This window comes from Glycine soja, chromosome 6 (assembly GCF_004193775.1).
Source record: "Glycine soja cultivar W05 chromosome 6, ASM419377v2, whole genome shotgun sequence".
Classification (NCBI taxonomy): Eukaryota; Viridiplantae; Streptophyta; class Magnoliopsida; order Fabales; family Fabaceae; genus Glycine; species Glycine soja.
Genome location: NC_041007.1, coordinates 13667793 through 13739881, shown reverse-complemented (window position 1 = coordinate 13739881; position 72089 = coordinate 13667793). Strand labels below are relative to the sequence as shown.

General features: G+C 30.6%; 4 protein-coding genes, 2 non-coding genes and 1 pseudogene across 9 annotated transcripts; 5 read left to right on the top strand and 2 right to left on the bottom strand.

The window, feature by feature from the left end:
- The first annotated feature begins 19282 nt into the window (after positions 1 to 19282).
- On the top strand, positions 19283 to 22567 carry LOC114416034 (mediator of RNA polymerase II transcription subunit 36a-like). Its single transcript, XM_028380916.1, has 7 exons — positions 19283 to 19435; positions 19597 to 19898; positions 20024 to 20119; positions 20227 to 20304; positions 20394 to 20570; positions 21649 to 21717; positions 22101 to 22567. The coding sequence occupies exons 1-7, from the start codon at positions 19420 to 19422 to the stop codon at positions 22278 to 22280; spliced, it is 918 nt and encodes a 305-aa protein (XP_028236717.1). The 5' UTR covers positions 19283 to 19419; the 3' UTR covers positions 22281 to 22567.
- On the top strand, positions 20925 to 20995 carry LOC114417542. The gene has a single exon (XR_003667804.1). It is a non-coding gene; the product is annotated as a small nucleolar RNA snoR60 (small nucleolar RNA).
- LOC114417543 lies at positions 21254 to 21324 on the top strand. The gene has a single exon (XR_003667805.1). It is a non-coding gene; the product is annotated as a small nucleolar RNA snoR60 (small nucleolar RNA).
- Positions 22568 to 23823: 1256 nt separating the features above from the next.
- LOC114415837 lies at positions 23824 to 31663 on the bottom strand (annotated as a pseudogene).
- A 4472-nt stretch (positions 31664 to 36135) lies between these two features.
- LOC114416031 (cyclin-H1-1-like) lies at positions 36136 to 40988 on the top strand. Of its 2 annotated transcripts, none has more exons than XM_028380914.1 (13): positions 36136 to 36724; positions 36928 to 36978; positions 37320 to 37398; positions 37568 to 37686; positions 37805 to 37878; positions 38102 to 38222; positions 38308 to 38376; positions 38519 to 38584; positions 39565 to 39642; positions 40034 to 40092; positions 40278 to 40362; positions 40500 to 40588; positions 40683 to 40988. In XM_028380914.1, exons 1-13 carry the CDS (start codon positions 36665 to 36667, stop codon positions 40762 to 40764), a joined length of 1032 nt encoding a protein of 343 aa, XP_028236715.1. In that variant the 5' UTR covers positions 36136 to 36664; the 3' UTR covers positions 40765 to 40988. The 2 variants fall into 2 exon arrangements, with proteins under 2 accessions (XP_028236715.1, XP_028236716.1); XM_028380915.1 differs by having other exon boundaries at positions 36140 to 36724; positions 38519 to 38560; positions 40683 to 40957.
- Positions 40989 to 43077: 2089 nt separating this feature from the next.
- On the bottom strand, positions 43078 to 51784 carry LOC114416025 (probable alpha-mannosidase At5g13980). Its single transcript, XM_028380907.1, has 29 exons — positions 51417 to 51784; positions 51253 to 51336; positions 50968 to 51056; positions 50530 to 50704; positions 50241 to 50360; positions 50036 to 50119; positions 49882 to 49953; positions 49546 to 49659; positions 49212 to 49312; positions 48896 to 48989; positions 48534 to 48701; positions 48362 to 48451; positions 47422 to 47487; positions 47273 to 47329; positions 46727 to 46946; positions 46497 to 46633; positions 46288 to 46359; positions 46084 to 46146; positions 45925 to 45996; positions 45257 to 45304; positions 45040 to 45159; positions 44879 to 44944; positions 44663 to 44775; positions 44474 to 44558; positions 44256 to 44363; positions 44062 to 44157; positions 43788 to 43835; positions 43579 to 43647; positions 43078 to 43469 (listed from the first exon to the last, which is right to left on the bottom strand). The coding sequence occupies exons 1-29, from the start codon at positions 51624 to 51626 to the stop codon at positions 43272 to 43274; spliced, it is 3039 nt and encodes a 1012-aa protein (XP_028236708.1). The 5' UTR covers positions 51627 to 51784; the 3' UTR covers positions 43078 to 43271.
- Positions 51785 to 55604: 3820 nt separating this feature from the next.
- On the top strand, positions 55605 to 59536 carry LOC114416022 (protein MHF1 homolog). Of its 3 annotated transcripts, XM_028380904.1 has the most exons (5): positions 55605 to 55746; positions 55847 to 55921; positions 56182 to 56262; positions 56373 to 56508; positions 59188 to 59536. In XM_028380904.1, exons 1-4 carry the CDS (start codon positions 55644 to 55646, stop codon positions 56495 to 56497), a joined length of 384 nt encoding a protein of 127 aa, XP_028236705.1. In that variant the 5' UTR covers positions 55605 to 55643; the 3' UTR covers positions 56498 to 56508; positions 59188 to 59536. The 3 variants fall into 3 exon arrangements, with proteins under 3 accessions (XP_028236705.1, XP_028236706.1, XP_028236704.1); XM_028380905.1 differs by lacking the exon at positions 59188 to 59536 and having other exon boundaries at positions 55847 to 55918; positions 56373 to 56687; XM_028380903.1 differs by lacking the exon at positions 59188 to 59536 and having other exon boundaries at positions 56373 to 56687.
- Positions 59537 to 72089: the final 12553 nt, after the last annotated feature.

The window sequence follows — 72089 nt, the reverse complement described above, 5'->3', positions numbered from 1 at the left end:
TTTATATAATTTAAAATTTTCGATTAAATACCATCAGACTTTTTTATAAAAAAAACTTTTAACATTCTTTAAAATCCTAATCTAATACACTCCTTAACTGAAAAAATGAAATATACCCTAACTTGTATAACAAATTATTGATGTATTGAAATATTAATCATTATTTTTATTCATTGACGATTAAGATATAAAATATACCTTGGTATTGTTATTTTATTGAGATGCATTTAAGTAAAATTTGAAATCTCATAATTTCAACTTAACTTAATAAAACTCCACATAAGTGAACATTCACATCAAGAAATTCATACATGATTAATTCAAGTCATACTTCAACTCATTCCAGTCAACCATATAATTAAATAACACAATAAATGCAATTAAATATCGATTTATAATTAATAATATTTGAAGGTATTACACCTAACACCATAATTCTAAAAAAGGAAACAAAATTATAATTTATAGAATATATCTTTAATTATAAAGAACATCTTAAAAATAAGACAACATTTTTTAAAAATCTAAATAATATTTTTAAAATTTGACTTGTTTTCGTATAATAATTTTTACCTTGTCTGTTTCAATTTTAATATTATACATGGGGTGAATAATTATATATGTATATATATATATATATATATATATATATATATATATATATATATTATTTTCTCCTTGTCCACGGTTGCCAAATTTGATATTGTTATATTGTATATACTAATAATAAGGTCAATAAGTTGAGTTGGACCACGCAAAAGTGCTGTTGCAAAACGATTACCTGCCCAATTCGTAGCAACAATTTCTCTATATATTAGGTTTCATTGTATCTATCTATTATAAATATTTTGTAATTTTATTTTTAATCATTTTTTAATTTTATTTTTTAATTATTAAAATTAAGTATTTTTTTTATCAAATTTCCCTATCCTAAAAAAATTGAATTTTCACTTTTCCTTAAATTTTCCATAAGTCAAACTCATTAAATCATTTTAAACACTCTTATTCAAAATTCACATTTTAAATGTCACATTTCATTATATATCTATATATATATATATATATATATATATATATATATATATATATATATATATATATATATATATATTTAAAACCTTAACCTCACATGTTGCGGATTTTTTCAAATGTAATTGAATTTTTAACTTCTAAATCCAAATTTTTAACCTCGTATTTCATAAGGCATTTTATATTATTAGTATATAAAATTACAATATTCCTAACAAATTATTTTTTGCGAGACAAAAATGTAACTAAATCTATGTATCATATATGTGGTGAGTATTTTTTTTAACTAATTAGAAAAGTTAAAAAAAATCCGTCAATTTTATTTTTATACTCTAACTTTATATAAAATAAATAATTAAAAACGCGTTGTTTGTAAAGAGATATAACGTGCACGTTTTATAACATTTTAGTATTTGCAAATTTTATAATATTGCAGTGTAGACGTTATTTATAGACTTTTTAGTCATACAAAAAATAAGGCGTGTTCAAACAAGGATTGGTATTAATTTAGTGATTTATCTCGTGCTCTTCCGGGACAAATTTTGCAACTGTTTAATCAACCCTTGATAAATACTATTTTCGTGAAAACAAACAAAGATGTTAATTGATAGATTTTCTACCAAAAAAAAAAATATTCTGTACAGTTACTATACAGTACATAGATTTGAAAATTACTACCTATACTTGAGGAGCATGCATTTGGCAGCACAATGCATTTTATGTGATGAATCTTCTGATTAATCAGAATGAATCCTTGGCCTCATAAAATGCGACCAAAGTAATAATCCAGCAAAATAAAAAATAAAAAAATACGACCACAATAATAAGGCGCAATTAATCAACTTGTGGAAGACGTAATCCAGTTTGACAGCATGTGTGTTTTTTCGTTGGAGAAATAACAAATAAAAAAGCAAGGGAAGTACGTAGCTCTGAAAAACAGTGCTATTAATCAACTCTTTGAACAGAAAATTTAAGTGCTTAATAGCGAAATCTATGATAATACTTGTCTACGACTCGGGGTGTAATCTACGTAAATTACACGTTGTTGGGGTTTGGGGGCACTTGTTCTATCTGTCTACGTCATGAAACTACGACATATTCTTATCAAAACAGAAAGAAAGAAAAAATCTTAAACAAAGTATTTATTTTTATTTACATTTATTTTATAAGATACAGAAAGATTAATAGGAATACTTTGTGAGGAAATATAATATTATTTTTTGTTAGTTTCCATTTAAAGTAACCATATACAAAAAATAAATTCAACATTCACAAAACATTTGTGAAGCTCTAAATCATGCTGTACAAATATTTAAATTATTCATGATTAGATTGCTCAATCGATCAGAGTTAGAGCTTATGCATATCTTTCTAAGCTTGGCGTTGAAGAGTTGTGGAGCATTTGATTGACTAACTGGTCTAAGTTAGCACCTAAGTCTTTTCAGGATAAGTACTAAGATGTTGTTAATCGTTTGTTTGTTTAATGGATCATACGTGATCAACTATGACGACATATCACTAACTTAGTTTGTTGAGACACATATGGTAAATGAGTTTTGTAGGGAGGGCTATTATTATAGGTGAAGTTGAGTTTTAGAGACTTATGGATAGATCTCAAGGTTTCAAAAAATATTTACAAAAGTATTTAGAGATTACCAATAAAAAAGATCTTCATGTAGTTGAGAATTGAAATATGTCTTTCAGATATAAATTTATTCTTTACTAATTAGATAAATCTTTGTTGGCCAAATTTTATAGGTGTAGATTTAGATTAAACGGACTTATAAGTAGATATACATCGATGTTATTGACAAAATTTTGAATTACAACTAGGCATAAGAATGGGATAGGACGAAATTAGATTTACTCTTAAAAAAAAAAAAAAGACAAGTATGGATTCAAGGGTATAAAAGAGATGAATTTAAAATCTTAATACTTATTTCCGTCTTCATTGTGTTTTATCGGGTTTGGATATACCTAACCCATCACACAATTTTGTAAGGTTTTAATTCATTGATATATTTTTAATAAATTATATATTGAGTTATTAATTACAATAGATTTTAATTCAAATAATGCAAAAAAACATAAATAACAGATAAAAATTAATAGTTAAATTATATTTTTAGTCAAATGTATAATTTTAAGTTTGTTATTAAATTATTATTATAATTTAAATTATTTTACTATCAAACTCAGTAATTTATATTTTAAAATTATAAAAAATATAACAATAAAATCATATATATATATATACATATATTATATTTATTTATGTATATAGTGTAATAAAAAATTATAAAAATATATATATAAAGTGATGATTATGGGTTTGAAGATAGGTTTTTTTTTTAAAGGAGAATATAAAGATAATTAAATATTCATTTTCGTCGCATCTTTATTACAAAATTCAAATAATATTTGTATAAGCATTCATATCCCAATCAAATTGAAGAATCTCCCTCAAAGTTGGGACGAGTTCAAATAAATAAAATAGCCACGGATTTAAGGTTGTTTGTCGTATCTAAGTACAAATTAAAGAAATAATTAAGTATCATATATATTAAAGCCTAGACCTTATGTATTTTTTTAAAAGCTCATGGACCTTATTATGGGTTCAATATAGCAGTTCCTTATTAGATCCTCATCGCAAATATGAGTAATGTATCTTCATAGAATCACAGCCTCAAATATTAATTACAAATATGTTTGGAGACAAGACATTCGTTTAAATAGGCTTAACTAACCTATGCAACTCAGGTTACACATGATTGAAGCCCACTAAACGCTTAGATTTACTTTGAGCTTTATAAACATCCAATAAGCTGGCCTTCTAACATTAACAATGATATTTTTTTTTCAAAAAAAATTAACAATGATATAAATAAGTGTAAAACTATTTTTGTGGAATGAATAAAACATCATTTCAATTCTCATTTTGTTTAATTCTTGTATTTTATAAGTTTTAGATACTTGTTATTGATTAATTTTATCAAGTGTAGTTTAAATTACGAAAAGGAAAAAAAATACATAGCAACTAGTTCACGGAATATCGTCACCCTAATACTTATTGACTTTCACACTAAAAATCAATAAATGTTAGTCGAAAATAAAAAATAAATTGAAAAAAAAACATATTAAAGATTTTTTTTTTATTCACTGGCTTGATTGAATAATTTTTTTTACCCTTATTTAGAATTATGCATAATATAATGATTTTTAATAAATAAAATTCTAAAAAATATAATTTAACATTGCCAACACTTAAATCATATTTTTTTAATGAAATAAATAATTTAAAACCAATCATTAATAATCTTTTCACGTTTTAAATAAATCTAAACTAGAAACAATATAAAGATCTATTTCAATTAAAATATTTTTCACTACCACAACAACGGATACAATGAGGAAGTAAAATGCAATACGAAAGAAGAAGAAAGTATTGATTTTTTCTTTCTTTCTTTAAGAAATCATAACAAATTTCAAATTAAATTATGAGCTTGATGTACGAAAAACAAAATAATAAGGCATATATAAGCGAGTCGTGATTGCGATACGAGAGAGAGGATGAGAAAAAGGAGAGAAATAGAAGGGAGCAAGGGTACGTGTAGGGCGAAAGTTGGAGCAGAGAGAAAAGAAGAGGAAAGTGAGTGGGACCCATCTCTTTTGTCTAATAGCAGGTGTGTGTCAGTGTGTATGGTCCAAAGCAACAAACGGAGGGAAGGAATCTTTGTCCCCGCACAAATACTAATATTATTATTTCACACGCTAAACTAAAATATCATCTCATCATAAACAAACAAATAATACTCTATTTAAATAATTGAAACTTTGTAAGTATATATACCTTAAAATAGCACAGGAGAGTTTAAGGTTTTAATTACCATGATATCAAATAATAATAATAATAGTAATACCAACTCAAGTTTCTTTTTTTTTCTTCTTCTTCTTACTCACTCTGGCTCTCGCTATCGTTTGCGTTTGCGTTGGCGTTGCGGTTCGTCCGTTTACGTACCCCACCTTGCAAGACAGTCTCAAAACCCATGCGACATCGCATTCCACATATGATCAAATTACTTGCCAATTTTATACGTAATTTATTGCCTCTCTTGTTTTCCCGCGTGGAAATCTTATCTTCACAAACCCAACCAAATCGACATGGTACGTGTTGGTCCCCCACGTACTCATTTTTTACACCCACCATGGACTGAATCATTTTGTCAAAGTTATAACCCTAAACCATGTGAATGCTACCAAATACTACTACTACTTGGTATATATTTATACCGCTTCAATGTAATCAAGTTTGCGAAAATTCATAAATTGCACGAGTAGTTGCAAATTTAGGTAATACGTTTTTATCATTATTAAATAACGATTGAATAACGTGTCTTACAAAGGAATATAGTATAGCAAGAGTTATTTTTATTGTCAAAAATAAGATTTTATTCTATTATACAAGAACAAAATAAAGGGGTGTATTTTTTAAAGTTGAGTACAAGGTCTTTGTTTAAAAAATTATGATACACACATATTATACACATATTAGTTGAATAGAGTCTTTGAGTAAGGTATTTGTCAACAAATATTTTGTAAAGTAGAAAATTATGATACACATATTAGTTAAATTTATCTACTTTTCTTCCGAACAGTGTTTCCCATCAACTTTACACCAGAGGAGTGGGGTAATCCTTATTCCTTTGTTCCGCGCAGGTCTCTTACTCACTCCCCAACGCGGTGGCATGACATCAATAAAAAAGAAAATTACATCTCAATATGAAAAGTTATAAACCCATACCAAAAATTATTAACACGGGTAGTTGATACATAATTTGTGCTTCCAAAGTAATGTGGAAATTTTCACTATTGCCAGTTTTCCAACTGAGGAAATTGCTGCAGAAGACATGTCACACTCCTGATCGCTACCTGCAAATAAATTGTTTTCCAAAAGAATCGAACTCAGTCGATGGACAAAAGCACACTCATTCACACCTATGCACGTCATTGCATTGACAACATCATATATATGTTTTTATTCATGATCTGTATGTTCTTGCCCTTATCCAATAACTACATTTAATTTTAAACGATGACCAATATGAAAGCTACGCCAAAACTGCTTATTAATTAACCCAAAAAAGAAAACTGATATACATAATATTTAAAACTGAATTTGACCTTTGTGTAGAAACCAACAAGGTTATATTGGCAGCAATATTACAATAAATTCAAACAAAGGACAGAAGGAGCCGAGAAACAGATTGAAATAACATGAGACTGAACCTTAATTTCTTTTTCTACATTTTCTGCAAATTTTAAGGTCCATTCTGAACCCATATAAATATGGGAAATTTAAGACTAAATGGCTAAAGTGCTCAGGTAATGTTATGGTATATATATATAGAGAGAGGATGAATCTATCATGTTGCGTCTTTTACTCCGCAATATGAAATCAATTAACATATATCCTTATGGACATAAGTGAGAACGAGATTATATTGATGTTAACTGATTGTATGTTATCTGAGAAAAAATATATTGATATGCAAATTATATTTGCACCTCCTACGGTTTGATCCCGTGCGGAGATAACATACAATATAATATGAGGAAGTAAGAATGATTGAGGCACGGTTTGATGTAATAAAAAAAACTCGAATATTGTTCGTTTTGATTTTGAGTCATGAAGATCATTGAGTCACGGCTCAAAATCAAAAGAATGTCTGACAAATTATATACAAGAAAGATCATATCAGCAAATTATATTGTATGTCATCTGTAAGACATGTAAAATTATTATGAGCAAATTATATTTGCACCTCTTACGGTTAGCACTTATTACATTCAATCTCATTTCTTTTTTTATCATATAAACAATTTTCTTATTTTTTTACCATCCATTATACCGTGATCCCTAATTTCCTAACACTATCAAAGATAACAAAAAAAATGAGAAAGAAGTGAGGATCAAGTGGCACCGTTGTCACATCCTCAACTCCGATGAAGGTGACATTGGCCTACTTGACAAAACAATGGTCAAGCTACAACGCGTTATAGCAGGCGGTGACGCAGAAGTTGCTATAAGCTGGGTGACCGCATGCGACACGCAGTAAGAGTACTGGTCATTGGTGAAGTCGTCATGACATTGGAAGAGGTCAAAGACAACGTTGGAGGAGACAGAAACGGTGAAGTTGTTGTGGTTGGTGAATGCGATACAGTTGACGAGGGGGTGAGGAGCAAACGGTGTTTTTGTAAGCAAAATCCAACATGAACTTAAACTGGTAGTAGACTTGCACGAGAGTGATAAAAAATCTTAGAACATTTCAAAAAAATTAACACCTTAGTAAGACTGTTCAAGGAAAACAAAAGAAATACAATTTTAAAAAGAGATACAAGTGTAATAAATGCTAACTTTATGAGTAACATGTATAATTTGTTCAATTATTAATTGTCATGACTTTGGTTTATAATTAACAGCAAAGGTTTTGAGTTTGTTATCCCTGCACCACGTGTGAGAACAATAAAATCAATTTGATTCTAATGTGAAGAAATAAGAAGCATGTAGTTTATATACAATTTTCATATAAGTAATAATTAAAATTAAATTGTCGAATTAAAGAAAAAGAAAATGCGCGGACACATAGGTCAAGGACAAATATGGTAAGAACGAACATGGTCATGATGATAGTACTGGAAGACAAGATAAACTTATTATTCAAAATGCATTATTAATCAAAGTGGATTGAAAATAGTCCAACAAAATTCACCCCGGCCCCCTTTACATATTCACCCACCCATTTTTTCTTGCACCCCCAACTTTAATGATTTGCCATGAGTAATTAAACAAGGTTGGAATAAAGCTAGCAAAAGAGATTAGCAAGGAAGGAAACAGAATTGAAAGGAGTAAACTATAGATCAAAAGTGAGACAAGGGACGGGGCATGCAAATGAAACGGAAAAGGAAAAGAGGCAAATCCTCATTGGTGTGAGGAAAAAGTAAGAAAGTAAGTAACCAACAAAAGAAAGGGATGAGGTCCTGAGGTTTAGGACTTTTTGGCCCTTTTGGGGGGTAGGCAATAGGACTAGCTAGGTGTGGGAGGAAATAAATTTTCAGTTTTTTTTTTACCAAAGCCTCATATATAGATAGGAAGGAGGACCTAAGTCATTTAATTAATCACAATCAATCAATCATATATAAATGGCATAAGGATAATAAGGTGTGGAGGATTGCACGTTTGGGTGTGTGTGAATTGTGATCATGCAATATACACATATCTTCAATCCCTTCCTTTGCTTTTGGATGGCTTTGGTTGGTGCGTGATGGGATCACAGTGGCAAAGTGGGGAGAAGACTCAAAATAGACCAGTAGATCACATAAAGAAAGGTTAGATAATTCTAACACTATTGTCCCTACATGTTCTTTTTTTTTTCCTCCTCCCACTTTCCAGAACCCTTTTTCCTCGGTGAAATTATAAAATCCTTTATTTTGTACTGTGTCTAACATTTTTTCAGAATTATATATTTTTCTCTTTTTTATTTAACTTTGTTTGCTAAACAGGGACTGAAATAGGTAAGAGAAAAAAATAAAATTAAAATAAGCGAGTTTGGTTTTAAAAAAATTAATAATAATATATTTTTAAATTATATATATATATATATATATATATATATATATATATATATATATATATATAATTGATTATACACGCGCGAAATAGAGCTAGTAGTTTTGCGAAGAAGTAATTGATTATGTATATAGCCATAATTAATTATGTACCTTTCCCATCAACACCAACTTTTGTCTATTTTTATGCTCTTTTGTGAAGAAATTATATAAAAGACGTGACTCTCTCTTTTTTATTTAGTTGTCCATTTACTTCTCTTTTTTTTAAAAAAAAAATACTTCTTTCCCTATTTTTTTTCTTTTCTCTTCTCTTTTGCATAACCAAGCACATGATGGATGCCAAATAAATTTTATAGTATCTAAAAACCATTTTTGTTTGTATAAACTATTACTGCAAAGGAAATTCTAACAAAAGAATTACTGTACGAGAAATATTTAATTGCCAAATATTACTTCCTTGAATTTAAATGTCACAAATGAGTGGGATGAAGGTTTGGAGGAAAAAAACATTTTATTGATAAATTGCTTCATGTTCTGAATAAATAATATATATGTACTTATGCATAACGATATTTTACATTATTATTTAATTATAATTTGTTATATATCATAAATTTAATTTTGTGAATTTTTATAATAAATATCTGAAAAGATAACTTTTCATCGGTTAATGGTGTAAAAACTTTTAAACTCACATAACATACTTATTAAAATTTACTTTCACTGATTTAAAATGTTAAAATTATTTATTATAAATATTTTGTTATAATATATTTTTAATCATTGATGAAAACTTAGAAACACGAAACATCACTCATGTTACCTTTTGAAATGAAGAGCAGATGAAGTAGCAGTTCATATCAATGATTTTGTTGATACAAAGCTTCGTGAGACCAGGTCAATACAAAGTGTTGAGGTTGTCTGAGTCTGACGAAGTTCAACCTACAAATTTTGTGGTGAAGAAGCCATCTTTGCACAACACATATAGTGTGAATTCACGGGAGAAGTGTATTAATAATGGATTTAATTCTAGAAAAGTCAAAGAATTATGGAAGGTAGGAATTGTAAAAAATAATTCGGTAAATAAAATCGAATTGAACTGATTTTGAATTGTTTAAACTGATTTAATTTTATATCTAAATAATCAAATAAATTTAAAAATTAGTTCAAAATCAAATTGATTTTTAAAAACTATTTCTGTTGAGTTTTTAACTAATTTTAAAAACAAAACCAATCTCACATTTTTGAACTAATCTTTTTAAAATAAAAATTATTTTGGTTGATGGAACTGATTTTATAAAAACAATTTAATTAAACGAATTAGTTTTATAAAATAATACATTTTTTCTTAAATTAATTTAAACAAAAATCAATTCAATTCCAATCTAATTCCATTCACAACCCTAATTTAAGGATTACAATTTATATATAGAGGTTGATTAAACCAACAAAACCACGGGAAATCCTTGTTTATTGGACAAGAAAAGATGTCAGAATAAGATAAAACAAAACAAGTAGTAGTACTGTAGCGTTGATGAGTGACTTATACTAAAGTCGATCGGGTTAAAATGGAACTCTATCGTGATGGTACAACACTCACTCCCATTAACGTATGCAACGCGCATGAGAGTTCAGCTTTTTGTTTCTTTCTTCTGATTCAACGTCGAATTTCATATTTGAAAAAATCATTGTGTTTGAATTTATCTTTCATAGTCGAACACCAAGTTAAGGTACTTTTTTCATTCTATCAAAATTTTACTACGAGCTTATTTTTAAAATAAAATAAAAATCTAAATATAATTTGCTAGGGATGAAATGCAGAGCAAATAGGAAAGAGAAACTGAGTTTATTTGGTAGAAGAGAAATAAGAAGCTGTACATCTCACTTTTTATTTCTTTGCAAAAAAAATCATTCTTCAACATTTTGTGGTATTTTTTCGGAGACGGTTTGAATCTTACGTCTTTTTTTATTTTTCTGCTAAAAATGAGTGAAAATGAATAGAAGAAAAGTCATTTTTTTAATATTTTGTGGTGACTTTTTAGGAGACAGTTCAAAACTGCCAAAAAAAAGTATTATTGACAACTTTAGATATTTACTAACGACTAAAAACATATATAATCAATTTTCAAAAACCACAGTCGACTTTCAAATATGATAATCAAATATTTGCTGCAAAAATTGACCAACAATGATTTTTTTATTCTTTTTTATTTCTTTAAACCAAACATCTCTATTTTTCTATTTTCACATATTTTTATTCATTTTATTTTTCTCTACTCTATTCTCATCTAATTTATTTTTTTCTTCCAGCCAAACACATCTTTGTTTTCTCGCCAGCACACGCTCCAGGGCATGTTGAAGCCAATCTACAAAATCTTGAATCATTTAGTTCCAATTAGCATTTGAAGTTGGTGAAGATAAATCAAAACACTTCCTAAATAAATAGCAAAGATCTGAGTTATGGCTTACCACATATGACTAAAACACGGATATACTGTTTTTTTAAAATATAATTATTTTTAAATATTAAAACTACCTTTTGTTTTCTTTTTAATTTATACAATATATAATAGATAAGTGTTCATTTTGGTGAAGATAAAATATATATAATTAATTATCATACTTTTTGTTATTTTCTGTTTTTAAAAATAAGCTAGCGGATCTAGTGTAACCCTATCAGACACAGCCATTTCAAGCAGGTGGGTTGGTATCCATGTTTCCCAGTACGGTGGGCCTCCATACCTTAACTACACAAGTTAGATTTCAGAAAGATTGCAAGAACAAGCAGCTGGGTACATACATACATAAATATTTTATACAACAAATTAGATAATGGATTAATTCAAGTTAAGGCTACCAAGACCAATTAGTTATAAACTAACATCACATTGGTAGTGAAATTAAACTCAGATTCTGTCAAGAAGATTTCGAATTCAAGTTTTATGAATAAAAAAAAATAGATAAATCAACTATTTCCTATATAAGTCAATAAGTGAGTCGATCTGAATGAAAATTAGTTTAACGTAAAAGCTATGAATATCTTATATTAAAATTATGGTGACAAAAAAAGTTATAAATTAATATTGATCATATCAGATCGTTGGAGAAAGCATTATTTCAAAGAAAGACCTTTTCCTATGAGAACATAAGTGGAGATGACTTGGTATTGTTTATGAAATAAAAATAAAGGCTATGCTCCCGCTTTATCACAGCGTGCTTATCAAAACTAATTAGGGGTGGTCAGTGAACTCTTATTGATAAGATTAGTACAAAAGTTAATATTATTATAATTTTATTTATCTTGTTCTGTCTGAGGGGTGACATTAGGTTTATTGTTCTTCCAAACAAGTAACTTTAATTAAGATAATATGATTAATGCTATAATTATACTGATAAATTAGTAGACATAGGACGTCTAATCTTGTTGTATAGTTGGGCCAACTAGTTCATCAATAGCTGTCGGTAATCTGTAACTGCAGTCTGCAAAAGCTTTCTTACGATCAAACAACTAAAGATTTGGAGTGGTCAAATTTTAGATATATTAATTTTACAGACTAATTAAGGTGGTTATGAATCCAATAAATTAAGTATGAGGGTTCCATGTTAGTGAATTATTTGACTAGATTGATGCTCATTAGAGAAACATATATTACTTTCCCGGAAGCAATTATGACCATTAAACTTTTTTTTTTCTTTAAAAAAAACTTACATTTATTTTAAAGTTCGTGATTATTTTTTTCAAATGGATAATTTGTAATTTGTGAGTGTTTGTTACATTACATGTAACTATTCTCAATAAGGAATATTACGTCTTTTCCCCCGCACTATATATTTGAAGAAATTTCATGATACTTATAATAAAAGTCAACTAGTTAATGATAATGATATTAAACTACTTCGTTCCACTTAAAAGTTTTGTTCTTGATTTCCTTTAACTTGATTATAACAGAATGTTTTATTAAACCTTTTCTTCATCCCCTTTTTTCACTTAAAAATGGTAAAACAAATAGACACTCCAAATATTATTGGACAATGTATAAATTACAAATTGAAACTAACAGCAAAAACCTAGAAAATTACTGCACATACCTGAACTACAAATAATTTCATCCAATTGCAACTACTTAACTAACCTCTAGGTGTGAATTAGGAGATTTCTCTAAAAAAATATATTATCTATCAATAAAAAAAAGTGACGTCATAAAAAGTTAGTTTCGAATCCTTAATTAGTTATGTCACCCTATGTTGGCCCCTTGTTCTCCTTCTATAGGTAACTAATAAATTTCTTATTTTCTTTCTTAATTGTGACTGAATGCAACTCATCTTGAGATTTTTTTTGTTCTAAAAAATATAAAATAAACTACGTGAGGGTAATAAAGCTATACCAGAAAGAAATTAAAAGAGAAAAGTTTATTTGGAAAGGAGAACAAGCATTTGGAGCTTTGGTCCAGTCATTGGTGAGGGAATGAGGGCAGTAATGATGTGGTACACATTTTAACCCTACATGCCATGTGCCATATTTTCCCCGTGGGTTTTGAATCGCTCAGCATATGTGAAAGGCATTAATAAGGCTCGGAGTGGGGCTTCGCAATTTCTGGCTCTCATGGGCCAAAGAACCCCTTGAATTATAGGACATTTTTGAAAGTAGAATGCAGCGTGTCGAATTAAAACTATATAACAAAAAGTGGAAAAAGGGAAACTAGAAAAACACCAAGACCATGCCTCCTTGTAATCTTCAGAAAAGACCAAAATTCAACAGCTCACTCTGCGAAACATGGGCTAAGACAGATAATATTGTTATTTTAAGGAAATAAAATAAACTTCAATATATGCAACAAGATGAGGATGCCATTCTTTTGCCTTTTTATTCCTTCTTTTCTTAAATAAGTTTCTAAGATAAACGAACCTAAATTCAATCCTACGTGTCTGGCATTTTGTGATCTAGGTTCACTTTATCCAACCACACATATCCTCGATCTCTAGGTATGATAAAAAAATCTCATGAAGTATGAACTTGTTGTCTAGTTTAGATCCAACCATTTTGAAAGAGTCAATATATAAAAGGAGATATATAAATGAGCATTTGAAAAATGCCTTATACATATAGAAATGTTGTCTTTTTTTGTTCAATATATGTTTATTTATTAAATTTAATTTGTCCTATCAATTATCATAATTATCACATATTCAAAATAATTGTTAGACTCAAAACAGGACAGTGGTTGTCATTAACAACTTGTGACCGTATTATCTAAGCATTGCCACACTAGTTGGGTACGTAGGATCACAATCCTTTAAGAGTTTTTTTTTTTTCAATTTTAGAAGATTTTAATCGCATATAAAATCTAATTTATATTAAAATAAAATTTAAATAATTTTTTTGGGTATTTATCATCAAATTCTCAAATCAAATAATTACTCCTAAATCATTTTCATTCAGATTATGTTGCTGATTTTAAGAAAATATTGACATGTAATTTATTTTTGGTTTTTTTGCCAAGTATTCTCATAATCATAAGCTTAGCTTCTTTTTCTTAACTGAATTATAATCTTAGTTATCAAGCTAATTTTCGGGTTTGAAAATAGTAATTAAGTAAAATTCCCATAAAAATGATCTCTAGAAGTCAAACTGTTGACCTTCTAAGCAAAGTTTGTATGGAGCACGAGCTATTCATAGTGCAATCAATCACTATTAATCACTGCTGGAGTGTTATTTTTTAATTATAAAACTTAAAATAAAAATATAATAAAAATTATTCTAAATTTTATCCTTAAAAAAACTCACAATTGAAAGTATCATTTTATTTTAACATAAACCAATTTAAAAAGAAATGATTAGTTAAGTGTCAAATAAGAAATTTTTAATATGTCTGGTTAAACAAAAAATAATAGCCCCTCATTATTTGGTTTTGAAATGAATTTTAATCATGGTAATATCTCTAGAAGGAAAAGATGTCAGCAACAAATAAGTGATGCCTAATGTTTCTATTGTCAGTCAGACAATATATACTTGTTTGGTAGTTCTATTCTATAGACCAACCAATCAACCCAACAATACTCTCTATACCATTTATCTTATGGCCACCACTTTGCCAAACCCATCACTCATTTTCGGAAAATGATTTTCTTTTTTATATATTTTTCTTACCATGTAATTGTTTGATAAACAAGAAAGAGCAAGAATGAGTGTTAACTATTTAATTAATAAGTGAGTTTAACTTATTTTGTTACTTTTTTTAAAGGACTTGTTTTTTTACTTATCTAATTAGTACTTCAGAAATAATGTAATAAAAGTAAATAGCTGTATCAAATATATATGCAGAGAGAGAGAGGCAACTAGTCATGTGCTATCCCTAATTATTATTATTATTATTATTATTCTTATTATTATACACTATAAACAGTAAATGTAACCTAATAAAGCAGCACCTCATAAAGATATATTGTACATCTGACAATTCTCCTACTCTTGTTTCCTAGCGATCAATGGTCCGACAAAATGTGTAGCATCTCCGAAATAAACTCTAAGTAACTATCAAGGATATTTGATGCTTTTAGGTGGTAAATAAAACCATATGACGCTTACACAGAAAATATGTTCGGCAATTTTAGAAAAATAAATTGATTTGCATCAATTTTTTTATTTTATTGTCCAATGGTAGAGCCGTAGAGGTAATATTTTGTTGCTCTTGTAATTAAAAAACAATTAAATGTGTATAGGTGGAGTTTAGGTTATAACCAAAGTTAAGTTCAAAGTAATAAAAGTAATGTATCTTGATGTAGTGTCGAGGTCCTTCATTTTTATGGTAATTATCCTACGACAATGGTTATAAGGGATTGAATTTGACCCCAATATACGATATATGTCTATATATTAGAACAATAATAAAATGTATCTTGATAGTATGAAACACATACTTTTTTTTCGCGGGAAAAAGGATTCACACTAAACAGTTTTAAAATGTAATCATACAATGTTTGATTTCGGTAAAACTTACAAACAAATCTTCCCATAATGTCAAATTAAACTAAAATATATAATGTTACAGGGGTCAAAATTACGGAACACGGAAAAGATATGGTTAAATTAAATGAACCTTAACAAATCATGATTTAACCAGCGATTGATACGTCAAATGTGAGAATTAAAACGTGCTAATAGAATCTAACAAATTCACCGAAAAAATAAAATAACATGCATTGAATCTAACAAATGCTGTCATAATCAGTTGCATAACCACGACCACGGAAAACTTCACGATCCCGTGTTCTTCTATAATCTTTTGGAATTGATCCTCATAGGTTCATAATACTACAATGCCGTTACATGACCAAAATGGGAAACCAACATCCTAAACCTCTGTATAACTTTGATCATGTTACTCGCAAAAATTTGAAAAGGATGAATGTTGCAAACTCAGGCTCTGTAGTTAAAAATTAGAATGGATTAAAAACTCAACCTATCATCGTACTGGCTAAAACTTCCTGCACTCTTGCTATTGCTTCTAGCTGCTTTCTATTACATTTTAGATTGGACTTTTTGGAATGCAACGGAAAGTGCATAAAGTAATTATGGAATGGAAATGTAGAAAATAATAACGTCGTAAAACTTAATAACAATAAGAATAAGGCCCAGTAAAACCAACCCACTGGACTCAGGACCTTTGGGCTACTGCAAGTTACAAAAATATAAAAGCAAAGAGCAGAAATCAAATAATAGGTACAAAATTTATGTCTTCAATATTGGTTGGACATAAATCTAATCTAATAATGAGAATAGCTAGATTTCGGTAAAGTAAATAACTCGAGTAACTCATTAGCCATATTATTATTAATGTGATTTAAAATAAGCTAGTTTTCTATCAAAGATGTTATCCCTTTGGATTGAGTGTGTCTCCATTCTTGTTATTAAAGCTTTCAAGATTCGTAATGTGATTCCTTGGAGACTTATAAATAGATAACTAAATTGTATAAATATGACTCACTCTATGTCCTTTTCTCTTTCTCATATTTACCATGAGGACAATTTGTGCAGATAGACTTGCTTCTCATGATAGTTTTACGCCTGGTTTAGTTTGGTGGGACTCCCTCCATTCTTTTATTAGAGGAGTTGTCTAGGAATAAGTATGATCTTCCTTGTTATAAGTTCAAATGATTGTTTGTGGGTTTTGATCTTTGTTCTTCATGATCTTTATTTTCTATTTTGGATTTAATACAGTGGAGAGTGTTATTTTCACTGTTTATGGTTGTAGTGTCAACCTAATTAGAATTACTTTCTTTGATTGGCCTTAGCACATCTCTGAATTCCATAAAAAAAATTGTGGTTTAAATTTTCCTATTAATCTATTATGGAGGCTATTAATCTATTATGGGGGCACCTAGGGACTTTAGCCCCCACCCTCAAACCCCTTTTAATGTTAAATATAATGATTAATATTTTTATTAAAAGATATTTTAAATAAAACAATAAACTAATTAATAATTAATATGTATTAGTTCCAGTAAAAAAATATTAATTAATAAATTTGAAAATATATGTTATCACTTACCCCTAACATATACTAATTTTTAATAATATATTTTGTAACCAATTATATTATAATCCAAAAAGATACATAGAATAATAGATATGATTAAGAAATTACATCTCTATGAATTTTTTTTATCAATTTTTATTACTTAGGTTAATTATGTTTTGTGTATTATTGTAAGTCTCATTTATCTATTTATATATTTAATTAGTAACATTAATTATTATCAACATTATTATATATATATATATATATATATATTATAGTTGTTATAAAATTTGATGATTTTTAATTATTATTATATTTAATGAGTTTGTTCTTTTTTTTATTGTGAGATCATTGTTGTGCATCATGTTTGATTGTTATTGAGCTTGTAAAATCAAAATGTCTTCAAAAATTTGAAATAAAAATATTATAAATACACGTGTTTTTTTCTTTATCATTTGAAATAAAAAATAATTTTAAGTTTATGTGTAAGACTAAAATAATTTTATAAAAGTCATTATTTATTAAATATTTATTTATTTGAGGTTAGATAGTTAAATAATTAAAATACAATAAGATAAAATTCAGCCCCTGTTTGATGAATTACTGGATCCGTCCATATATATATATATATGAAAAAGTTTTATGAACATTAGTAAAAAGTAGTTAATAAAAACAACACTTAATTGTAATTTTTGTTCCTTTTTAATTCTTTATTTACGACTTTGGTCCCTTTTATTTTTTGATTTTGATTCTCCTATATTAGAAAATATACAATTTTAGTTCTATTCTCATTTTTGTATGTGTTTCATTTTAATTCAATCGAATCCTGGACTTAAGATATTATTAAAAATTAATTTAATTGGTTTTTCTGGAGAAATAATTTAATTGATTAAGATGTTGAAATAAAAGAAATACACGTACGTAAAATTTAGAATTTGACCAAAAGTATAAAAAATAAAATAAAATAGAGAATCAATAAAATAAAAGAAACCAAAATTACAATTTAGCTCAAAATCAATTATCACTTAAATTGCTTTATGTTTACCAACGCTTACTTTTGCAAGCTTCATTTTTAGCTTCTCAATTTAAGTTAAAAACTATTAAGTATGAGTTCCCACTTCCTAATGTCATTTTGGCAGTTTTTTTGAAAAAAAAGACATTTGAAGAAGATTATCTAAAACTGAAGTAAAACACGGATGGGGTTATAGCTATTTACACCACTTTTTTTCTTCTTATATACCTCCCTTTTTTCTCTTTGAAAGAATTATCCTCAAGTGTTCAATTTTTTATTCTTAAATTTTCAGAACAAGAAACAATCCAGAAAGATACCCATTGATGACACAGAAGAGGCCGTCGCTTCCTGCACTTCTCAAGTTGTTTCCTGCAATCTTTTTAGAATGTTTTTTTATCTTATGGATTGATGATCATTCTAGAAGGCAAAAAGGGAGAGTATTTCAGAATTTAATTTCACATTTTGGAGTGACCATTCTGAAAGACAAAAGGGAGTGCAGAAAGCAACTGGAAAATGTAGGAAGCAATAGCTCACAAAAAACTTTATCTTATTGACATAAAGTGTGTAAACCAGGTAGCGTTAGTTTTAGAAACCTTATTTTTGCTTTAGGGAGCATTTATTGTTGGGAGTTGCTATTGAAGATAACTTGCATTTATAATTAATAAAGAAATCATCATAAAAAATACACAACAGAAATACTATTATGTTGTTATCTGAATGAAGATCACAACAAAATTGTATTTCCCTTATGTATTTATTTGTTGTTTTAAAAATACAAAACGAAAATGCGATTTCATTGTATATTTTAACAAAGATCACAATGAAATTATGTTTTCCTTGTGTATTTAACACGGGGTGAGGAGAAAGAGGGAAGGAGCAAGATAAATGAGAAGGAAGGAGGTGTGGAGTGTTTGAACAAAGGAGTAAAATGGTATTTTTGAAGGATTTTAAAGTTTTATAAGAGCCAGAGAGTAATTATGATAGGGCCAATAGTAAACACCTTTTGTTGTCTTAGGTAAGCGCAAATAAGTGCAGAGGGTATGGAAAATGGGCCAGGAAGTGGATGTGGCCTTCTAGGGTTATGTTAGTGGGTGATGGAAGGCATTTTATTTAATTTATAGCTTCTCTATAAAATAAAATCAAAACCCTACTTCCTCTTAAACCCTCCTCTATACCATTTTCTACTTCTTTCGTTGTCGCCGTTCGTTCACAGCGTAGCCTCTGCTCTCGAAGATGGCTCCTCCCAGAGGTAATAAGTTTCCTTTTATTAACAAGATAGGGTTTACGTGTTCGTTCGTTCATTCCTTGCCTTTTGATGTTTTTGTGGTGTTTGATAATTTCTTTTGTTGATAGAACAATGTAGTGGTAATTAGCTTTCCTTTTTTTTCACAAGCGTTTGAATTTCTGCAGGTGGTGGTGGGTTCAGGGGTGGTAGGGGTGACAGAGGTAGAGGAAGGGGTGGCGGTGGAGGAAGAGGAGGAGACAGGGGTACGCCGTTCAAAGCTAGAGGCGGTGGCCGTGGTGGCCGCGGAGGAGGCAGGGGTGGTGGCCGTGGCGGCGGCAGAGGTGGAATGAAGGGAGGTAGCAAGGTTGTGGTTCAGCCCCATAGGCATGATGGCATTTTCATTGCCAAGGGTAAAGAAGATGCTCTTGTTACTAAGAATCTTGTTCCTGGTGAAGCTGTTTACAACGAGAAAAGGATTACCGTTCAGGTTATTTTCTTTCTCACCTTTTAAACATCATTATTTGTTTTTTTCTTTCTTTTAAGTAGATAAATAAATGTTGTACATCTATTGAAGAAGCATGCGTGAAATGATTGGTTTTCATTTTTTTACAGAACGAAGACAGTTCCAAAGATGAGTACAGAGTTTGGAATCCTTTCCGTTCGAAGTTGGCCGCTGCCATCCTTGGTGGTGTTGACAACATATGGATTGTAAGATTGTCTTTACAACATTTGCTCTGTTTAGATGTAGTTCTTCAAATTCACTCGTCATGTTTTTTTTTTTTTTTTAAATTATTTTTGTCTTGTGTCTTATGAAGAAACCTGGTGCCAGAGTCCTTTACCTAGGAGCTGCTTCCGGCACCACTGTTTCTCACGTATCAGATGTTGTTGGCCCAGTAAGTATAATTTAGAATTGCATAATTTTAGATTTGTGGAATAGAAGGGCTGATTAGAGTGTGTTGTGTTGTTCTTTGTGTATATATAGACTGGAGTTGTCTATGCAGTAGAGTTTTCCCATAGAAGTGGTCGTGACTTGGTCAATATGGCAAAGAAGCGAACTAATGTTATACCCATTATTGAAGATGCTAGACATCCAGCTAAGTACAGGATGTTAGTTGGAATGGTTGATGTCATATTTTCTGACGTTGCTCAGCCTGATCAGGTGTGGTTTAAATTTCTTACATCATGCCTCTTCAGATCTGTTTCAGCTTGTATTTACAGCAAATATATGCTAGTGTTCCATAACATTGATGTACTTAAATCAGTTGTGCCATATGATTATTGTTTATTTGATTTTGATTCATCTACTCTTCTGTTTGGTTGTCAAATAGTGTCCAGCTATCTACTTACATTGCATGGGTGCATTTTATATGCTTCTTTGGTTTTTACATAAAGAATCCTTAAAATCTCAGTTTAGAGTTCATTTGTGGTGTTTTCTTTGTTTCTCGACTTTGTATTTTACAGTTTTCAATATTATTTTCTTACTTGATTATAGTCATTTAAATTTGAATAATATGTGCATATGACGAGTTACTCGGATTCCCCTTCAAGACATCATGGATGATGCAGACCCGAGTATCTGATGCACATCCGTTTCTTTTCCTTTTTTCTATTGTTTTTCTTACTTAATTTTTTAAATAGACAGCAGTGCTGATTTTTTTTAGCCTGGTTGTCCCCCATTTTGAATCAATGAGTACTGACTTTTTTCAATTTTTTGGTAGTTGCTTAACTTGTTTTAATTAATGTGAATGTGATATGATGTATGCATGTGTTTGTGTCCAGTCAGTAGTTGATATGATGTATGCATGTGTTTGTGTCCAGTCAGTAGTCAATATGACATAATCTGTGTAAATGACGAGTTACTTGGGTTCCCCTTCGAGACATCAAGGATGATGCAGACCTGATTTTCGGATGCAAATCAATTTGTTTTCTATCTTTTTCCATATATTGTTTTATTACTTATTCTTTTTTAAATAGACAACAGTGTTGGTCAGATATTTGTTTGAAACTTTGAAATTTCCCTATTTTTTATCACTGTTTTTTTATTTTTTATTTTTTTATAAATGATGTATGCATTTTTCACTCTGTGTATGTTCATTTTATTTTAATTTGTGGATTTCTGTTATATATTTTGCTGGAAATGAATTCTATTATTCTATTTGAAGATAAAAGCTCCTAGTAGTTTTGAGACTTCAGTTGTAATCTATATTTTGTTTACAATTTTTTGGTGAGGATTGCAGGCTAGGATTTTGGGGCTGAATGCTTCATATTATCTAAAAACAGGGGGTCATTTTGTTATTTCAATCAAGGTATGTTCAGACATCTAATCATGTTTATATAAGACTTTATTGTGTTGTATATGATCAATATGGTAAACATTTTAAAAAGGTTGATCCAGTGCACAAGGTTCCCTCCTAGGCAGTCTGAGTAGATGGAATCAGCCTTACCCTTTTAGGCTGTTTTCAGAATTTGAACTTGGGGACTTTTGGTCTCAAAGCAACAATTGGAGGTGTCAAGGCTTGCCCTCTAATGAAAACATTGGAATCTTTTTTATGATTTGCTTAGATCAATTTTTAGGTTCTTTGGTTGATAAATGGGAAGACAATTTGATAAGTGATCTCTTATGTGCTATGTCATAATTATTTGTGTAGTTTTGCTGAATTGTTCTCATTTAGTTCATTTGTATGTTTAGGCTAACTGCATAGACTCCACAGTCCCTGCTGAGGCAGTGTTTGAAAGCGAAGTGAACAAGTTAAAGGCTGATCAATTCAAACCATTCGAGCAAGTCACCCTTGAACCATTTGAGAGGGACCATGCCTGTGTGGTTGGTGGATACAGAATGCCCAAGAAGAAAAAAGATGCTGCTGAGTAGATTGCTTTCCAGTAGCCAGTAGGCGTGTACCAATGTTATTTCATGAGATTTGTGTTAATTTTGTTTCGAAACCTTGGTTATAAAACAGTTCTGTTTTGAATTTTGATAGTTTGATGTCAGAATGCCCCAAAAGAAAAAATATGCTTCTGAGTAGATTACTTTCCCGTAGCCAGTAGTGCTATTTATGTTCATCATCACTTTATAATGATTCATGGCGTTGGTTTGAATTTGTATTAATTTTGAAAAATTAAATTGCTGCTTCTGTTATGATATTGAGGAATTTGAATTCATGTATCTATTGGGTTTATTATACTAGTGTTTTCATAAAAAGATTTAATCTTCCCTTTAAACGAATGGATATTCTCAGTAAAAGGATGTTATGAAAAATAATTAATCAAAATGTTCACTGACCAATTCTATAAGGGTTGCCAAAGATCTTATTGATTTTGGTGAAAACTTATTTTCAAGATGTGATTTTTGAGTGTTTTTATTATAAAATCAAGTTATGATTAAAATTAAGTATAAGTTTTTATTCACCGTCAAAATTACTTCTTTCGATTCAAAATTAATTTTGATATCTTGGTGGAGAAACTAAACATTCAATCAATTTTAGTAATAGTATTAATTTTTTAAATGCGAAATTAAAGTTTGGTTCTGTCAGTGATATCTTCATCCACTTTATTCTCATTTGGGACTTGGTTGATGAGCCAAATTTAGTTGACTGGCATAAGAGATGGAAGTTATGAAGCGAAAGCAAGAGTTAGACAATGACTGAAAGACATTTAACAATATGAAGAGCCTAATCCATCATATCATAAATCTTTGAGTTCACCTCTGGCTACAGGAATTTAGATGTTTTAGAAGTGAGCTTCTGTTCTGTTCTGTTTCATGAAAAGGATTTCATTAATTCAGGTTAGTTTTTTTGTTACTCATTGATGTGTGCCTCCTTTAACAGTTCTATGTGAAGAATCTTTGAATGGAAAATGTCGCATCTTCCATTCTTCTCTTTTGTACACTAAAAGGATGTAATGATGATTTACATCATTGCTAGTTGTTAATAGTACATTAGTGGGACTGTAGTTTCTCAACTTATGCACATGGTTTTGTTAGAGGAATTACTTTGTCAATTTCTGATGGAAAATGACAGTGGGATAGCAACTAGATGCTAATAGTTTGAGGTAGTTTTGTTGATTGACTTGAGTGGATATGGGGGCAGGAACAACCCCCAGAAGCAGTCAGCGCAAACCCGGTGAGTTTTACTTTATCAAGGCAGCTTAAATAGGTTTTTGTTTTCGGTAAGTTAACATTTTTTTTTCATTTTTAGCCTTTTTAAGTTTATTTTTTTAATTTTAATTCTTATAAATTTGTATTTTTTTAAATTTTGATCATATAAGATATTTTGTTTATTTTTGGTTTCGATAAATTTGTATTTTTTTTTTCAATTTTGGTCCTTTTAAACACAAATTCATAAAGATTATAAATAAAAACATACAAATTTATAAATAAAAAAACTTATAAAGATAAAAAATGAAAAAACACTGACTTAAAAAAACTCAAAACATATTTAATTTAAACCTTTTATTAATTGTACAATTGCCAATCAGCAAGAGAAAAAACTGAGACATGATTTTTTGATCCCTTATAGTTCGGTGATAATATAATGAACACCTACTTAATAAAGACACCTAATTGACATTTTTCTTTTCTTTCTATCTCTTTTTTAAATTTTTATCGCATCATATCATCTATCTTTGTCTTCTATATTTTTATCTCCAACACAAGGTGTTCATGAATCATTTTTCTAATAAGTTTTGAGGGCATGTCGTTTGCTGGTTTAGAGCAAGAGTATCTTTGACAACAGTGTCAGGTTCCGGTGCAAGCTTAAAAGGAGTGTTGCCTTCTTTGTCTCCGGCAAGTGGATTGGCCCCCCTGAAATAATTGGCAAATTCTTTTAGTAATTTTCTATGTACACTATACGTCGGATAATACAGATGATGGGAAAGTTGTCATGGAACTGAGGTTTGCAAGACACGTTAAGTAATATAAAATTGAAATGCAATATTCTTCATGGGATGGATAATGACAAAGCTACTCCATAGTTAAAGCATAAACCATATCATTTGGATGAGGTTTCAATTCCTCCTAGGCAGTAGTGACCTAATCTCAAGTCTGAGTTCCTATATTGTATGGTTACGTGCATAGCTTACCAAGGAAAGGGGTCAGAATGCATGCTTATTACTATGTATGACTCGATCACTAAAAATAATTGTATTTGGCTTGGTTATACTTAGTTTTTCACGTTCTCAAACTTAGTTATACCTAGTTTTTCATGTTCTCAAACGTTAGCATATACACCAAGAAGAAACATATCTTCAAGCTTTTTATCCCTTGCAATTTTTTTTTACTCCTTTTTATGGTAACGCTACTTTCGAAGAACAATTTTAGGTAGTCAGAAACGTTTATATGTTATTTGACATGTCCATTTCTATCCAATTCCCTTACTGAGGGAAATTTTCAAGCTAAAAATTTAGTCACCTTTAGGTGAATTTGGATATAGAAGTCCAATGATTAAAAATATAAGGGGTCATGTAGTGTATGATTAAACCCCCCTCAAAATAACTACCTTGTACTAAAGCACTTTTGTAATTGCACTCTCCCCTCTCATAGTGCTGTAATGTAGAGGTGTCCTCCCTCTAGAATCAATAGCATTTACGTCTGCACCATACTGTAGGAGCAGCTCTACCATTGCAGAATCACTAGTTAGGCATACCAGGTGAAGCACACTAGAGCCATCTTGTATATCCTCCTCTTGTTGAGTCTTAGTTTTACATGATGTGTTTGGATTAGTTGAAGAAGGCATGTTGGAAGAAAAACCTACACAACAATTCGTTATTCTAATTGGACTTGCTGCTTTTTTAACTGCTTCCCCACTATTAAGAAGATATACCTGCTTCCCCACTAATAGCAATGACATCCACATCTGACTTCACAACGTGTCTGTACACTGCTTTCTTGTCATTGGCACTGGTGCTTTCTGCCACTTCTTGTGCCGTTGAAAGCTTTCACAGCATACTGCAACAAGGGAAACCTTCAAGTTCAAGTTCTCTATCTCCCACGTATTCAACTTGATTCAAGTAATACCTCAACAATAAGATTCCTTCCAGCTACTATAAGGTTTTAATCAAAGTAAACTTATCTTAGGTATAAATATGAAACAACAGAGAGTTGCCTAATGTTCAATAAATACTCGTTCACAGTAAATAAAAATAAGGGTAGACATTCATCATCTTAGGTGTCTAAAAGGTTTCATTTCATCTCCCCAGAGAGGAAATAACATAATTTTTATTACCTTTGCACGAATGAACCTCTCCTTTAGTGAAAGAGGATCATCATGTGCTGGTTTTCTTGCATGAAATAACTTTTTGTGTGTCTTGAATGAACTACATTGCAAGGATCATGTTAGCAAAAGTTCAAACAGTTAATAATCCCATAAATCTAGGCAAAACTTACCCATCGGGAGTGTCATCAGTTTGCGAAGTACTTGTTGAATGCAACAGTTCCTTCCAAACTGAGTTTGCAAAAAGATTCCCCAGTGACTGAAACATGGTTAACACTGCAGAATCCCATACTTTTACATCAAGGGTCAGTTATCTTACCTGTGAAAAAAAAAATGCAAGTCACCTTAGTTGCAATAGTGAGAATTGAAAACAGAAACCTTTTTAAGTACTATACATAAATTCACTATAAATATTGTGTTCAATTTAAAAACCAATAGAAAACAAGAATATGAACAACTTTAAATTGATAACACTATAGCATAATCTTAAATATGTAACCTCAATTACTTACTTTTGATATATGCACACCAAGATTACGGTGAACACCTGAACATTCAATGCAAATAAGGATGCCAAGGTTTAAGGATGCCCAATCTGGATCAGGTTTACCACAATCAGCACATTTGTCATTCCCGCCAACCTTTCTAAGAACTTCAATTGGCTTTTCATTTTTTATAGAATCCCCACTCACTACAGGATCATCATCAGGAGAACCTTTTAACAAATACATCTTGTTGGCAGAGTAACAGTCACTGCTTTCAGAGTCATCTGACTGCCACATAATTATCGGATTAATACAGGCATCAAGGATGCATTTAAAAGACTTTTGCTAAAGAATTGGTTAAGGAACATTTGATTGCATTGAAATCTTCAACTAGGTAAGACATTTGATAAGAAATGCTAGATGCTTCAAAGAAAGACGTCTAATGTTATACTTGTATTGGTGACTAAAGTTTTGCCACGCTATTATCATTGTACATGTTTGCCGCTGTAATGTTTTTTAGGTTAAATTAATATGCCCTGAATTATTAGGAGATTTTTAAATAAGTCTTTACTTTAAAACTTTTAAAATTTATAATTATGTCCCTCAACTTAAAAATCATTTTTAATTGAGTCTCTAGCTAGAGTAATCTCAAGTACAAAAATTTTCAAATAATTCAAGAAACTATTGAATAATTTAGCTAGGGACTACATCCCTAAACTATTTGAAAGTTTTTCATTAGATTGTTAGAATTTAATTTCTATGCATTGTAAGTGTAAAATATTTGACTTTTAAAATAATTATTTTAAAAGACAACAAATTTATCATATGTGACGGTTTGTAATTAGATGATAATATAATTCTTTATATTGTTAAATCATTATTTTTTTATTCTAGATCCTTATAATTGACGGAACCTAAATGAGATATTGACAAAACCTTAGTCAAGAATTCAATTAAAATAATTTATAAGTATAGGGATGTAATTACAAACTTTTGAGTATGAGAACATATTTAAAATTTTTAAATAATTATGGAACTTTCAAATTAATTTAACCTTTTCTTATACTTCATCCAATCATGAGTTATTATAGATTTTAAACTTTTATATAGATGTCATCAGAATTAAATTCTTTTAGAGTAAATAGTACATGCACTAATAGTGTATTATTCTTACATTTTCATTCTATTGTAAAAGTCATAGGATTTCTAATAAGATGACAGGTTTTTACACTAACAATGCATAAAAAATAAAGTTGTTCTTTAGTGTGTAATAGATGATAATGCCAGGAGTTTTTGGCAGGTAAACAAATTCCAAAATAAAAATATATGATGTACCAGTGTTTGTGCACTCAATAAGGAGGCAATTACACCAGTTATCTTTTCCATCCAATCCATCTGATCCAGGGCATTTTCTGCCTGCATTATTTTGGCCTTAGTGAGGAGACAGAGAGAGAAGTAATGATAAAATGCAAGTACATGTCACTAAATTTTTTTGAATGGCCTGCAATGTATAACTCTTTGATGGTGAAATAATCCTGAAGCAGAACCTTAAATCTTACTGTTCAGCATCAATCTTGATTGTTGATGTTAGCAGGTTCACTGTATGACGTGCTACAAATTTTTCATCAGGGATAAATCCATGGTAATGTGAAGAAAGCAGGCGACTCAAAATTCCAGCACTATTGTCAGTGGCACAATTTCTGTGTAAAGATGATTGATTGCCACTCTGCTCAAAGTGATGAAATTGAAATGAGCATTGCCTAGCTAGCTTAAAGAGTCTATACAGTATACACTAATACTTGGTTTTAGTTGGATATACTTACATGTAATCCACTCCATGGTTTACGAAAGTAGTAAAGCATTCCGCGACTATCAAGAACAAAATACCTTCTCTTCCAGTCGCCCCTCAGATTTGTGGACCGTTTTGAAAGAAATCCTTGTCGAATGATTTGAACCTACAAGTAGTGCAGATGGCGAGATCAGAGAATAGGACTCATACATGACGTGAGTACATAGAGAAAGAGTGAAACATCATTATGTCCTTAAATACCTTTCCATTTTCAGCAGATTCTGTTATAGCATCTGCCACTTTATTTGATATCCTAGAAAAAGGCTGCACTTGACCATCTCTACAGGGAGAGTCATAAGGACCATTCAAGGACAACATACTTTCATGATTAACATGTTTTTTGTACTCCAACATTCTTTCACAAAGGCTAATTTGCTCCTCATTGTAACTTTCTCTTGCCTTTTGTGTATAAGCCAAAACCTGCAACATGCGGGAAATGTTCCATTCAGTAAATAAATCAGGAATGCTAGTGATATTTTCAAATGCACAATTTTGCTCAACTGGTTGTGCTGATGGATTTCACATCTCAGATTATCTAGAGTTTTGAGTTTTGAGGAAGCACACTATAGTTAACATTTTGAATGTATTATTCTAACCTTAAGGCATATAATCAAAAGAAAGCTACATCTATTATCCAAGTATCCACAGAGAAAAAAAAAAGTTTCCTATCTTTAGTGAAGTTGAAAGCAAAAGAAGTAAAGAGTAAATAGCAAAACCTCGATAATGAAAGGCTCCATCTCATGTAATAGCTGATATTGTGTTGGGTTACAAGTGTGAGGTGAAGTCTCACATCGGATAGAGGTGGAAAGGTTGAGCACCATATAAGTGGGGAGAAGACCCATAAACTTGAGCCTTAAGGTTTTGGGTTAGAGTGTGGTGTCAGGTCTCCTTATGTGGTGGTTCCTGATCCACAGGTGTACCCCTCGAATCTCCCCAACAATACCGCAGGTGACCTAAGACAATATTAATTCATGAATAAAAATGCCAAAGAAAAGCTACATGACCTACCTCTTCTACGACAGTGGCAATATCCATCCTAGTGCTTTTTCTCAATGACATAAACTTCTCACGTCCCTGTAGCATAAAACCAACGTTGTATTTGTGTTATGATCAAGAGAGATTGGCCAGTCAACTTTCAACATATCTAATTTGTTTTTAAAATGCCCTGAATTTCTTCTTTTCATGTAACGAATTGTATTGCTCAACACTTGTACACATGCAGTAGCTATTTTACTGTGCAATTTTTGTAAGCAATTGAGAAGCACCTGATCATGTACAAGGGAAGCTTTCTCAAAACGCCTTCTAGCTTCCTGCAAACATCACTTGAAGCATTAAAAGTGAAAAATAAATTACAAGTCATCTGAAGGCAATAATTATTTTCCTTTGTTGAATATAAGAAAATCAACTCTCTGGAGCATTTTCCTTTTTGAAAGTGTTGTCAATTTTGAAACTGAATTCCATCAATGGTAGTCTTTAATTTATTGTCCATATATAGTTTTAACTGATAATGAAAATTAGTTTCAAGTTATTAATTTGTCTTATTACACCAATAAAATATCCATTCTCCACACTATTAATTATATTTATAACATTTTAAAAAATTCTGCTACTAATAATGTACCTTGACATCTAGGATATCGACATTTAGCATGTTTAGTAACCGGTCATTCAGCATGTGCTCTGCCTAAGAAGTCACATTAAGTAGAGTCAGCTTAGCAATATCAGTTATAACAACGGTTTCTGATATACTAAAAAAACCTTTAAAAAAGAGATTTTTCAACAATATCATCTTGTAGTCTAATCCAATTTAGAAAGATGCATAACTAAACAATATGACCCCAGACATATTGTTAACTTTTTTTTTTTGGATGAAATATTGTTAACTCATTAAACTCACAACAAAAGCTCAAGTTTTGTAGGTTTAAGTGTTTAACCACCGGAAAGCCACAAGTTTCACCAATGGTCTAACCTAACTCCTTAAAGAATTACATTGCTGAAAGATAAGACTCTGACAACATTAGACAAATCATTACCTGGGACCGAAGAAGTTCCTTGTATGTACTGATTTCTCTCAAAGCAATAGAAAATTTGGTCACGACAGGTCCTGATAATACCAACTCAAAGTTTATAAAAAATTACTAACAAAAAAGAATATAATATTATATTAAATATTCAAAGAATGCGTGAGGGTTAAAAAAACAAGGGAATAGATAAAATTATAAACATAGCATGCTCAAGATTAGAATATTTGGAGTATCATTTACACAATATGCAAGGAATTTGAGAAGTTCCTTTAATGGCCTAAACATATCATGCACAGAACTGGAGTATACATTCAGTAACAATATATGACTTGTTGTGCTCAACCTAAATTTCTCATGTTCTCTCAGGGCCAATATATATTTAACTTAGAAATAACCTCAAAATATACTAGGCAGCAAGCATATATATGACAGAAAATCATTTAGGTAGTATAAGTTTACTATTTGATACAAAAGGCAACAAGAGGAAAGAGAGCTACAAGGCTTACCTCCCAAAGTTACAAATAGAGGATCATTATGCCCTCCTCCAAAATTTTCAAGGGCACTTGCAATTGCAATGTCTCCATCATATGCCTCTCCAAGCCCTTCCCTATCATGATAAATATAAAGTAATTATTTGACACAATTTTATATAATTATTGAATGCCAATAATTAAACTAATTTGTACAAGTTATGTACGCTAGGCATATACAAAATTTCTCTTGAATTATATGTTGAGAACTGTTTTGCTGTTGAGACTTAAGGTTTAAGCAAAATCCTCCCACATTTAAAGTTTCAACATGTCCCAAAGGTAAATGAGTTCAAGGATAAAAGTGGAGACTAGATACGTATATGCCTTCTAAGGAGAGTAATGAATTTTTTTTTATATTCATGCGATTCGAAGATAATGATGCATGCACCCTGTTCAATGAGGGTTTAATTTTACAGATAATGTATAAATTGTCACGCTTAAATAATAATATATATCACTGCTTCATGAGTTCTCGAGATCCAACTCATTTAAACTTTTTTTAAGCTAAAAAAAATATATACCACTACATAATCCCACATCAATTACTAACAGAACATGCATGAGATTATGTAGAAAACAGTCTCTAAAGTGCAAAAGTTAAAAAAATTAAACAAAAACAATGGCATGGAAAACCCACGTGTATTTTCAACATCCTTTGTAAAACTTGAAACATCTCGAGCGTAACGATTCTGAACTCTCTTCCATGCACTGGAGCTGCATCCACAACCATTCATGATTCACAATTAAGCAACCAATTCGTGTTAAGCACACCACCAAACCAACCAAATATATAAAAACACATGACCCTCCTAAACAACAGTAAAATGAACCATGCAAATAAAAATTACGTAACAAGAACATAACACAAACGTTCTTTAATATGTAAATTTTTTTCAAAGCACCCCATAACCGAGAATTAATGACACAATCTTCAGATATTGAACGGGAAAAAGAATAAACAGAACAGAACCTGATGCCGGAACCTGGGCGAGTCGTTTAGTTTTTGAGAAATTCATTTTCGAAAAATAATGTTTATGAATATTCTCTTTGTTGTTGCTCGTCTTCTTCTTTTTCTTTTGTTTTGCTGGAAAAGTCTAATTCTTCTAATAGTTCAACAAAACAAGATAGATAAAAAGAAGCATAAAGAAAAAGAGACAGTTATTCGTTTGTTTAGTTTTTATTCAAATTAATGTTATTTAGAGAGCGGATTTGAAGGTTGAAGCTGTGGTTACGAATTTGCATGTCTGTCGCTCCAAATCTAAACAAAATTGGCTCTTTTTATTTTCTCTCTCTAGTCAAACCGTGTCAAACTTCACAACACAACTAAAATAACACCTGGTTCTAACTTTGACCGTTTATATATTTTCCTTTAACATAGAGGTCATTTTCCAACCAGCTTTTTGTCTCACCTTTCAGAAAAAGAATATATATATATATATATATATATATATATATATATATATATATATAAAGATTAATATGATTTTTAAAATTATTATTATAAAATTTAATAATTTATCATACATGATCATCTCAGATCAAATTAATAAAAAAATAACTATTTATTCAATAATTAAATAACAAGAATAAAATAAAAAAGATTAATATTAAAGGGACCTATATAATAAAATTATAATTTTATAAGGAAGAAAATAATTACATCGTTAAACATAATTAAAATGACCTGGATTTTTTAATTGGTGTGTTGTGGACTGGTAATTTTGAGTCCTGCCACACGCAAAACGCGTTTTGGACACTTTTCTACACACAGTTCATGTGTTTCTTCACAATTTAACTTGGAGCATATACCAAAGGTTTCTGATGATTATTTCAGAGTTCATTGTGTCTCTTGAACTTTAATCTTCTCTCTATTCCTAAACATTTTTACAGCATAATTCAAACACATTTGAAGTAAGTGCATGGCATTGAATAGTTGTTTGGGTAAATGCTACTCAAATGGATGTTGGGACATGCATCCTATTCCTGAAGCCAAGGAGAACATGGAAGAATTGAACTTGAATCAGAAAAAAGTGGAGGCTCTTCAGGAGAAGTGGGTTGCAGCAATCTTCATGCACAATGAGGATTACACTGATGCCAGAAACAAGTTACTTAGTGCTCAGCTACTATACCCACAACTTGATAATATTAATCTGATGTTAACCATTTGCAACATTTTACTGTTTGCTTCCAGTGTCAGGCTATCAAACAATGATATTGATTTTCATTGCATTCTTGATTTAATACATCCCTCTGCCACTTATTCTGCTGCTATAAATTCTCTCCATGACTTTGTTACCTCAGTAAGTGGTGTAAAAGATGAGTTTCCTGGAGCTGAGTCAGCTCTAGAAATTGTTCAGAGTGCATTGAACATGCTTTCAGATAGAGGAAAGCATCTTCATGATGGTTTTAGCCATGACAAAGATCCTATTTCTTCCATTGAGATTGTTTCTGCTTCCACTTCAGAGAGGTGGTGCAGCGATAATAGCTCAGACCCTGATGATGTTCCATTTGAAGATAGAATTTTGGAAGAATCCATTGAAGGAGATGATATTAGTCAGAATATTTTGCGTGGTGGAAAGTTCTTATCAGCGGATGATTTTGCCACTGGTCAAGTCTGGGCAATTTATTGTGGGGAGGATACCATGCCTCGTCAATATGCTCTAGTAAATAGTGTGGTTTCTGATAGGCAAGTTTGGGTAACAATTTTAGAACATGAACAACTAGTTGGTGAAGATAAGAACAAATGGAGAGAAGATCTACCTGTTGCTTGTGGAACATTTAAACCTGGCAATGGTAATGTTGTGCTTGATATGTCACAATTCTCTCATTTGCTCAAGTATGAGCAAGGTACAACTAGGCCACATTATATGATTTATCCCCAGGAAGGAGAGGTTTGGGCAATGTACAAGAATTGGAGTAGAAAATGGGAGCACACTGATTATGAAAATTGTCAATATTGGATTGTAGAAATTGTTTCAAATTTCTCTGGAGAAAATGGGATTGAAGTGGCTAAGCTTGAAGAGGTGCATAATTGGTTAACATTTTTCCGCAGGCAAAGGTACGAGGGAGTTGATCTATCTCGTTCAATTTGTGAAACAGAATTGCCAAGTTTTTCTCATCAAGTTGTAGCTTATAGAGTGCCGGGAATTGAAAAGTATGGCATACCTGAGGATAGCTGGCATCTTGAACCCAATGCTATACCAATTCCTAAGCTCAACCAATAATGGTTCAATGCTCCGTTTTATTGAGCACCAGGTGAGCTTCCAAGTATCTTAAATGTTGTCTCTAAGATATACTATTATAGAAACAAATTATGATGTCTTGATTAGGATTTAGATAGAAAGGAATGTAAATATATTAAACAAGAGATCCCACAAAGATATGGATTTGATTCCTCTACTGATGTGAGGATCTTGTTAGTGGATAATCTACACGTACATCTGTAAGTGCTCTTTGAACCTTGAAGTCTGTTCTGGTGAACTCTTGGATCCAACTCACCTAAATTTTTCATAATTTTAAAAAATATGAAAATAGAATTACTGCAGAAATTTCCAAGATGAATATACACATAGGAAAAGTTACCAATAGACATGCTAACCTAGCATTAATGCTCTAGACAAGTTATGTGTTTTTATCTAAAATTGGCTCTGCTGATTGCTGGATTTGAGAAACTAATGTAGGTTGCTGAAACGAAATTGGCCAGACCAAGAAGTTTAGTTTTTGTTTTTGAAGCTTTTGTAGCAACTGTTGAATTGAACATGATCGGGCATACAGGACAAGATCAAATTTAGTTGTTGATTTTTAATGTATAATGGTTTGTGTCAGTATTATCACTGTTTTGTGTAAATTCAATGTATCATTGCAAATATGCCGTAAGAAAATTAATCTTCCTAATCCCGCATCAATTCAATCGATCTATAGTTTACAAGACTATATATTAATAGTAATAGATATGAAAAAGTAAACAAACGGGGAAAGAAAATAGTTCCAATCTTTATATACCAAAAATTTCCATGGTACTTTGTAAGATGATGCAATGACATGAAGCGGAGTTTGGTGAAATTAGTTTTAGTTTCAAGAGAAAGCAGTGTATTACATTCAATTCAATTTATGTGAATTTCTTTCATATGCATACAAAAATATTTTTTTAGAATAATAATAAATAAAACAAATATTTTCATAACATAAGAATCAATAAAACCAAGAAGGGAAGGATTTACTTTTGAGACAACATATATAAAGGCAGAGAAGAAAATAAATTATATATTAGAAAAGACAGAAAGCAAAGTTTCACACGTACAAGATGTGCATAATAAAAAATACATACATGATGATGTTTATATTTTCACTTTCACCAATTTGACTTGCCCATGTATTTGCTTGCTAGAATTAACTAACGAGAAAATGGGAAAGCAGTGCAACAAAGTGGCACAGCAACAATATCAATGAACAAATACAGAAGACTAAATATGCAAAGAGAGAGAAGAAGGTGATGAATTGAACTGTAAAGCAAGGTGGATGATATATGCATGTCACGGGACAACACATGTAAGCTGCATGGATGTTTAATTCAACTTGCCCGTAGCTGAAAAGAAACAAACGATTTAAAGTCTTGAGACCCCTGACTAACGAAGAAAAGTGCTACTATTATAAATGCATAATGCTGCTACATGTCATTAATCATTATGCTCCTCAATCTACCATATGTTCTCTATAAGTATACACAACACTCAACCCTTCTCAATTCATCTTCTCTCAACTTTCTCCAACTCACAAGAGATAGGCTCCATCACCACATAACCCTCTTATTTCATCCCTTCATTTTTTTTAGTGCTACAGTGTCAGTCCATACCTTTTTTACATTCCTTGTTCTTAAAGAGAAATGAAGATGTCTCTGTGATCATCCATATATAAACGTCTCATTCCTTGTTTCTTTTAAAAACCATAAAATTTGAAGCAAAAGGTGAATAAAAGAAAAGGGTCAAGTTTAAACCACTTCTGGTCCTCTGCTCCTTTCTCTCTCTGTTACTTCTTTTGTTGGATAGGGAAGCTCGTACTATTGAAAAAGCTTCTCACACGCTTGGTGAGTAGTGAGTACCACGATCTACAAAGGATGGAAAAGGCTATGGCACTTATCAGAGCTTTTCTGGTAGGCGCTGAGCAAAAGATGTGGCAGAGCAATGCATTCAGTGAATGGCTGAGACAAATCAAGCCGCTAGTCTCCAACGTCAAAGACATAATCCTAGATTTCGAGATTGAAGTGTTGTGGCTGAAGTATGTTTTCGATGGAGCAACTTCAAAATCAATTCAAGTTTTCGCTCATATGTGTTGCACGATGTTTGGAATGAGAAAAAATTTGTAAAGTGACTGAGGACCCAGCTAGGGTGGTTGGGGTTGGGGTTACACTTATGAAAAGAATGCATGAGATTATATGATGAAAGTGAGGAGTTTGGTGGATTGTCCTTTTAAACAAAAGTTTGAAGAGTGTCTTGAGAAATTTAAAAATACTTGCTCACTATGGTCAAATAATGCTGGATGATCATAATGCTGGATGCACCTAACAACTTCCGGTACATGTAGTAGACAAAAAGAATCTAAATCCTTATTATGTTTTAGAAAGGCACGTGAGGAGTGTTACTTAGTCTAAAAATCACGTGAGTCCAATTTGTCCAAGACCCGCAAGCCCAAACATCAGTCATCTCCTTCACAGGAACCCTAGATCTGAAACTTACCTTGACTCCGCTCTGCCACGGCTGAGAAAATAGCGACGCGGAAACACGCTCGTCTTCACGACCCTGCGATCCAGCGCGGCGTGTCCTGCGATTCCTCTCTCCGACGAGTCTCCGCAGGGTGAAGAATTGCGAGGCCAGCCGCCGGTGAAGAATCGCGCGATTCGTCTGGAAATCGCGATTCAAGCACGATTCACCCCCGATACATAGATTCAACCACGATTCAGGAACAAAAACGAGACAACCTTCGATTCGTATTGGTAGAAGCTGGCATCGTATCGAATCGTGCGATACGTATCGGTAGAAGCTGGTATCGTATCGAATCGTGCGATACGTATCGTGAATCGTACGATACTAACTACCGTGGTCTGAACCATTTTAATTTGTGGATCAAATAACAAGGCTCCTCGGTTAGAATTCCTGATCGGTCATGGCTGATTTTCAGACCTCTACCCACAGAGCCAAGTGGATTTTCTCCCCTCAACAGCTGGTACTTGTTTTGTTTCTGTCTTTTCTATTCATTTTAAATTAATATTCATAGTCACATTTGTTCCCCCAACAGAGGCTGATCTAATTTTTCTGCACCAGAGGGGCTTCAAGGAATATAGAATATTCTGATATTCTCTGTTATATTATGTGTGCAATCTACTCTTTTTTTTTTTTTTGTTTTTCTTATATCTATTTATGTTTTAGGTTGAGAAATATAGAGCTGCCAATCAGAGAGCCAAACAAATTCTAGAGAAGGTATGCAGACTTTCCCCTAGCCTTATAAATTTCTTTGTACTCTAATGAGAGTTTTAACCTGCAAGTGCATTTGGGTAAACAACTTAGTTAAACACTTATTCAATAAGCTCTTGTCACATGAGAGCTTATTCCAATAAGTTAAAATTAAAACGAATTTATTTTGATAACGTACGCCAATAAATTTGTTGAAATAAAGTAAAATGAGCCTATGGGAGTCATAAGCTATTTTCATAAGCTGAAATAAGCTCCTCAGAAGCTCTTCCAAATGCCTCCATAATATTTCATGGTATCCTATTAAGCTTTATTATCTGGCTGCTGATGACTATTTTTTTTTTTTAAAGTGTGGAGCAACACTAATGGAAGTAGATGTTGATGGGTCGTTGTCATATCCTGAACCCCAAATGACTGCAAAGGATAGTGGTAATGTTATTAGTGTAAATTTCACTCATTTTTTTCCCTCAATATGTAGATAGCATTATGTCTTTTAATCTTTATTTGTTTTCAAAGTATTTCATTTGGTTTTGTTCCCCTTGATTGTCTGTGTAAATTTCTATTTTCTACTGTTCACAAGTGTAGTATTTTATGTCAGCTGAAAAGCATTCTCGAACAAAACCTCTTACTATTGAAGAAGAACAATGTATAAAGGTATTTTATGAAAACAAGCTACAAGAAGTATGTAACAATTTCCGCTTCCCTCATAAGATCCAGGTATGCAAGCTTTCCTCCTGATATTTTAAATGTAACTGTGAACCAGTCTGTGCTAATGAGCTGTTAGGGCAATACTGTTTTCTTTTTTCAATATTTTGAAATAGTTTATGATATACAGGCAACAGCCCTTATCTATTTTAAAAGATTCTATCTGCAATGGTCAGTGATGGAACATCAACCAAAACACATTATGTAAGATTTGCCTCAGTCTTATGAGGACCTATGTATCACACTTGTTTTTTTTGGCAATATTAAGTTGGAACTGAAACTAATTGATCATAATAGTGAATTCATTACTTAAATTTATTTTAATATGTTGAAATTGGTTAGGATGATTGTACCTGGTTAGTCATCAGTTTTCAAGTTTTTATTTACTTGTTAGCTTCTCAGTATGTCAGATCAAACTTTTTCACAGGTTGACCTGCATATATGCTGCCTGTAAAATAGAAGAAAATCATGTGTCAGCTGAGGAGCTTGGTAAGGGGATATCACAGGATCATCAAATGATTCTCAATAATGAGATGATAGTTTATCAGGCATGGATAGGCCTCAAATAACAAAATGGTCTCTTTCTTATTTTTTGTTTTTGTTCATCTATGACAAGAAACCCTTGTTTTGCAGAGTTTGGAATTTGATCTTATTGTGTATGCACCATATCGCTCAGTTGAAGGTTTTATAAATGATATGGAGGTTTGTCTGGTTGGCCCATGAGTGGAACTTTTTAAAATGATGCATTTTTAAAAATTATTTCTGCATCTCAAATAGTCAGAATAAATCTTATTTTTCAATGATTTTATTTTATTCTAAAAATTGTGACTATTGGCATTGACAGGAATTCTTTAATGCTGGTGATAACCAGCTTGAAATGCTCAAGGTACTAGTAATCCTATTGTTCAATGTAATTGTCTGGCCGAGCACATTGTTGTGACTGTGAGCAGATGAAATTCCTTTGGCTTTTTATTTTATATGTAGGATGTGCATCTGGTACCCCCCCTCCCTCTCTTGTGACAATTAGTGGTTATTGGGCCTGTTTGTTACAGTTTTTATTTTTCATAAAAAGTCTCCTTTTTGTTTTTAATAATCACTTTTAGAAGGTTTTCATGCATTTGTGTGAGCTTTTCAAAATAATCATAAGCTGAAAAAAATCTAAAATCTGATTAAAATCAGAAGCTATTTTGAAATAGCTTCTAATAAAAACCAACTCTTTTAAAAGTGATTTTATGATTGTAAACAATCATAAATTAGTTTTTTTTTTAAATCTCTAAAATATAATCACTACATTATATTATTTTACATTATAATCTCTTTCTAAAATTATTAACAAATGTACCCATTATTCGTATTCTATAGCTAAAATTTATTTTAGAATAATATATTTAAATCATTACATTGGGAACTTCACAGCTTGCAGTTTTTTTTCTAGACTGCAGATGATGTCGATCCATTTATCCATTTGTCCCACTTTAAATATATTGATTTTTTATTTTTTATATTTCAATTAAATGGAATACTTGGCATTTGGCCAAATATTGAGCATTAATTACTAAAAGACTGCCCTTATAAAAATAAAGGGTCTTAAGGCTGTGCAGAGTTAATCTTGATCATTTAATCTTATATCGATGATCAACATTTGCTGAGCAAAAAAAAAACATTTGCTATTCTCACATCTGACACTTTCCCAATGCACTTCCAATGTGTTTAGTTATTGTTTCCTTTATTCCCTTCTCTCATGGAAAACTAATTTTTATCCGTTTAACCATTGTTCTTCTGTAGGTATATTAAACTATATACGTCCTCTTTACCTGGACATGTTCATTGACTTATTGGTGTTCAAATAACTTCCTTGTCTTATGTTAAACTTTCTCCTGATGCATATAGACTTTGCAAGAGACAGCAAGATTTGAAGTTGATAAAATGATGCTTACAGATGCACCACTTTTATTTCCTCCTGGGCAGGTATTCTTAAAATAATCTGTAAATATTGAAATTTCCTTGTAGCAGTGGTTTTGTTACAAACAGCAGCCAAAAAAATTCTTGTTCTGCATTGCCTTTACCAAAGATTTAAAATAAATTTATTCAGCGGAAAACAAGTAATCCATGTCAGAAAGAGTGGTCAACCATTACTTCTATGCAAATTGATTAACCATTATTCTTTTTTAAACTTCAGTTGATTGTTTCGAAATTGAAAATATGCTTGCTAGGGTTTCCTAAAACAGAAAACTTCACAATTACTGATTTGCAACTTAACATTTTCTAATCAATCTAGATTTCAATATTCTAGTTCAGTTTTCTTTTTTTAAACATTTTACTCGAAAATCTAACTACCTGTTTGTGACTTTGGATGCAGTTGGCCTTGGCTGCTTTACGCAACTCAAATGCACTCCACAGAGTCATTGACTTTGACAGGTACTTATTATTGCTTCACATGTTTCTTTGCGATAATTTATTCTAACCATTCCCCCTGTTCTTTTCCCTTTTGTTATTATTTGTTACAAAGTCATGTAACAAAATGGCCTGCCTTGGGTGTGATATTGTAGCATATTCTTTGACCCAAATTGTAGCATACTCTTTACACTCGCACTTAATTGCAGTTATCTTAGGGGTATTTTTTCCCGTGAGAATTCCATGCATACAATGTCCGAGCTTTCTGAATCACTGGATGCAATTGATTCTTGGGTAATTGTTTCTCATTCTAATGTTTGTCCTTTAACCGAACAAATGTGTAATTCCAAATCAACATTTTGTATTGGCTGGGAACCGTGGGTTACTTCTGTTTTACATGGACCACTGTGTGGCCTTGATTTTGTATGCAGGTTAGAAAATACAAAAGTCCTTCTGAGAAGGAATTGAAGCATATCAACCGAAAACTGAAGTCTTGTTGGGGTCATCACTCTCATGACGAGTATTTTCTCTACCCTTAAATAGATCCACACACCCAAAAAAAGATTTTTTATCGAGAAAATTGTGTTATATAATAACTTTGGCTTGTTTTACAGGGGCAAGAAGCGGGAGAAGAAATCAAAGCACAAGTCCAAAAAGAGCTCAAATGAAGCTCAAAATATGCCATCTATTGCCTAGCTCATTTCATATGGATGGCAATTTTTTTTTGTTTCTATTTGGATACAAAAAATGACTCGGTCAGTGGCCAAAGGAAAAGGAATCTTTTGAAAACTCCTTCCGCTGGCTTACTAGTGAGTCTGATTTTGTTGCTTCACTTATGTCTTCTTTGTTCCCAAATGAACTTATTGCCTGAAAATGCTTCGATTAAAAATTCCATGCTCGTGGTGTTTTTATTTTGCTTATTTTGCCCTTGCCACATTTCACTTCTAAAAATATTTCTGTTTAAACTACAAATCATTTCCCCCCCATAGTTTCGCATCTGCAACACTATTTTTATTTGTTGAGGCTAAGACTAGGGTGGGAATGGTAAACTCCTTTCCCACGGTAGGAAGAAAAAATGGAGTAATATTGTGCTTTAGATAAAATTAATGGTTAAAATAAGTGAAAACTACGGTGGGCATCTTACACCAGATTAAATATAAAAAAATCAAGTATTTTTTTTTTCTTTTTGTTCTTTCTCTCTGTTTTGAATGGAGGCATAGTATCTCCATCTATCAAATGCTGTTGTCGACGATGACAACAGAAAATGATTGACATTTGCAAGGTTCATCTTTTTCTCTACCTTGTGAAAAGCGTTGCATAAGTGCAAAAGTTCTTAAAAGACAAATTTTCTTTAAGAAATTTGTTATATAAAGACTTTTTGTTAATTAGTGTCCACTGTTAATAAATTAAGAGACAATTTTAGTGGAACTCACATTAGAACGCATCTTGAAAATCATGGGAGAATACATTTTTTTCATCTCAATAAAAAAAAATTCATCTTTTACTTACCTAACCATTACCCTTAGAGCACTAATTTGCATTTGTGTAATATAAAATTATCAATTTACATATTAATTTTCTAACTTTTGAATATTATAAATTGTTATATCTAATCATTTCATTTTCTATCATTAAATGCCTAATTTTTTTCATGATTATTTTTCAATGTCTTAAATCATAAACATATAAAGTATAAAATGATCATTAAAAATATTTACTTTTTTCCCCCTAAGTTTTACTTGTAACAACTATTCACATAGTTTAAGCACATTAATACAATTCTCATGTGATATTAACAATGATTTTCTCTATCAATAAACAATAAATTTAAATTTCAAACGGTAGATATTTTTTATACTTCTATCAATGACATATGATTATAACAAATGAATACATACCAGGCCTAAGGCAATGGTCCAAATGGTCTTTCCCAAAACAATGACCCAAATGGTCTTTCCTTGTCCATAATCCTAACCTCCGATCACTGCATGTTCAAGCCGAAGATTAAATTTTAGATCATAGTTAAGAAACCTAAAATCGAACTATATATGTCAATAACTTTTGATTGCCTTTTTTTAAACTTGTGTTATATAGTCTCTTGACATTCATATAATATATAATCGGGTTTTTTTTCATTCGAATTTGTGACTCTCAATTACAGGGGAGTAAGTATATACAACACTCAAATTATAAATTAAAATAATATTTAATTTATCCATTTATTTTTTATGTTTAGAAGAGTCAACCTTGTTTACTTAGTAACATGTAGTAGGCGAGTTAGATTGACTAGTTTTAGGCTTACTAAAAATGACATAGGTTGGATTGACTCATTTTTTGAACAACTACTCATGGTGAGTCAACTTGAATCAATCGAATTAATTCACCTTGACGTCTTTAAAACTTTGCATTAGATAATAATTAGAATGTGGGAGATGTTTGTCCCTTTGAACTCAACTAAAATCGAGGTCAGTGTTTAAAAGTAGCAATCACTTGGCTTTTGGGAGAAAAATATTCACCACATACTAACTCGTAACTGAGTCATATGATGATACAAATCCAAGCCACATTGAATAAGAGCATCATCATTCATCAGATTTGCCTTATTTCTCCATGCAAAGAATTAAACCGATTGAACTGGCGCAATGCTCTTGCTTGCCCATTTTGGTGCAATCCATCTTAATGAAGCCATCACGGTCACCACCATCCAATATCATTAGTTTGTACTGCATAGTTCGATATATAATATGATTGTCTCTTCTTGCAGGCTTGTCTTTCATATTCATTTTTACCAAACTTATTTGGATTATGGTTTTGTTTAGGATGGTTCTATTTATTATAGCCAGTTCATTGTTATCATTCTATTTCATATTTTTGTTAATTACTATGGTCTTTGGAGTATGGATATAGATGCTGGCATTGCAAATTGCAAAGTTGTAAACTCATACGTAAACTCTCAAGTACCGTTACTAAAATTGCAATTAAGTCAAGAAGAAAAAAAGTAGTCATAAATTTTGGTTAGATGTCAATAGAAAAGGGGAGAAGCAATGCACTTTTATTGGCAATGAACTTGATTGAGTCCATACACCTTTAGCCAAACGAACTCTGAACATATTTCTTGTTGCTGGCTTACATGATGTTGGAAATATCTAATCTGATGCAATTTCTTATTTTAGTTATTTTTCAGTAGTGCTCCTAGTGGACTTTTAATGCCTAAAACTGATGATAAAAGTCCTTATTTCCATTGGAGCAAGTTCTACAATTAGATTTTCTGGATCTACTGGTCCTCCCCTCCACACCTTGGGTTCTGGAGGTGACCCTTTAACTTGCCAAACCAATCTCTTCCTCTCCATTTCTGCTCTTTCTTGGTTTGCTGATAAGCTCACTTCAGTTATTTTGTTTATCTGAAGTGAACACAAAAGGAATTTAATATGAAACACCTTAGACAATGACATGCTAAATCTGAAACAACTAGCAATTAATAAAGGATTATTAGTTGTGATGTTTTTCTACCTGCTTGTTGGGAAACACCTTTTTAAGTTCTACAGTTGCCTTCACTGAAAGATACTTGTCCTCATCAATCTTGCATTTGGCAAAGAATAAGAATTCAGTGTGTCGAGAAAAAAAGGCTCAAAAACAATTGAAACAAGGGAATATAAGAAGGGTAAAATCATTTAAGAGTGTAACATTATAACCATAGATAGAAGCTAAAGAGAATATACCTCGTATAAGTGTGCCAACCGTAGGAGAACTCTTCCATCACCCAGATCCTGCAGAGTTCCAGAAGATGGCATAACATTAGCAGTGAACAAAAGATATGTAAATCTTCAACAGTGCCTATTAAGAAGCTCAGCTGAATTAGGAATTTCAACAAATGTCAAAAGATCTTTGTTTATTGGTTACACTTTCCAATGGAGGGTGAGGGAGTAGTGAGTACTAAGAAGCATTGAATAAATATATTTTGGACAAATGTTTGGTGAAATGAAAGACATGCACCTGGAGGGTTATTATGGCAACATTATCTGGTAAGTTGTATGAGGAATCTATTGCTGAGAAGGTTGTGACATGAGAATCTCCCCAGTGACCTTCACCCTAGAAAATATGTGAAAATGAAAACATTCATCAGTGGTAAGTCACAAGTTCAGCTTACTGCAATTTTCAAACACTTCTAACAACCATTCTTTAACCACCTCTGTGAAGGCTAAAAGCAAGGGTGAGTATATCTCCTGAGCAAATGATCGGCGCCATCTGGCACCCTCTCCTACAGGATCAATTCTGAAATAGTACTTCCCAAGCACCTGCAAAATTTATTGTATATTTGTATATGATCATTGATGAAGGAGCCAGATAAGAAAAAGCCTATGATCCTTGTCAACCCAAAACTCACATGCTACTTAGATTTACTTACAGTTAACCCAGTGCAGTTATCATGAATGCAAACTGTTTCATTCAGTGCCTCTGCAACACCTCTGGAATCATCCTCAAGTAACCTCCTATATAAAATAGGCGGGGAAATGGAGACAGTGGAGTTTGATTGGTAGAATATTGAATGATACACAATGAGCATAAGCAGTTGAGCTTGAACAGCATAACAAACCTATGAACCATTAGCTCCAATTGTCCATCTATGATGCTGGAGCCCCCCACGGCTCTATCTACCAATATAGAGAACTCTTTGCTTTTATCTTTCAGGTAAATTCCAAGGTTGATCTGAAACATGAAACTAGATTCCATTAGTCAACAACTTCAAGGACCGTGTCTTCGTGGGTATTAATGTAGCATCTTGTAACACACATGGTTAAACAAAACATACAGGGTAGTAATTTCCAGCAACAGGTTGATTTACTTCCAAGTGCCAGTCTTCTCTATAGTCTCGAACCTGTAAAGGTATGCATAATTATAAAAACTCATTAGGTTAGGCCTTCATATGGAAAACCATTACTAGAATGCAAATGTTCAACATGTATGACTTACACGTTCAATGAAATCACGTCCATTGGAATCAGTATAGAAGGTTTTGTTGCTTGCTAGATTTGTTTTGATCTCAGTTGCAATTTCTTTGCCAACTCGATCATCAATGGGTATAGGTCCAACCTGATGTCAAGAGCTTCATCATGATTATTGGCTCTCAGAGAATAAAATTCTATGTACCGAAATCAGAAAAAAAAATTGGGAGAAAAAAATGACTTACAATGAACTCAACTTCAGCATGTTCTTTCCCCTTGTACAGTCTAGTAGTCTGTTCAATTAAGCCATGGTCAAATATTGAACTGTAGGAAGCTTTCAATGAGGGATGCTAACCACTAACAAATTCGAGAAGTTTTATTCGTTTCCAAACAATAATTCATGTTATTTATACTTGTGCAAGTATATTAGAACCATTGATGTTTGAAACAATCAAGAAAGTTGTATAGTCTAAACATTTTCTTCAAAAAGAAAGAAAGAAAGCATCATTTTTTTTGTGACGTCTCCTGGTTCCTCTTCAATTGGCTAAGGATACATGAGATAAGTGTGGCTCACTTATTACATGTGTCTTTTTTTTCTTTTTATGTCTTTTTTTCTTCTTCCTTTTCTCACTTTACACATTTCATTTTTAAAGAGTAAAATTCAGTGATATTGTAAAATTGACATGGAAATGGAATTACTGCAAAGTGTGGGAACCAAATTAAAAATTAAAAAATATTATCCATAAATAACATATTTTTTGTCTTCATAACTTGCACGCATTTTAATTGATCCTACGACATCATACTTTGTTATAACAGTGACAGATTCTGAAGACAGATTTGAAAACTTGTTTAATAGAGAGATCACATTAAAACAAAATGATCTTGCCAAAAATAATTTGTTTCATACTACCTGGTATATCCATGGACTGATCTTCTGATGCACTTCATGCACAATTGGTCCCCGAAAAACTGTGAGAGGAGACTAAAGTTTTGAAATAAAAACTCGTGAATTTCTTGTTACCACTAAATATTGGTAATTGAACATAAATGTTTAGATAGACAACTTCACCTTCCCGTTGGATTTGATGGGAGAGGGTGAACCATCAGGGCGGAAAATATATGCTCCAGAAGCCTTTTAACAATTCAGAACATTTAAATCAATAGGTTGGCATAAAGAATAATAATTAAACCATCTATTATTCTGATAAAAAGAATTATCTTATGGAAAGAATAATCAATTCAAATTCTCCGGATATAAGAAACATGTTATTACCTGAGCAGTTTCTGTTCCATCATTTCCATACCCAGCGTAAAATTTATATGCCTGCTCTAGAGATTCATTGACCTTTCATTGTGAACAGAAATTTAGAATGTATATCATGTAAAACTTATAGAATACATCCTTAGAAGCACTAACTTATAATGGTATAGATTTTGGCAATACATTGGGATAAATAGTAATGTGCCATCCAAATCACAAACCTTGCTTCTGCTGTTGATATATTGAATAAGTTTCCCGTCCTTCACAGAATAAACTAGGTTCAAGTTTTTTAGGCCCACTGTAATTGTATCACTCTTATTCCCTGGTTGGTAAGCTGTATCTCTATCTGAAATAGTAGCTGCAATGCAATTGCAAATTTTATAGTTCTGTCTTGTATTTGCATTTGATGATAGCACAATTTTCAGGAAGGGAATAACTAATCAAGACTAACCTTCTTTTTTGGCATAGGATACATAGTAAGTGCTAAAACCAATGGGGGGAACTGTTGCTGCAAAAGCAAGCCAGTATTTGGGTTTTGCAGTTGGAGACACTCCCAAGTATGCGACAGTGTGGTAGTTTCTTAAACCACGAAAATCGTCAAGTATTGGCACCAGCTGGGATTGGATGTTTTTCCCACTGGAATCCCGAACAACAACATTTTCATTGACAACCTATGACAGATTTGATAAACAAGCAATGTCAAAACAAAAACAGTGTTTGAGGATAGCCGTGTTTTGTCCTTGCAAAATGATTTTTCCATATTAAGTTCAAAACATTCTTCATTCAAGTTGATACACAAGTTAAATAATTCCACAGAACAAGAAAAAATGCATCACAATGCTTCAACTAGAAGGCATCAATTGGCACATAAAAGCTAAGTATCGAAAGGCTTGTGCATGTAGCAGATAATATTTGTATGGCTCGTAGATTGTTCGTAATTTAAGAAGAAAAAGAAAGGAGGCAATGTAGGTGATTGAAGTTGAAGGAAGAAACTCACAGGAATCCTTATGATATCCTCTCTTTTCCATCCTAGAGCGTTGTAAACAACAACTACCTGCAGGAAGCAATATATCAGGAAAATCTTAGTTAAAATTCTTGCGTCTCAATAAGCAATAGATTAGATGAGTAGATGTCATAGATCCTCACCAAGTTTTTCCCATTTGAGAAATCAACTTCTGATGCAGGACAGTAACTTATGTTCAGAAGTGGACACTGCAATGACAAGATAGAAGAAATAAAAAAAAAGTAAAAATAAAAATCAATGAACAGAACAAAACACAACCAAACCAATACTCAACCTCAGCATCAAGTCTTCATAATTTTGCTTCTTAAAATATGTCAGTATTGTTTCAAAAGTTATGCAACTTTTCACTTCACCTACTGCTTTGATCTTGAAGAAGTTGCATAGTAAGCTTTGTGATGGTTATGAATTGTAAATTCCTGATTTAGTTTTACTGCCTTAACGATTTCTCGTTGTGCACAAAGAATTAATATCAAGAAGGAAAATTCAAAAAAAGAAAATGAAACCTCGTCAAATTTCTGACATAATTTCATTTCCGTGGATGTAAGTGCATAACAACTACTGCTTTAGTCTATTATATGCATCTGCTCCAGTGAAGCATGCATGAAAGACCTCTATATCATTCTACTCTCTCTTTCTCAGAAGCTGTACACATTCTATTTTCTTTGATAACAACTTCGTTGATTTCATAAAAGAAGTTCAAAAGGAAAATTGGTAGCCTAATTCATGAAATATTGAAATATATGCAATTAAGTGTTAGAAAAGAGGCACAGGACTTACTCTCATTAAATTTTTGGATTATCTCTATCAAAAGAAATATTATCAGTGCATAAACATGCATAAGTTCATGAATTTATTTGTCATACAAAAGGTAAAAAAGGAAAGGAAAATGGTATGAGTTTAGAGTTCCTAAGTCATTTGTCTTGAATGGTGTTTATCCTACAAAACTGAATTCTGTGGTAAGTTGTAGTCATCACAAAAAGATTAGCCATATGCCTTAAGATGCTATTTGAATACTAGTAATCAACAGCTCACAGTTGTTGAACTAAGAACATCACTACTTGCCTGTTGAAATTTAGTCTGTGGGTTCTTACAACCTGTTTTGGTTGCTCCCTCTGTCAAACAAGCAAGTGATAATGCAACAACTTTCTCAGCCTGAACAAGACATTGAAAAAAAACATTTTTTGAGATTATAAGTAATAATGTTCAAAGAACAGATATAGACAATTATTATTACCTCTGTGTAACCTATTGAAAGTCGTTTAGCATAATCATTAGCAACATGCTGCTTTTCTGTACCAGATACCGCGTCATGATGTTGAGCAATAGCCAAGGCTTCAGCCAAAGAGTCAGTTTTGGGACATAAGGGACTCTTCCCTTTAAAATATTCCAACTGCCTTGCTGCCTGTTTCAAGATTAAAGAGCAATAAGAGGCCACTTGTAGAATTTTGGTAACATTCCAAAATATTCAAGTAAAATGCTCTCAATCACAACTTTCAGAAACCAAAATGAGCAGCACAGAATACCCCTTAAGCCTCTTAGAGCATTTCAAATATAATCAATTACTTAATTACTTCAATTAACAGTTAGAAGGTGTACCAAGTAGTAGCCACTCATGAATCTGACATAACCTTTGATTGCTGGCCTGCTTGTAAAATACCCAGTCCAATAGGCATTTACACGATCTGCATACCTAATAAATACATGGTCCAAATATGAAATAACAAGTTAGAAGAACGAAAAAGAATGTTAACATGAAGCTAAATATGAAGTGATTGTCAGTGCAGGCAGTGCAGCCACCCAAATGTTATTTTCAAAATCATGTAGTAGACATAAACCACTACTTGCTGCTTCTTCATGAACATGATTTTGAGCTGGTAGCTCATATACTTTATGTCTTGTATTTGGAACTCACGGAAAGAAGTCATCAGTCTTGATTGGCCAGGCCTCCTTGGCAGCATGTTTTGCATCAGTATATATTGATGGAGTTGAGTATAAGGCATGAACACGACCATCCTAAATAAGCATTAGTCAGATGTCCCATTAGTATGCCAAACCACTAAAACAAAATAAGTCAAGTTCGATTTAAATTCATAAGATAGATTATGGAAAATTAGGCAGCCTAAAGAAACATATAAAATGTCAAACTTAGCAGGTCAAGGAGAAGAATGTTAGATGGCTAAAATGCAACATTTAAGTAAAAAGAAGAAAAAAATTGTCAATTGAGCAGGGAGTTGAAGATAAGTAACTTGATTAACATAGTGAATAAACTTGTCCAATTGTCGGAACCAAGTTTGTGCATATTGGTACTTGAAATCTGTCCCCATTGTCCACATTATATGATTTGTGCGCGTAATATTGGCCTGAAACAGGAAAGCCAGTGGAGTTGTTCACTCAAATCAGTTTTTAAGTGTAACAGACAAGCCTTAAATCATTTTTCATTTGGAGCATTTCTATATTGATTTCTCAGAATTTCAGACACATCAATTATATATCTATATAGTAGACATTTTAAAAGTGCATTTTAAACCAGGCAAATTGCAGTATGTAGAACCAACCATCCATTCTTAAGATAAATTTCATACCTGTGATATTGCTGCTGCCACAAACTCATTTACTCTTTCAGGGACATTGTAATCAAATAAACTGACATCATCCTTCAAGGGGAGAAAAAGTTTTCTTAGCACACTTACAAGAAAAGGTAATTGGCCCTACATCAATATTTGACTTAGAATTTACCTGAACAATGGGAGAATCATCATTTACTTCATAGTAGAAACTACTGGGAGGTTCATAATTCTCAGGGAATGCACCAGAAAATATCTGTATCCATCAACAATTTTAAGGATTTGTACCTAAAAGCCTACTAGGGAGGATGAAGTGAATCCAACAGAATGCAGAATCAATATAAAGTTATAAACATAAACCACTATGGATTACTCACCTGTGATGATGAACCAAAGCTCTTGGAGCCCCGCCACACAACTTCAAGAGTTTTTTCATCTTTTCTCTTGGCTCTGTCTTGGTAATCAATCCGTGCAAAGAATAGAGAGTCAAATCCAACCTATGCCAACAAAGAGTTTTGCTTAAGAAACAACTAGCAATGCTAGGCAGAAAAGAAAGAGAGAGAGAGAGAGAGATTCAGTTGGTAAATCAACTTAGATGACATTAATCAACTTCCATGTCATTTTTTTCCCTCATCGATGTTTGCATATGCTTTAGCAAAACGTTACCTCTGCCCCCAACAAGTAGGCCTGCACTGCAGAATGTCCAAATGGGTCAATCTGCCACCCTATTCTCGGAGTCACTCCAAATTCTTCTTTAATAAATTGATGTCCAAGAGTTGTCTGATCAATCATGTCAATGTAATGAGTAGCAGCCTCATCATGCATACAAAAACCACCATTTCTGCAATCCAAAATCTTAGCACTTAACATAATGCCATTGATACTGAATGCTATTATACTTTAAAGTCAAGCAGACGAGCAATAATCATTAATCAATTTTCAATGACTTCCAATAATGAAAAAAAAAAGTGCTTCGTTGAGTAGGTAGGTAGAAAGTGTGAATTTGGAAAAGTAGACTAGTTATGAAACTTTCAAATCCCACTTTCTACAAAAACTCAACCAAACACACCCTTAAGTCAGAAGGAAGATGAGATAGGTGAATACATGAACTCCAATTGACCAGAGTTGACCAGCTCCTTGACTATATTCTGGATATCATCACTTTGCTCCCTCCACCATCGCTGGAAAAATGCCTGCAACGCAAGCAAAGAACATCACATATATGAATTCACTGTCCAAAATTAATGTGTGAGGAAGTAGTTCTTAGAATTTGGCACTAACTCAACCCCAAAAATTAAGTTGTTAGATGAGTATTGTACAGTCCCTCACTTATTATATTCACTGTTTTGGTCATATCATTAGTCAATGTAGGGTGTGAAGAACAGTTACCTGTTCAACATATATGAACTTGCGATTCTTGTCTGCCAGCAATGCGGTTACCAGGGAATCGAGCACGTTTTGAACGCACGCCCCCTGCACTACCCCAACAGTGAAAAACTTCACAATTCAAAACCTTTTAATGTAACTAAATTGAGTGAGAGTGTGAGAGTGACCTGAATTGAGTTGTTGGAACCAACATAGTACTGGTCAATGGTCTTCAACCATCCAACATCATCGTGAGTGTGAGGGACCAAGTGAACGTTGAGTTTCCCAGGAACAATGGTTGATGTTGTGTTGTATCTTATATACTTACATTCTGAGGAAATGACACACCCCAACAGGAGTAGTATAAAGCATAGTACACACAAACCAGTGTTCTCCATGGAAGTGACTATGAGTCTGTGACCAAGCAAGAAGAACACTTTGATTTGATCTAAGTCTAATCCAAAGAGAATTAATGTTATTATTTATTTGTAATAAAGTGGTTATATTATATGGAAGAACTAGCTGGCGGAGGATACTCCGCAATCTTTGTCGGTTTTTTCTTGTGGTTTGGTTGCGATTCGCTGATTCCTATAAAAAGAGTATTAAGATGTCAGTGTCAGTTTAGGATTTCCATGAGATTACAAAGCCAACAAAAAAAAAAAACAGTAATGATAAGGTTGGACCGATGGAGTCAGGAGTGATTAAAAATAGATAAACTATATTTGTGTTTACTTATTTAAAATATGTTTTTTTAAGCTAATTTGTTAAAAATTAATAAAGATGGTAAATGTTCGACCAATATTATATATATAGGTATTTTAATTATACACACGTGTGTGTGTGTATATATATATATATATATATATATATATATATATATATATATGAAAAATCATTTGTTCAACAAACATATATTATATTTAATAAATATAAAATTTAATGATATCACTTAAATTAGTTGTATATTATATTGAATGAATACTATAAATATTATTGGTAAAATTGATTCCCTAAAAATTAAATACTATTATATTCATTATATATATATATATATATATATATATATATATTCAAAAGAAATAATGGAATTAAATATTTCTATGTTGCATTTATTAAATATATTTAATGTTCATAATTTTTTTTAAAAATATAGGTTTAAATGTAACTTTTGTTTCTCTATTTTTTTTAATTTCATTTTGATTTTTCATTTTAAAATAGAGACATTTAATTTTTTTGGTTTTTAAATTTGTAATTTTAGTTCTCTGTTTTAAAATAGAGACCTGATGTGTTTGTTTAAACCTATTTCTTGAAGAAAATACTTATTTTTATAAAATAATAATTTTTTTATTTTTTTAATGCATTTGTCTAAATTGCTTCTACTTAAAAAAGTTATTTTCTATTGATTTTAAAAAACAAATCCTATGTGCTTATTAAAAAAAAACATTTATTTTAAAATTGTTTTTTTATAAGTTTAAACAAATCAGCCCTTAGTTTTCTACTTTTGTAAAATTTATAAATTTTGTCTTTCTCTCAAACTAAGAAAGTTGATTATTAAAATATTAAGAATGATTATGACATAGGTTAAACAAATTATATTGTGACACATTACTAAATTTGGAATACATTGATTTAATTTGTTATGGATAACATTTTTTGAATTTGATGAAATGACTAAAATTATAAATTTTATAAAACTGAAAAACTAAATATTTTTATTTAAAAAAGTGAGTCTGAAATTACAGAATTTAAAAATAAAAAATTAAATGTATTTATTTTTAAATAAAAAGGTCAAAATTGCATATTTTTAAAAATAAAAGACCAAAATTGCATTTAAACTTAAAATTTAATATAAAATGAAATTAAAAATATGATTAAATACTATATTTATTAAATTTCATAATTACTATCCCTCTTTAAGCGTATATATAGATTAAATATGACCTAACCTAAGTTTATTTATTAAATAAGTTTGGTGAATATTTTTTAAACAACATTTATTTAGCTAAGTTGGATTTTATGTCTTTTTCTCTTACGGGGTTTTTCTGTCCTTAAAATTAAGTTTTTTTTTAAACACAATAAATTAACATAAGGGATTCTAGCTTAATTGATTGAATATGGTGTATGAGTTTAAGTCAATGAACCTATTTAAAGGTTGGTCCATTGACATGTTTAATTTTTTTTTAAATCACAAAATAGGCTTTTGAAAAAAGACAGATAAATTAAGCCTTTAAAAAAAATACTTATGTTATAAGCAAAAATCAAGCATTTAAGTTTAAGAAATTTTCATACTTATTTAAAATATTGTATGAGATTATCACTAGTTTGGCCTATTTTCGATTATATTGCTAGACTTAGCTTTTTGACAAAAAATAAAATAAAATAATACTCCAAATATTTCAAATAAAACCTAACGAACATAAATGGAAATTTAAACAATTTCTTTATAATAAGAAAAAACTGTTTCAGTTGCGCGTACCTTTTTAAAATAAGATAATTACGTCTGAGTCAAATAGAATTATAATGGATGACAATTTTTTTTCTCAAAATATTTAGTGCAAATATGTGTTTAAGATTCGAATATGAGATTGCGTATTAAATTACATATTTATTTCGTGTGTGAAAATTATATGTTGATTTTAAAATATTAATTTATGTTAAGAAAAAATATTTTAAAATGAGTTTAAATTAAATAATTTTCTTTAGATAGTAAAATTCAATCGTTTTTTTTCCACATGTATCTTTATAACATTTTAAAATCAATTTTTCAGTGGATATAATTATTTAATAGAGGTTTTTTTTAGTAAAATTTATTATAATTGTATAATTTACAAAATATATTTCTTAAATTTGTTTTTTAATAAGTGAAAAATTTATTTCTAAAATGATTTTACTTTATTATATGAGCAAATGCATGTTTGGAGTTTGTTTCATATCTTTTAAGGGGTATGTAAAATTGAAGATTTGACAAAACTTACTTATTTTTAAAAATTGGTGAACTAATGTCACAATTTTAAACTAGATGGTTAAAATTGCATATTAAGCAAGACAGAGGAACTGAAGTTGTATCTTAACTAAGTTGTTTAAGCACTTATTTAGTGAGACATTCCAGACAAGAAACCAAAAAATGCAATGCCATGCATGCCCTATCTCTTTCTTCTAAATACAATAAATTTCACTTAGTTAGCAGCACCAACGGGTCATTGTTTGTGACTACCTCTTTCTCCCTTATATGTCTTCATAACATCTTACTATTTAACTCTATAAAAGCAATCCAATCAGACTAAGGTGTTATTTACATAAGTTTCTTCATAAATATTTATAAAAATAAGAAAAAATAAAATAAGTGTCTTTTATGAGTTAAAAGTAAGTTAATTAGAAAGTTGAAGGGTCTAATTCAGTCATTTAAACAAGAACGTGTGAGTTATTAAACACTATCTTTAATTTTTACAAATAAAAAAATAAGTTAAAATAATTTGTGCGAAATTTAATTAATTAAATAATATACGTGAGTTATTATAAATATTTACTATATGAGTTTAATTCTTACAAACAAAAATAACTTTTTGAAAAGAAAAGAAAACTAAATGATTTCAGCTTCTCTAAAATATTGATTTTAACTTATTCATAAACTTTTGACAAAAAAAATGCTTAAACTATTTTTAACTTATTGGATAAAGTTATTCCTTCTTATTTTCTTCTATAAATATTCACGAGAAAAATCTAAACAGAACATAATTAGTCTAACAAGAAATGATTCACTTATTAGTTCAATTCAAGCCTTATAAGTTATGATCCAACAACCAACTGTTAAACAGTTAACTCAAGACCAAAATGTAAGAACTGGTCATCTTTACTCAAAACCAATTCATTTTCCTCATATAAAAAAATCTAACCATTTGGCTGGATCAATTTAACCAAACGGTAGATCACTAATCGATCCGATCATGATATTTGGATCAACATGCATTCAAATAAGTGTTAAACTATTGAGAATAAATGAACCTAACAACAAAACAGCAACTTCAAAATCAATGATGATATATTCAAAACTAATTTTAGACTTTTCCCTTTAAAAACACTACACACTACTCTTTCTGTTAAAATACTTTTTGATTTATGCTAAGTACACTCCCCATTTGTACTTTTACACCCCTTCACTTATTGAAAAATAATAAGGGATAGGAGATGTACAAGTACAGATGCAGGTGTGTTTAGCAAAAGGATACCTTTTTTTTCTTTATAAATCATCCCAAGGCATTATTACTTCAAGAGCAAAACCGTAGTTGGATCCAGCCACTGTATATCGGCCCAATCCGCATTGGATTTTGGGCCCATAGTATATCTTCTCAATAGAGCCCATTAATATTCTAATTTCCCTCCTCCCTCGTTCGTGTCCATTGCAAAAGATCTCGACGATGGAAAACGCGGACGCGAACAGCGAAGTCGAAAACGACGCGGAAATGAAGCTCTTGAGAGATAAATTCAGGCTCTCCGCAATCTCCATAATCGAATCTCAAGGTTCAATTCTTCTTCTTCTTCTTTCTCTCGTCAATTTTACTTCTCCATTCGCGCGAAATTCCAGTTCCTAATTCTTGTGTACGTCAACGCAATTACGCAGCAAAACAAAATGGCATGGAAGTAGCAAAAATCGTAGTCACTTGCATTGCGGATTTGGCCTTCAAATATACAGGTAGCAGTAACATTACTGTCGTTTTCGCTGCACAATGCTTTTTCTGTCGACACCTTGTTACAATTAACTTTAACGACACCGAATGAAAACGCCGTCTATTGAAATCAGTACGATTGCAACGTGTATGACATAATGTCGCTTACGATTGCATCGATACGGTGCACGTATCTTCCATGCTTCCTTTGTACATATTATGATCAATGCAAATAGTTTTTGAGTTGAAATAATGAAATTGGAGGAAAGTGTTTTTGTTTTGTGAGCAGAGTGCGTGGCTAGGGATCTTCATCTATTTGCGCAGCATGCGAATCGTAAATCTGTAAATATGGAAGATGTGATACTTTGTGGTTAGTTTCGTCTATTTTCGCAGCATTGAAACTTTGCTTGTTTTTTTAAGAAGAACGAAGATGACTTATGTGTCGTTCTGTGTTTAATATGTAGTGTATTTTGGTTTCAGGACATAGGAATGAACATGTATCTGGCATGTTGAGGAGCTTCTCCAATGTTTTAAAAGCCAACGATCCTCAATCTGAAAGGAAGCGAAAGAAAGAAACCAAAAAGAACGACAAAGGAACCGCTTAGAACATATTTTGGTATGATTAGTAAAATCTTATATATATATTATTTCCTTACTTTTATTGGACTTGTTAGCTATTGCTGGAATCTATTAGTCCATCTTAATCATTTATGGGTGCCTTTAAACTTAATACCTATGATGTGTGTAATTGAATCAATTTAATTTAGGAGCATTTTCTATCTATGTTTTCTTTTTTTTTAAGAAATAAGTAATATGTCCTTAAGAAACACGATTTCAAATTCAAATATTGCTAGTAAAAGGTGTATAGTGTGTTTGGATGGCACACATATATAATTGATTCTACTTTTAACAAAATCATATAAATTATGAAAAAAAAATAGAAGTAATTATTTAATTGATTTTTTCTCATCATAAATCTACTTCAAACACGCTATTAGACTCTGCTAGGCAAGCCAGAGTGCGAGCTCTAGATATTCAAGTTAGAAAATCTATTATAATTTATAAAGGTTGTTATGTTTAGAAGCACATTCAATCCAATACACTTAGTGTATGTTTGAAAATCAAGTAAAAAAATATTTGAGACAAAAAATAATTTTGCTAATAAAGGACCAGGACTCTTACTTTTATTTTCATTTTTTTCGTTGGATTTATATCGCATCAAGTGAAAAACATTTCTAACTTCAATTTGGTAACGCTCTTTGAACCACTGGATGTGAATCCACAGAGCAATTAATAGTTGTTTTTATACTGTTTTGGATGCGGATTTGCGCTGAACATGGATGGTGCTGATTGGCATATATTTTAAACATATTTAGTTCAATTTATTTTAAATAAATGACTATTTAATTTTGTTAGTATCTTAAACCATTTTTTGAAAAGACTATTGCTTAATTTTTAAAATAATATTTCTGAAACATGCAATTCATTAGGAGTATCGTTGCAATAATTTTAGCATGTTGTGCCCACAAAAATTCTCTTTCAAGGATGACAAGAGAGTAAAGTGACATTCTTACGATACTCAAAACATTATTTGCTGAGTTAAAGTTTATAAAATAATAAGATTGATTTTATATCCCTTTATAATATTTTTTTAATCTTAATCTTTATAATATTTTATGAAGAAAGCATTAAATAACCAATGGAGTTGTTTGTTTTTTGTTTCTATTTTATTTCTATGAATGGTTGATTGAATAAAATCTTATGTTCGAGCTCTATGTATGACAGGATTTCTAATAGAAGAATTAGTTCTATCATATCAGGAACGTTCTTGAGTTGTTTTTCATGAAAGATATTTTTAATCCTAAACAAAAAAAACTATTAAACAAGAACTAAACGTATTAAATATTTTTAACACATATAAAACTTTTTTTTATTTAAAAAAGTAAGGAATTAAAAAATATTGTAAGATGTTCAATAAATAGATATTATATACAGCAGAAGTTAAACATTACTTGGTCCTACAACTAGCATAAGTTAAAGATTTAGAGGACTTGTTGCATACAGTGGTTTTATTCAATTTGAGGAGGATATTTCTCCGGATGATCATTTAAAAAAAAAGTTAAAACATTACGTTATTAAATACAATTAATTATATAGACATAATTTATGATTTTCAATATGATTTTTCGCAACATTTTTTCTGCATGCTTTAGTTTTTAATTTTTACATATTTTATCATGTTAATTACAAAATGTCATTTTGTAAAAATTAATGATAAAAAAAGGTCATTCTTGTGGGATACGTCAATCCTTCATTACACGTATAGCATTAGTAAATTATGTAGATATTAAAAAATATGATAATAAAATGTACGGAAAAAATTTAATAGTAGAATTGGTGATAGATCTATGATAAAATGTGTAATTAAATTTATTGATATTTTTTTCGCTGACTACTTAAAATAGTCCTGTACTGATTTGATACGGAAAAATCTTTAGCGCCTAAAATTTAATCTTGTTTTGACATCTTATTTAATTGATTTGACAATTTTAATAAATTATATGAGACATCGGCAGTTGGAGTTAGAGTGTTAGACCCAATACGTATTTGTAAAAAGATATCCACAATCGAAAAGAGAATTATTCATTTAATGATTTTTTTAAAGTTTCATTTAATGAATCTAATTTCAATTATGGGTATTTCAGTTGTTGTTGTTTTTTGCTGAATAGGATATTTCAGTTGTAAATAACTCTATATTTGCATGTTATTTATTATATATTTTTTGCTATATGTTATTTATAATATTAAATTTAAAAGTAAAAATAATTGCATAACTTACTATATATAACTGAATGAGGTAGCTGTAAAAAAAAACAAATTGATGTATAACATATTTCTCAGATCGGTATAAAATAAAAAAATTATGTATGCTTTTTTTACTTCAATAAATCATTATACAAATTTATAGTGTTAAGATATATTTTTGACTTAAAAAATAAGAATGAAAATAGGTTTACTCTCTGGGAGAGGACTTGTAAGTTATAACCTAGCTTACATTAGTTTCCAATTAGGTTAACTTTATTTGCTAAATTTCTTTATATTTATAATTTCATAATTTCTAAGCAATTTAGAAAAATTAAATCAGAATAATATAACTTCTAAAAAAACTAATATAAGTTATGAACTCAACATCCACGCATGAGTTATTAATATATAGGGCAATGCTAATTACTATTTAGACACTTGTAAATCTAAATATCGAACACTCTTGTAATATTTTAAATTTTCTTTTCAGGTTTCGTACAATATTGGATATTTGGATGATACGCGGGATTTCCACGACTGTACAAGTTTCCGTTTAGGGTATTTATAAATGGATTTAGCATAAAGGTTATTGTTAGGAATAACTCTGCTACAGTATTTATTGGAGACTCTGCGCCTGAATCAGTTTTGTTTCATGTCTTTGTTACGTTACGGTATTGCAATGCGCGCAGCTCAATGTATATGTCTGACGAGAATCTTGAAATTTGAACTGTGCAGAGTTTTATGATACACTCAACCGTAGAAGGGACACACACATGGAAAAAGCATCTTGGCCTGCTCTGTACTTTTCGCACCTTCTCAGCTTATCTTTATTCATATTAGTATCTTACTAAGACTCAATTATCTAAATCAAAATAAATAATAATAAATTTATTTTAAAATTAAAATTATTTTTGTCATTTAATATTTTCTTCTAATGGTTTTTTAATTTAGGATTATTTTTAGTAAAAAATAATTAATATACAAAATATTACAAATTAGATATTATGAAAAAATAAATATCATTTTAAATTTTAATCTTATAAATAAGAATCAAGGATAATAAAATTTTCTGTGTTCTAAAATAATTAATTTCTTGTATTATTTCATGTGAATTAAAAATAATAAATGGATAAAAAGTATTAATTTTATATTATTATTAATTTATTTTAAAAATTGTATTCACTATTACTATTATAAAGAATATAAATATAAAAATAATGAATTTTACTTGTATTAAAAAATTAAAATGATAATTATTAGTGAATATTTAATACTCCCACTAATAAAGATGAGACCAAAACATACTGTTATGAATCTATATTTCTTTTATAATTTATGATAAAGAGAGGAGTAAAATGCCATAAAGTGTGTGTTGAATGTGCATAATCAGAGTCAAGAATCTATCGAAAGTAGGTGAATTGGGAAACACAAACACCTCAAAGGGCTGCCAAATGCCAATGCTTCAGTTTCAATTTCAAAAAACGTTTACCACTTCTTACTTCTCCTCGTCATCACTCGTCAGCCACCATTATTTTTTACCATTGTAGATTAGTTATTTGTGATTGCCTTATATTAAGTTATTAACTCGGATTCATAATTCCGGTAATAAAATACGACTAGTGAATGCACGTCACTTAATTGTGTATTGGACAATAAATTAATAACAACCATGTCAATAAGATTTGGATTGTCTTCAACTTTTTTGGTTTTCTAAAAGTCTCCTCTGTGGAGACACTTCAGTTTGAGGTAACACTAAATGTAGACACTTTTTTTTTTTTTGAGAGACTAACCCTTTCTGTAAGATTCAACCTTGTTAGTGATTGTCTTCAATTGCAAAGTGAAAATACTATTATTCTTTTTCCTTAACGTAAATATATTTTTAATAGTTGAATTTGTAGCTAAACATAAAAAGGAAAAAAAATAGGGGGGGTTGAAATAGTAATAGTCACTTGCACGCTCCCGTTTGTGGCGCCGATAGTCACAATGAGTAACTCAGGCATCTTAATACTTGGTCGCGAAATGACTGCAACACCACAGTGGGCCCCACCACAATGAAGTAGTTTGAGGCTTTGATCCACTCACTGTTCACGTGGGCCTCATTCATTCTGTTTCAACTTCCAATAGCGTACCCTCTCTCTCTCTCTCTCTCTCTCTGCTTTAACTGTTTAGATTCCAAACCAAACAAGCTTTGTTATGTTTTGTTGCAGTTACCTTCCCCCCACTATTCCATTACCAAATCAAACTCATATTTCGATTTTCAACCAAAAGGAATTGAAAGCCGAGGATGTCACGGTTTCAGTTACAAAGGAAAGAAAGAAAAGGGGTGTCAATTAGTACCTTTTTCTTGTTTGTTTGTTTGTTTGCCCCACCTAGCTACCCACGCACAAAGTGGTCCAAATCCAAACTTGTTCATCTTTTTTCTCCTCTACCCCTGCAATTCATCACAATCACAAACCAACCCATTTTTTTTCACCGCAAAGCCCGTGCCATCTTTTAGTTTTAGGAACCTGACAATAGCTTCATTTCACCACCATAAATGCCACGTCGCAATCCAAGGAAACGCATGTCAGCAGCATATGCTTTTCAAAATTACCTTTACAATAAAATATTTTTAAAAAAATTATCATAATTAAGCTCTTAAGTTCTCTTTGATTTAAAAGAAAAAAATATAATAGATAAAAATAAAAAGAATATATAATAAAAATAAAATGATATATTTTATTGTTTGATTTAAGATAAATAAAATAAAAACTAGGCGTGGGCCCAGCTTGCTTTGTAGGTTTGGTAAACCATGAAAACCAACGGAAAGAAAAAATTTAAAAAGTAAAAAAGAGAGAAAGAAAATAAAAATAAATCTACAACACACCACCAAATGACACATAAATGAAAAAATGGTGGCTGAACAAATTTTAAATATATATATATATATATAATATTCTAAAGTTATTTTTTATGATAAAATGATAAAAATATCCTATGCAATAATTCTTGTTTGTGTGAAAGAAGATACTCAGGAGGATAGAATAGACTTTTTCATCAACAAAATGGGACCCACATCACTCAATCTTATTTTTATGTGGTACAACCCCGTCAAACCTGCGTCTTACATTTTCATCTGCGACAACTAATTTCTATAGTATGTAACAAACATAAAATAATATATGCACTGATCGTGATCCAATCATAAAATCATCATCTAGAATAAATTTATTAATTATTACAAGTGTATTTATAATTATTAATTGATGATAACTATTAAATTTTTAATAAAATATTTGAATACGAAATAAATTCTAAATATTTTGCAATCTTAATTGTAGTGTATTTAATAACTATACTATTTTGCAGGCAGTTCAAAGCACTGGCGACCTTTACAAATCATTCGCTATCCAAAACTCAAATTAGTTTAAGAAGATTCGCTACCCCGCTAATGTAATCATTATGTTTCATGATTGGCCACAAGAGGTAAACAACTGGCCAATTTGGCGTATTCATCATTCAAATTTAGTATCTTTAAGCATCTTTGTTAATTCTAAGTTACTGATGGGTCTAAAACGCACAAACTTTACATCCTTTTGAGATGGGTCTATTACACCACACTTTTTAAAGTCTACAAAGTTAATTATGCAGATGAATTAAGAAATATAATTCACTTTATTTGAATTTTAATTATATTATATTTTTATTTGATAAATGACTATTTTTGTCTTTGGATGTGTAAATCAATCCTAATTTCGTTACTTTTCTGTGTGAAATTTTGTGTTATAGAGGTACTGAGGTCAGCAAGTGCAATAGTTTAATTTCGTTATTTTTCTGGTACTTGGTGTAGTCGAGCTTCTTGTAATAGCTGATTTTCTGGTTTTGTTTTTTTTTTTAGGGTGGTCATTTCTTATGGCGACACTCATCCTTTGTTTTACGAAATTTTTGCCTCTTTCAAAAATAAAAAATAGTCTCAATATAGTTCTTGAAATATCAAAAATTCTTAAAATTCTTATTTAATCCTTAAATATGTAAAAAGAAGTGTAATAATTATGTTATATTATTTGTTTTGCGGGATTAATTTGACACAAAACTGTATTTTTTAAGGATCAAATTTATATTAAATTTTATTTTCAATAATTAATTTGATATTAAATTATAAAATTTAGAAACGGATTCCGTCGCATGAAATAAGCAAATACACCCCTTATTTTAATAAAATTACAAATTTTTATCTTAAAATTTTATATTTTACACACCTATTACTTATTGTTATATGTTATTACACTATTTTCCACTATTCTCATATCTTTATTTATGTCTTTATCTTTATATATATATATATATATATATATATATATATATATATATATATATATATATATATATATATATAATAATTATTAAATAAATTATTCCACTGACTCAAGTTTCTAGATCCGTCACTTGAATATAGATGAAATTTCTATCTATACCTCTTGCTCATTGGATATTTATGCTTGACAGTCTATAATTATATGTCCATGCACACACTTCAAAGCTTACAATAAAGATTAACAGTACCCATAGAATCAACCTTAGCCTTAAATTTCCAGTTTATTAAATTTTAGACTCAGAGCATCTAATTCTGCCTTTAATAGGTCAACATTATTGACCTCATACTTTACTTTCTCATTCTCCCCACATGGACTATATTTTTCCTTTGAAGTCACAACCTCAAGGATGATAATGCTTTCTTCCATTGGCTTGTTCATGAAAGCTCCTCCCAATTGCAGAATCTAAAGTCACTATACTTTGGTAGTGATAGTTCAACACTTTCAAGAAGAATTAGATTATATGACCCACTGCTCAAGCCCACAATGAGATCATGCTTCTAAGTAAACCTTGAGCGGTGGTTCACAGTCCAATTCTTTTTTATATTGCTCACATGCTTCATATAGGGATTGTCACAACCCCCTTAGTTGAAATAGGTGTCTTGTTTTCTCATTCCGGTAAACCTTGTTCACACAATGTCCAGTATTCACGCCCTTTGGAGTTGGGAATGATTTTCATCCATGCCTTATCCTTATCCCTAATAGTGAGAAAGAATAAGTGAAGTTGCAATGCATCACAAGTTCATGATTCAAGGTCTCATAGATTTCCAAGAACCTTTCAATGTGATAATTGGGTTCTTTTGATGGTGAATCATATCGCCAAATACGTTTTGCTTCAACACATAAATCAAAGTTGATGGAATATTGAAATTTTTTGCAATTATATCCCAATTGGCAAATTGCGAGCTTGGGTGCAGAGTAGGCCTTCAGTTTGCTTGATTGCTTGTCTTCAGGATTTCTACTACCTTTAGTTCCTATTGCTTTCTTCTTAGCGATTCCTTAACACTTGGTTACTTTACAAGCTATCTTTCCTAAAACAAAAACATATCCTAATGTTGTACAAAATCCTAAACAAAATAAATTAAACAAAAATATAATAGAATGATACCTAAATCTAACAAAAAAAATGCAAAACATGAGTAAAACATGACACATGAATCTGACATTATCCTTTATGATTGTGAGTTGGTTATAATATAAGATTAAGTTTGTTACTGGGTACAACACATGATAAAATATTCAAATTACAGGACAATTTTTTTATTATATGTATTGTTTGATTAATAATGAATAACACAAGCATAATAATATAAAATTTATTAAAATATTTTTAATATTAATTATCTTAATATGTTTTGAATATACGTGTCTTTTAAATACTTTGCATCTGATATAAAAAGTTATCCGATTTTCAAAATAACAAAAAATTGAATTTTTGTCTCATGTGATTAATTTGCATTATTTCATAAATTTTTTCAAATCAAATGTAAAATAAAAATATTTATCCTGCCCAATGCCATAAATTTTAACAAATCAAATGACCCTAAAACATCTAAATATGTCAGAAAAACCTTTTTTCAATAAACATAGCACCTTGTGAACAAGAATGAAGGCAAAATTGTTGGTTGAATTTGTAGTTTATATTATGAGTTTCTCTTGATTTTATAAATTTTAAGTAACATAAAGTATGTGTTATAAAGAACGAGTTAAAAAGTGTGGTTAGTACTCCTCAAATAATTAGTGCATTACACCCTCTTGTAATTTTAACTTTTACATAAATAAATTTTGTTTAATAGTAATTCTGTTTAGCATTCCTTCCTATGTTTTTTATTTTCTTTTTCATAAATATTGTACGGCCATGTAGATGAGAAAACCTGATTAATAATGGACCTGAACATGAAGAAACCTTCAGAAGAAGTTGAAAGAAAAGGCAAAGAACATATACGACGTGATTAATGAGATTGACAATGGTGTTCCTTCGACGCCGTTTATTTATATCTATTTTTAGATGAAGTTGAGAAGCGCCGAACAACTCTGTTTTTCTAAGTTATCCGATCAAAGCAATCACGAAAGCCACCGAAGCATGCAACTAGCAAAGGGTACTAATTGCTGGAAGTTAATTCTAAAATGATACATAGTGTACTAATTGACAGTGCTACGAGATTATTCCCCTCTACCCATAGAGCACAACAATTTATATATATAAAACACGAGCATCTATCTATCTATATTTATGTTTATATCTATTATCCATTGCTATAGGCATTCCAAGAAGAGAGAAAGGTGTTGTTGTAACAAAACCCTTGAATTATTATAGTATCTTCTAACATATTGTTATGTCATATATATATCTGGGCATATAAAAAAAAAAAGTTAGGCAGAACCTTAGGAATTAGGCATACCGAAATGATGTGTTTGTGTATATGTCGCAAATTCTAACAACGTTTGGTGGTGGTCCCCCATTCCACGTAGCTTAGGCGCAAAGTAGACACACGTAAAAACTATATATAGAGCCAAAATATAGATGGAATTCAAAATGTTTGGGTTGCATTGCATTGCGCACATTCACACAAAGCCACATGGCATATGAAACTTTGCTGACCACAGAAAAAAGAGAATGGGTTGGGGTTGGGTGCGGGAGCTAGGCAGAAGCATATGTTATGTAAATGCAGCTTGAACATATGATATGACATACGAGTCTAAGTAACATATTTTTTAAATGAATGGAGAGAAAAATATTAAATGAAAAGTTAGATGTATTAAAATTTGTGATTTTAAATGAATAATAATAAGAAATATGTTTGAAAAAGTATGTTAAAAACATGTTACTTATATTTCTCTATGATATACATACTCCCAAGTCCTAACTAGTTAGTTTGGGTTTGGCTTGAAGGTGGTCGTTGTGACAGCGAAAGAGGAACGAACGGTTACATAATAATGAAGACAAGGGCATGAGAGGAAACTAGAACGGTTCACGTGGCGCCGATGCCATCCTCGCCGTTGAATTTGCACGCTAGATCGTGACACCCGCATGGGCCAATATTAATGGAGCTGCCACTGCCACTGCCAATGCCATGACGTGATTGTGATTTATCATTTGCATCAATGGGAACAAACATTTATGCAGACACACACTGTAGTAAATGGTTGTTAATACAAAGAGTTTACTTTTTATGTGAGGTGGTTGTTAATTAATACAGTAGTACAAAGAAATTCATATTCTCATCGCTAATTTCTTAAATCAAAATAATCAAACATGATATTTTTATTAAATTATGTAATAAAATGGACAAAATACAGTACTACGTATTTTTTTAGGACTATCTTTTTTAAAAAAAATTTAGGATATCCCACCATTGAAATCCGATGAGTAATCTTTTGATATATTACTATATTCATTTAATATATTGATTTTTCTCTTTATAGATGTTTTTCATTCGTATAGACTAGAGATGAAATCTTTAATTATATGTTTAAGATATAAGAGTATCATTCAGTCAATCATGACGGTCGATGTTAATTTTGTAAGATCAATTTTATATACTATTACAAATACCATTCAATTAGAATTGACTGACGAGCTTGATTTTAAATATATTCTAATAGTTTTAATCTCAAATATAGTCAAATAATGAGGGAAAATATAACAAAAGTATAATGTAACATTAATTTTTTTTAGAAAAAAATTACAAATATATGTCACAACAAATTATTCTATTGAAACCAGGTATGATCATTATACGTAATAAAACTTTTTTTCTTGATGCTACTAATTAAGTTAATTAAAGCAATCCTACATTAGTTTGATATACATGCCCCAGGGCTAATGTCTCATTGACTTGTAAATAAACCAAAACTATATTAAATCATTAAATGAAAATAAAAAATAAAAATGATTTCAAAGTGTTGTCTATTGACATTTATTTATTTAACTATTTTATTTATTTGTCAGTGTATAAATTAATATCACGACACACTTTTATTATATATTCATTAATCATTAAATAGAATGCAAGTTGAAAGATTTAATTTTAATAATTGAAATCTTTCAAAAAATTAATAATTTAAAAGTCTTAAAATTAAATGTAAGAAAAATAGAATTAGAAGAATAAACGAATCACATAATTAAAGAAAGATAGGGAAAAGTAAATTTTAACCAATAATTTATCTTAATAATTTTGTCGATATATACATCTATAATCAAATAAAATAATAACATATTCAAGTTTTGTCCCTGTTGAAAAAGTTATTAATTATTGGATGATTACGGTTTTGCCTAAAGACAAATAAAGTAGGACTGAACACCATACTTGCACTCATGATCTTTCCCTTTTGGCAGTGGAAGTTTATAATTTATGATTGAGCCATGAGTCTCTCTTCCAAGCAAGAAAATGTTCCATACTTGGAATAAACCAAGTCATACCACTCGCTTGAAGCTATGCGACGATATTTCCTCGGCATATGTAAAATGCTTTCTTGCCCCCCACATACAAAGCCAGTATATGAGATGCCCACTTCTAAGATTGAAGTTTGTAACCAAAGTGTTGTGAGCCATTAGTTGAAGTAGAGATTTTTTGGTGCATTGTGGGATTTTTAGTTTCACGTTTTGTGTATTTCCTAGTGCCTAGAGATTTCATTGTTACCAATCACAAAGCTGAGAAGGAGAAGAATGTGATTGGACTTCAATTTCGAATGGTGTGCCTCTGCCATACTCGAAATATTAGGGGTAGTGTTAGTAATTTTATTGGACTGGTGTTAGTGATGTTATTTAACCTATTTCTTTTCACTAATGGGTAGTGGTGAAAATAGGGGAGGGTAGAATTAGGCTTTGCTGAGTTTGATTGTGATCTAAGTTAAAAATATATGGCATAAGTTTGTTTTTTTATTTGTCAAACACTTTTTTTAAGGATATGAGTTTGAATCATGTACATAAAAGTTTGTTTGATCTACAAATTTTTTTTATGGGTCTAATTTTTTTTAATTTATCACTCAGATAGGAATAAAATTATGTATGTGAGGTTTTACACAAATTAAATATAACTTATCTATATAATATAAACCTTTAATATAATATTCATGATCTTATTTTAAAATATATTTTACAATGAGACATTTAAATATGACAAATTTATTTTTCAAGAAACTTAATTTAACTTGACTTTTGATTTTTTTTATGTAGATCAACGTGATTAACATTTTAAAAAACTAATAAATGTAATATCTTACTAAATTATAACAAATTTAAAATAATAATAATACTACTAACAATAAATAATTATTTATAATTTTTTAAATAGTCAATTAGGCCTATAAGACTTTTTGAATGGTTTATAACTTAATATGTTTAACTAAATAAATTTTACTAAAAGTTTTGATCTGACCTATCTTATGTAAAAGTCTTACCTGACTTAAGTTTAATATAAGTTACGTCATATGTCTCTATTGAACGACATAAAATATATTCACCCATATAAATTTGATAATTGGTTTTGATCCATCCAAGTGTATGTTTGGATAATTATTTTAAATGTACTTTTAAAAGTTGAATATATTTTTGAAAGAATATATTTTGTATTTTTTTATTCTGAATATAGCTTAAATTGTCAATAAAATTTTAACCTGCTACTACTGAGTGAGAAAGATAAATTTTTTTAACTCACTTGACTAATGCCCAATCCATTTTGTTCCATTTGTTGGAATGAGGTAGGATGAGATGAGTTAACCCCTTTTGACACCCACAATAAAATATGAAATTCAAATCCAAATTTTCAATGAACTTGTTTAACCTATTCCTCATATTGGCTCCCTGCCAAGTAAAACTCTAACTTGAGAATCCATTGATTAGAAATATGAAGGCCAATAACATCCTGTGATGGAATTTGGAACCATAAATGATGCCAAAAGAGTCAAGTGTGGGAATAAGATATTTGCATATAACCTTCACAAACAAACCCACATTAGTATGAAAATAATACAATTGTAACTAGCAATTGTTGAATTTCAAACTTAGGTTATCGCATTTGAAGCTATAACTAAATGTCTTAGGGTGTGTTTCTTTTATCATTTCTGTCGGTATATGTTTTGATACATTATTTTGTGAAAAATAATAAATTGTTACTTCTTCGTAAACGTATGTTTGAAGCTTGTTCAACTAAAAAACAAACACATAGTTAGAGGTAAAAGAAGGTTTGAGTTAAGAGTTGAATTTAATTAGAAAAGTGCTAAAAATACACCCGACACTCACTCTTATAGACATCTTCTTTTAATGGTTAAAATTTATTGAAAAACATACAATTTTATAGGTTTCACATGTTATTTAATAGATCTCTCGTGATTTTATAATTTTTAATAAATTTTAATGAATAAGAAATATATTAAAAAAATATGTTATTAACACTTTGATTTTAGTTAAGAATCTCTTAAATTAAAATTTGAGCTAAAGTTACAATTATTTGAAACCTTTCCAACAGAAAATGTAAACACTTACTGAGTCTTAAATAAAATTCTTATAATAAAATCCAACAATATCCTAGTATTTCACTTTAAAAATGTAACATCATAAAAAATAAAAATAAAAATTCAAGAAAAATTGTAGGTCACTGAAATACTTCCAAATTTTAAATATCTCAAAACTTATTTATGTATGCTAATATTCGTATTTAATATAAAGATGTGATAGTAATATTTAATATAAAGATGTGATTTTATTGAATTGTGATTAATTACAAACAATTTCATAGAATCCATAAATCGGTCTTAGCATATTACTATTACCACTTTCATCACCATTGCAATTGATTGCTATTACCACATATCAATTGTTTGTTGTTGTAAAAACCAAGATAATTTATCATGCTTTCTCTATCTATATTAGTATGCAATGAAGTCTTTGGTTGCAAGACAACCAGAAAATGCAAGATACTTTTGCTTTTACTTATGAGAATATGCCAAAAAAATGGTCAACAATATATTGACATAGATGATGAACAATTAGGAGAAAAAAATTGAACATATATTGACGAACCGATAACCTATAATTTTCTCTTCAATGATTTTAATATTCTCATAATCTCATCTCAAAGTCATTGAGCTCAAGAATAGAGAGAAAGATCTTGTAAAAGATCTTAATATAAAAATGTTTGAAAAAAATTATATATATATATATATATATATATATATATATATATATATATATATATATATATATATATATAAAAAGATAAACTTTCCTACCTGATCAGATTAAGCAAAAGAAAAGGAAGAAAGAAACAATTTTTCTTGACATCCCAATGAATCAATGTTTGGTACTCTTTCTTTGAGAGGACAAGATCAAGAATAAATGTGAAAAGAAGTCAAGGGCGGTAAGGTCGAAGCTACCATATTACCGTAGTTGTCTGTGTTGATAAATAATTGTCTTTTATCTTTTTTATTAGTAATTGCAATTATCATAGGGAATGTTTTGATTAACAAATAATCCAAATGTGTCAATCCCCATTATTTTGTTGATTCCATTTTTATGACTCTAAGCATATTATACATATAAGAATTTTTTCAAGCAAGAGCAAAGTGGGTAGGGATATATCGCAAGCAAAGAATACATTAATTCACTAAGTCAAGTGAGATGGATTCTCAATATAGCACGAAAATGTGAATGTATTTTTTTTGGAAGATAATTTGATGGTAACTTTACATATATTGAAAATAAATACATTGTTAATATGATTTTTTTATATATTAACATATAAAGATATTTTGCAATATCATTTAATAATTATAATATTCTTTGCAATTTTTTTATAGTCAAACTTATTAAATAATATGACAATATATTAGTAGGTGCAATTATAATGCAATTTCACAATGATAATAATATATCAAAATTAAACTCAAATTATAAAATTAATTTAAATTCAATTTAAAGAATACGACTAAACTTTATAGAATATTTATTAGTAAAAGGCACAGGATATTAGGACAAATCCATGTATATTAAATTGTAAAAACGAACATGGAGTACTACTTATCATAAAATGATGTGTACGAAACAAACAAAAAAAAAATACTTATAAATTGATGAATGAATGAATGAGAGGTTCAGAATAGATTATTGGCCATGTGATTGGGTAAACGAGCAAAATGTGCAACTGATTGATTGGGGAAAATGGCAAGTACATGAGCTGAGACTAGCCACATACTCCACCCAAAGGAAGGAGAGAGGCAACATCGCAGTGTTAAATTTGTCCCTTGATTGGAGTATAACAAAACATATTTAAAGATAAAGATAATCAAACCAATAATTTTTGGAATGGAGAAGGATCTTATCCCAAATGCTAATTTATGTACTGTATTTAAAGTTGTAATTAAGGGTATGTGTCTTATCTAAAACTTCCGATAAATTTCCAGACTCAATAAACACTTATGGAAGTGTTTGTAAATTATTTAAATCTCCCATTAATTTACTTAAAACAGTTCCTTTCTATCAGTTTATCAATTATATAAATTCTATATTGTCTCTTAATATAGCAGTTAACCTTCCTTTTTTTTTTTGTACAAAGCAGTTAATCTTTAATTAATTCTCGACTTTTTTTTAGAAGAAATTCTCGAGTTAAAAACAGGCAATTTTGTATTATTTAATAAAACTTAATTTTAAAAAAATTAAAAGAACTATTGATTATATATGTTTAAAATTATATTTTATACTGGCTTTTGGTCAATTGTGATTCAGGACCACTTCACTTCACTTGAGGGGCATGCTTTCTATGTTAGGATTCCAAAATATTCCAACAGGCAAATCTCTCCTTAAGAGCTTGCGTTTTAAGGATATAGCTAAAAGTTAAGACGCAAAACCTAACTAATAATCTATAGCCTATAAATAAGACGCTCAGAACTGCCTTAAGTATGCTATTTTTTTCTAGCTATTATTATGTTGGAATACATATTAATAATCTGAACGTGGAACCCACTAAAAAGTAACAGTATTACTGTTCAGCCAAGGAATACAAGAAGGAAAATTAAGTTTAGAATGACTAATTTCAAATAT

Coding starts and splice junctions, on each gene's coding strand:
- LOC114416022 (XM_028380904.1), top strand. CDS start 55,644: ATGGAAAACGCGGACGCGAACAGCGAAGTCGAAAACGACGCGGAAATG. Junction 55,922..56,181: donor GGCCTTCAAATATACAGGTA/GCAGTAACATTA, acceptor TTTTGTGAGCAG/AGTGCGTGGCTAGGGATCTT. Junction 56,263..56,372: donor GGAAGATGTGATACTTTGTG/GTTAGTTTCGTC, acceptor TTTTGGTTTCAG/GACATAGGAATGAACATGTA.
- LOC114416034 (XM_028380916.1), top strand. Junction 19,899..20,023: donor AGAAAAGGATTACCGTTCAG/GTTATTTTCTTT, acceptor ATTTTTTTACAG/AACGAAGACAGTTCCAAAGA. Junction 20,305..20,393: donor TATCAGATGTTGTTGGCCCA/GTAAGTATAATT, acceptor GTGTATATATAG/ACTGGAGTTGTCTATGCAGT.
- LOC114416025 (XM_028380907.1), bottom strand. CDS start 51,626: ATGGAGAACACTGGTTTGTGTGTACTATGCTTTATACTACTCCTGTTG. Junction 50,361..50,529: donor CCTACTTGTTGGGGGCAGAG/GTAACGTTTTGC, acceptor TTGTTGGCATAG/GTTGGATTTGACTCTCTATT. Junction 45,305..45,924: donor TCAGTCCATGGATATACCAG/GTAGTATGAAAC, acceptor TTAATTGAACAG/ACTACTAGACTGTACAAGGG.
- LOC114416031 (XM_028380914.1), top strand. CDS start 36,665: ATGGCTGATTTTCAGACCTCTACCCACAGAGCCAAGTGGATTTTCTCC. Junction 37,879..38,101: donor CATCAACCAAAACACATTAT/GTAAGATTTGCC, acceptor ACTTTTTCACAG/GTTGACCTGCATATATGCTG. Junction 40,589..40,682: donor GGTCATCACTCTCATGACGA/GTATTTTCTCTA, acceptor CTTGTTTTACAG/GGGCAAGAAGCGGGAGAAGA.